This window comes from Lactuca serriola, chromosome 7, assembly GCF_051521515.1.
Source record: "Lactuca serriola cultivar US96UC23 chromosome 7, Lser_US96UC23_V15, whole genome shotgun sequence".
NCBI classification, from domain to species: Eukaryota; Viridiplantae; Streptophyta; class Magnoliopsida; order Asterales; family Asteraceae; genus Lactuca; species Lactuca serriola.
This window is the reverse complement of record NC_136414.1, coordinates 110,554,175-110,626,263: the sequence shown is the minus strand read 5'-3', so window position 1 is coordinate 110,626,263 and position 72,089 is coordinate 110,554,175. Positions and strand designations below refer to the sequence as shown.

The window sequence follows — 72,089 nt, the reverse complement described above, 5'->3', positions numbered from 1 at the left end:
TGAGTAACTCTTTCTAGTAGTGTTAGAATTCATATTAGATGCTTAAAACATGATTTAGATGGCTAAATCATGAAATCTAGGAGTTTACTCCCCAAGGTGTTCTTGGGCGGTAAACTCCCGAAACAAAGCCAAAACCGACATTGGTGCTAGGATAAGGCCTTAGAACATTAGGTATACATGTTAGGGACATGAAAACACACACAAAACCACCCAAGATTGGGAGTTTACGGCCCAGAACTCTCTTAGGCCGTAAACTCCATTTCCTAGCCTTAAATGGTGATTTGAGGACTTAAGGACTTTAAGACTTGCATCTAGGTTATTTCCCCAAGTAGCTTAAGGTCTTAAACACATCAAATGACACAAATGAAAGTGAGTTTACGGCCCAGAACTCTCCTAGGCCGTAAACTCCATGTAAATGATCACAAAGGGTGTTTTCATGACACCTGAGGCCCTAGACCTTTACAAGAAAATGTACCCACTAAATGGAAGGACAAAACCACACCAAAATCACTTAAACAAGTGAGTTTACAGCCAATACATGGTTCTTGGGCCGTAAACTCCTAAAAAGGGCACTAAGTGGTGCCTAATGCCTTCATATGCTAGGATTAAAAGTCTAGAACACATCCCACTAGTACAAGAGGCTTGAAAGCAACCAAGGAAACACCCCAAGGGAGTTTACGGCCGTAAACTCCAAGGGGAAATGTCCTTTAGGCCGTAAACTCCTATTTGGAGTACTTTTAGGCCTTAAACCCTTCCAAGAACATAGCCACTAGGTTAGGATAATTCTAGAAAGCATTTTGGACTTCAAAACACACCAAACACACATGTTTGGGAGTTTACGGCCGTAAACTCAAGAGTTTACAACCGTAAACTCCATGTGTGATGGTTTAAGGAGAGTGAACTCTCATATAGGGTCCTTTGGAAACCCCAAACACAAGTACCCTGTCCCACAATTGCTTAGATGAAGTCCTTACAGCTTAAAACACTTATATAAAGTGTTATCTATGTCTAGGATGTCTTAAACATTATCAATTAGTCTTTTAAGTATAATTGAGTGCATATATGTGTGATTATATGTTCATTAGGATCGTAGTGTGTGCACCAGTCCTCGCTTGACACCTAACAATCCGATACCGTTCAGTTCATTCCAATCACCAACTACAGGTGAGTTCATACCCCTAATCAATGTTTTAAATGATTTTAAATGCTTTAATGGGGGGGGGGAATACAAGTAGAAACAAACACGTTATTAAATCATTGATATGTATTTTATAACTGTGTTTGTCATTTAACAGATTTCACATGGTACAAAATGTGATGCATGAAATGGTTTTACAGCCTACAAGCACATTGTTACCAAATGTTTTACTTTTGAAATGGGCATTCAAATGACATCAAGTCATTGTTATTTATTGTTCAAAACCCATGAGATGTTTTACAAAACCATTTTTCATTCTTGAACTAAACTATGCATATACACGTATATTCTTATATATGTATTGATGTCACAGTTTGCATCTTTCATTTAGTTTCCCATACCCTTGAGTAGTAAGAGTGGGTAAACTTACATGGTCAACTAGTTATATTACAGTAGATTATCATAGGGATAATTTGAAGATATCAAACATTATGTCTATTACAAGGAGTCACACAAGAGTCAGTTCATTCATGAGTCTATACTAGTACATTACCTGATACATGAGTACTTACAGATGTTTACCTGATACATGAGTACCTTTACATATACTTACATGATACATGAACACGTTTACATGAACGCATTACATGAGTACCTTTACGTAAATACACTTCATATGTACAAAACATTCGGGTCTTGGTAGAAGACTACACTTCATACATACAGAACATTCGGGTCTTGGTAGAAGACTACATTTCATACTTATAGAAAATAAGGGTTTTTCTAGGGATTTCATACTTAACACAACATTTTCATTTAAAGGTTTACATGGCTTTCATAACAGATTTTCCACAAACAAGGCAATGACACTTATATACTTATGAATTCACCAACTTTAAAGTTGATACTCTCTTTCAAAATAACTTGTGTTCTCAGGTCGCCACCAGACAGGTACGGAGGACAGGTTTTGAGAAGACGGAGCAGTCAAGTCTCGTCTTTTATTTTGATTGTATATTTTTGGTGTCTTACTACAATGAAAGAACACACATGTATTAAAACTTTACTTATAGTGCAATGGATGATGTTGTTGCTTGTTTATTATATTACACTGTTGTGATACTGTACATGACGTCCTCCACCCCTGAACGTTTCCGCCGTTCGTGGTTTTGGGGTGTGACAGATTGGTATCAGAGCATTGTTTATAGTGAATATAGTATATCAACCCATAAAAGATATACTAACTATAAATACATGGGATTAAAACACTCTGTCTCAGAGTTATACTTTTAAATAATAAAATATTTAACAAAGTATACATGCCTGCATTCATACTAAAATCAGTGTCACAATGACAAGAACAAAAGTATTACGATTGTTGGATATCACAAGTAAGCCTGGGGATATATAGTCAGTCTTGGGAATGGCATAGCCTGATCAACTATGCTGGTCCGAGGAGTGATTAGAATATGCCCAAGAATGGTTGTGATGTGGCAACAAGTCTAAAAACTTACCAACACAACCATAAAGAAATACCATATGGGTATTTGATCTTACTGTAATTATCTTAGTAGTTCGTCTATCTTAGCTATTTATTATATCCCTTTTCTCGCGTAGATTAAAATGGCTGGATTTCACCATGGCGATCCGTACTTTCCGAACCAAGGCAATGCTGGTTGGCTAGAGGCAGAGCCAGAAGATGATCACCCAATCCCTTTGGATGATCACCATGTTGAGGGCTTTTCCGATAGTTCTGACTCGGAGCCAGAAGTCAACAACCTACCCCCGGCTGCTCAAAACCCAAACCTGAACCCTCGCCCTGTGTTTCAAGGACCCACACCCTTGTGGGCCATTAACTTGACTGAATGGAGTCAGGAACAAGGTCAGCCCATTCCTTACAATGGCGACCGAAGTTTCTACAACTTCACTGAAGGAGGTTCTGCTGATAGAGTCCTACCAATCATGGTGCGTAGGATTTCTCGGAACACAATAATGGCTCAAGCGACTATCAATCCAGTTTTGGAAGTTGACGCCAACTCTGGTGTTAACACTGTCCACATTCGCCGACTAGAGTCTGCTCATGAAAGGACTCTGGTCCGCAATGCAAATCTGCAAAGGGAACTTGCTGAAGCCCGAGCTGAAGTTAGAGAACTTCGAGCTCAACAAGCAAGGTCGGACAGGCGTATAAGGGACATCGAACACCTACTGACGCGATCGAGGACTCATGCTAGTAGTTCTCGTCGCCGATAGAATATCGTCATCTCATCTTTTGGATATAACCTAGTTTATGTAAAACTTTGGTCTAATTTCCTGTCTGTATAAATCTTAGACCTGTTAGGCCTTTGTCTAATCTTAAGTCTGTCAAAATTTTCCATCTTGGTTGATGTAAGGCCTACTTCTAGGCCATTTTTCCCGAACTTGTTACATCTGTAATTCCAGTTTTATTGACAGATATCTAATCTTATGGAAATTATTATCCAAATGCTATCTTCTTCATTTAGTCATGCTATTCTTTCTGTTGTTGGACTATGGCGATTTAGTCCATGAGACACATTCATTTATCATTTATTCTTATCCATGTCGTCATCTTTTAAACGTATAGTTAAAGATGCCGCCACGTAGGAATCCTAGGAGGAACCCAAACAACGAAGCACCAATACCACCACCTCCACCACCACCTGTACCTCTTTAAACACCAAATCCTTTTGATGCCACTATGTTCCAGACAGCTTTCACAGCAGCAGTTGCAGCTGCTGTGTCAGCAATCAACGCTCTTGCCCCTAGTGGGTCAGGAACAGGTGCACCACCCTCAAACCACGGCGAAAGCCATGGACATCCTCGGGAATGCACCTACAAGGACTTTACTAACGCCAAACCCCGCAGCTTCAATGGGACTGGGGGTGTTATGGTGTTGAGGCAATGGATTGAAAAGATGGAATCCGTCTTTGAAATCTGTGCCTGTCAGGAGGGCAGCAAGGTCAAGTTCGCAGCTTGTACCTTCTCTAACCGAGCACTAACATGGTGGAACAGCCATGTTAACTATCTAACTCTGGTGGTGGCGTATTCCATCGGCTGGGAAAAATTGAAAGAAATGCTGATGAAGGAATACTGTCCTCGAGGTGAAATACAAAAGCTCGAGCAGGAATTTTGGGGTCTACAAATGGTTGGATCCGACATCACTACCTACACAAATAGGTTTTGTGATTTGGCAAACTTATGCCCCGACATGGTTGCTCTCCAGAGCAAAAAGATCGAGAGGTATATCTGGGGACTGTCACCCCAGATCCAGTCAAGTGTGATCGCTTCCAGGCCTATTACTTTTGATAGTGCCAAGGAACTGGCACAATCTCTTATCGATCACCGGAAACCTCAGAACATAACAATCCCTATCCCTATACCACAAAAGTCCAACCCCGACCACGACAAGAAGGGGTGGAATAAGAGGAAAAGAGGGGCCTCACAAGGGTCCTCCAAGAAACAACAATTTGTGGCAATCAATGCTACCACAGTAACTCCTGTTGCTCCTGCTAACCTCTTACCAGCAAAAACATATGCTGGGACTCTCCCAAAGTGCACCAAGTGCAACTACCACCACCACGGACCTTGCAAGGAGATGTAGTGCTCTAACTGCAACAGGAAGGGGCATACCGCCCGTTACTGCAAGGCTCCAACAACTCAAGCCGCCCAGGTCCCAAAAGCCGGTATGGGCCAAGCTTGCTACGGATGTGGCGAGGTGGGCCATTACAAGAGGAACTGCCCTAAAGCGGGGATGGCTGGCGGAGTGGGAAGAGTTATGGCTCTAGGCCACGAGGAAGCAGTAGCTGATCCAACGATAGTTACTGGTACGTTCCTCCTCGATAACTCTTATGCTTGCATACTTTTCGATAGTGGAGCCGAGAAAAGTTTTGTAAGTCACAAATTTGCACACCTGCTTAAACAAAAACCATGTGCATTAGATAGTTCATTCACAGTAGAAATGGCTAACGGGAAAACAGAGAGTACAAACTGCATATACATAGGTTGTACTTTAACTTTAGATAGCCATACTTTCAAGATAGATCTCATGCCAGTTACCATTAAATGTTTCGACGTTATCATTGGTATGGATTGGTTGAGTCTTCTGCGTGCCGACATTATGTGCTTCGAAAAAGCAGTTCGTCTTAACCTTCCTAACAACGAAACTTTAATTATCTACGGCGACAAACGTAGTATGAGCCTTCGCATCATTTTGTGCATTCAAGCACAAAAGTGTTTGCAGAAGGAGTACCATGCATTTCTCGCACACGTCGTCGATACCAACCAAGAACAAATAGACATCCAGAAAATCCCAGAAGTACGCGACTTTCCCGACATATTCCCAGAAGAACTTCCCGGTTTACCACCACAACGCCAAGTCGAGTTCAGAATCGACTTAGTGCCAGGGGCTACCCCTGTAGCCAAATCTCCTTATCGTCTTGCACCGGCTGAAATGCAGGAACTTTCCAGTCAACTTAACGAACTTCTCAAGAAGGGATTCATTCAACCAAGCTTCTCACCATGGGGAGCACCGGTCTTGTTCGTCAAGAAGAAAGATGGATCGTTTCGCATGTGCATCGACTATAGAGAACTCAACAAGCTTACCATTAAAAATTGTTATCCCTTGCCCCGCATTGACGATTTATTTGATCAGCTTCAAGGAGCCAACTACTTCTCGAAGATAGATCTGCGATCCGGATACCACCAACTACGAGTGTTAGAGGAAGATGTTCCCAAGACAGCCTTCCGAACTCATTACGGGCACTACGAGTTTGTAGTGATGCCATTCGGATTAACGAACGCGCCCGCAGTATTCATGGATCTGATGAATAGGGTGTGTCGTCCTTACTTAGATCAGTTCGTCATCATCTTCATTGATGACATACTAATCTACTCTCGAAGTAAGGAGGAGCATGGTCAACATCTCCGTAAAATCTTAGAAACATTGCGAGCGGAGAAGCTCTACGCAAAGTTCTCGAAGTGCGAATTTTGGATTCGGCGAGTCGAATTTTTGGGCCATGTGGTTAGCGAAAAAGGTATACACGTGGACCCTTCCAAAATTAAGGCCATCGAGAACTGGTCAGCACCAAAGACACCTACTGAAATTCGTCAATTTCTAGGTCTAGCTGGCTACTATCGCAGGTTCATTCAGAACTTCTCCAGCATAGCGACACCTCTTACAACTCTGACCCAGAAAGGCATTGCCTTCGACTGGGAGGAGAAACAGGAAAGAGCGTTCCAAACGCTCAAACGAGCCTTGTGCACCACCCCGATACTATCCCTTCTCGAAGGAATAGAAGACTTCATTGTCTATTGCGATGCATCCAATCAAGGACTCGGATGTGTTCTGATGCAGCGAGGTAAAGTTATAGCCTATGCCTCGAGACAGCTGAAGACACATGAGGTTAACTACACAACCCACGATCTCGAGCTAGGAGCAGTTGTGTTTGCTCTGAAGATTTGGCGCCATTACCTATACGGTACCAAAAGCACGATCTTTACAGACCATAAGAGTCTACAACACATTTTCGACCAGAAAGAGCTCAACATGAGACAACGACGGTGGGTCGAGCTACTTAGTGATTACGAATGCGAAATTCGTTATCATCCGGGTCAAGCCAATGTAGTAGCCGACGCCCTAAGTCGGAAGGAATATACTGGTCGTAGGGTCAAATCTTTGACTCTAACAATCCATTCACACTTGTCCACGCAAATAAAGGAGGCTCAGCTCGACGCTTTGAAACCTGAAAACGTGGCTGGTGAATCCCTTAGAGGAATGGATAAGAACTTGGAAGTCAAGGGTGGCGGAGCCTTATACCTCATGGATCGGATCTGGACGCCGAAACACGGTGGCTTCAGAGACTTGGTCATGACGGAAGCTCACAACACTCGTTATTCCGTCCACCCGGGTTCAGATAAGATGTATCTTGATCTTAAAAAGTTATACTGGTGGCCTAACATGAAAGCAGATATTGCTACCTTCGTGAGTAAATGCCTTACTTGCGCAAAGGTCAAGGTCGAATACCAGAAACCCTCCGGTCTTCTACAACAACCGGAGATACCAGAATGGAAGTGGGAGCGGATCACTATGGACTTCATAACCAAGTTGCCCAAGACGACGGGTGGACTTGATTCCATATGGGTCATCGTCGATAGACTGACCAAGTCTGCACATTTCCTAGCGATCAAGGAAACAGACAAAATGGAGAAACTTACCAGAACTTACATTAGGGATATTGTAAGACTGCACGGTGTTCCTTTATCTATCATCTCAGACCGAGATAGTAGATTCACTTCGAGGTTCTGGCAGTCATTACAAAGTTCCCTAGGAACTAGGCTGGACATGAGTACAGCCTATCATCCACAGACCGACGGGCAAAGTGAGAGAACTATCCAAACCTTGGAAGATATGTTGCGTGCCTGTGTGATAGACTTTGGAAAAGATTGGGATACTCATTTACCCCTTGTTGAATTTTCCCACAACAACAGTTATCACACGAGCATCAAGGCAGCTCCATTCGAGGCCCTCTATGGCCGAAAGTGCAGATCCCCTCTGTGTTGGGCTGAAGTGGGTGATACCCAGTTAGCTAAGGGACGAGTTCTCGAAAGCACTCTCACGGGTCCGGAGATCATTCGGGAAACGATAGAGAAGATCGTTCAAATTCGTGAACGACTAAAAGCCTCTAGAGACCGACAGAAAAGCTACGCCGACAAGCGTAGGAAACCATTGGAGTTCCAGGTGGGCGACCGAGTCCTACTGAAAGTCTCACCTTGGAAGGGCTGGATACGCTTTGGAAAGCGTGGGAAGCTCAATCCAAGATATATAGGGCCTTTCGAGATTCTCGCAAGAATCGGCCCTGTGGCTTACAAGCTCAATCTACCGAAAGAACTCAGTAACGTACATCCCACCTTCCACGTGTCAAACTTGAAAAAGTGCCTATCCGACAAGACTCTTGTTATTCCACTCGACGAGATCGAGATCAACGAGAGCCTCAGCTTCGTGGAAGAACCAGTAGAGATCATGGACCGAGAGGTCAAGCAAACAAAGCAGAGCCGTATCCCGATAGTGAAGGTGCGCTGGAACGCAAAGCGTGGACCGGAATTCACTTGGGAACGTGAGGATCAGATGAAACTGAAATACCCTCACCTTTTTGCTTAGATATTTGTAATTTCTTACTTGCTTAAATTCTAATTTCGGGACGAAATTCCTTCTAACAGGGGGATGATGTGACAACCCGAAATTTCCATTTGTACGAACAATATCTATTCAATAGAAGTCAGTCCAATTTCAGTAATTTTCAGACTTTTCCGAACAAGTTAGTGTACATTAGGGTTTACACTTTAGGAGATATCAGGAGAGTGGATGCTCCTGGGTTTGTGAAATTTGAGCATTTCAAGTTTCATGATGTTACAGTCCAAGTTCGAGAATAAAAATATTTTCTGTCAAAATATTTCAGAACTATAAATAGTTTTCTGAATTAAATTAATTCATTATTCACAATTCCAGCTAGAGAAAAGCCATTTTCTCTCTGACAGATCTTCGGGTTTTTATCCCAAATTATGAGTAACTCTTTCTAGTAGTGTTAGAATTCATATTAGATGCTTAAAACATGATTTAGATGGCTAAATCATGAAATCTAGGAGTTTACTCCCCAAGGTGTTCTTGGGCGGTAAACTCCCGAAACAAAGCCAAAACCGACATTGGTGCTAGGATAAGGCCTTAGAACATTAGGTATACATGTTAGGGACATGAAAACACACACAAAACCACCCAAGATTGGGAGTTTACGGCCCAGAACTCTCTTAGGCCGTAAACTCCATTTCCTAGCCTTAAATGGTGATTTGAGGACTTAAGGACTTTAAGACTTGCATCTAGGTTATTTCCCCAAGTAGCTTAAGGTCTTAAACACATCAAATGACACAAATGAAAGTGAGTTTACGGCCCAGAACTCTCCTAGGCCGTAAACTCCATGTAAATGATCACAAAGGGTGTTTTCATGACACCTGAGGCCCTAGACCTTTACAAGAAAATGTACCCACTAAATGGAAGGACCAAACCACACCAAAATCACTTAAACAAGTGAGTTTACAGCCAATACATGGTTCTTGGGCCGTAAACTCCTAAAAAGGGCACTAAGTGGTGCCTAATGCCTTCATATGCTAGGATTAAAAGTCTAGAACACATCCCACTAGTACAAGAGGCTTGAAAGCAACCAAGGAAACACCCCAAGGGAGTTTACGGCCGTAAACTCCAAGGGGAAATGTCCTTTAGGCCGTAAACTCCTATTTGGAGTACTTTTAGGCCTTAAACCCTTCCAAGAACATAGCCACTAGGTTAGGATAATTCTAGAAAGCATTTTGGACTTCAAAACACACCAAACACACATGTTTGGGAGTTTACGACCGTAAACTCAAGAGTTTACAACCGTAAACTCCATGTGTGATGGTTTAAGGAGAGTAAACTCTCATATAGGGTCCTTTGGAAACCCCAAACACAAGTACCCTGTCCCACAATTGCTTAGATGAAGTCCTTACAGCTTAAAACACTTATATAAAGTGTTATCTATGTCTAGGATGTCTTAAACATTATCAATTAGTCTTTTAAGTCTAATTGAGTGCATATATGTGTGATTATATGTTCATTAGGATCGTAGTGTGTGCACCAGTCCTCGCTTGACACCTAACAATCCGATACCGTTCAGTTCATTCCAATCACCAACTACAGGTGAGTTCATACCCCTAATAAATGTTTTAAATGATTTTAAATGCTTTAATGGGGGGGGAATACAAGTAGAAACAAACACGTTATTAAATCATTGATATGTATTTTATAACTGTGTTTGTCATTGAACAGATTTCACATGCTACAAAATGTGATGCATGAAATGGTTTTACAGCCTACAAGCACATTGTTACCAAATGTTTTACTTTTGAAATGGGCATTCAAATGACATCAAGTCATTGTTATTTATTGTTCAAAACCCATGAGATGTTTTACAAAACCATTTTTCATTCTTGAACTAAACTATGCATATACACGTATATTCTTATATATGTATTGATGTCACAGTTTGCATCTTTCATTTAGTTTCCCATACCCTTGAGTAGTAAGAGTGGGTAAACTTACATGGTCAACTAGTTATATTACAGTAGATTATCATAGGGATAATTTGAAGATATCAAACATTACGTCTATTACAAGGAGTCACACAAGAGTCAGTTCATTCATGAGTCTATACTAGTACATTACCTGATACATGAGTACTTACAGATGTTTACCTGATACATGAGTACCTTTACATATACTTACATGATACATGAACACGTTTACATGAACGCATTACATGAGTACCTTTACGTAAATACACTTCATATGTACAAAACATTCGGGTCTTGGTAGAAGACTACACTTCATACATACAGAACATTCGGGTCTTGGTAGAAGACTACATTTCATACTTATAGAAAATAAGGGTTTTTCTAGGGATTTCATACTTAACACAACATTTTCATTTAAAGGTTTACATGGCTTTCATAACAGATTTTCCACAAACAAGGCAATGACACTTATATACTTATGAATTCACCAGCTTTAAAGCTGATACTCTCTTTCAAAATAACTTGTGTTCTCAGGTCGCCACTAGACAGGTACGGAGGACAGGTTTTGAGAAGACGGAGCAGTCAAGTCTCGTCTTTTATTTTGATTGTATATTTTTGGTGTCTTACTACAATGAAAGAACACACATGTATTAAAACTTTACTTATAATGCAATGGATGATGTTGTTGCTTGTTTATTATATTACACTGTTGTGATACTGTACATGACGTCCTCCACCCCTGAACGTTTCCGCCGTTCGTGGTTTTGGGGTGTGACAGATTGGTATCAGAGCATTGTTTATAGTGAATATAGTATATCAACCCATAAAAGATATACTAACTATAAATACATGGGATTAAAACACTCTGTCTCAGAGTTATACTTTTAAATAATAAAATATTTAACAAAGTATATGTGTTGTGATACTTGGCATGACGTCATACCCCAGAACGTTTCCGCCGTTCCGGTTTTGGGGTGTGACAGATTGGTATCAGAGCATTGTATATAGTGAGCTAAGTATATCAAATCATAAAAGATATACAGCCTATAAATACAAAGGGATAAAACACTCTGACCAAGAATTATACTTTAAAATATAACCATATTTTACCAAAGTATAAGAACATCCATAACCTAAACACTCGAACACAAGTATCACAAGAACAAAAAGAATAAAAGTCTTCGGATGTTGAGCATTACCGTCAAACCTGGGCAGTTATGTAATCGTAAGTTGGAATAAATGTAACCTGATCAACTACATTTATTCGAGATGCGATGAACATGTGCTTGGGAGTGATAGTGGTGTGCAACAGGTCTGAAACTTACCAACTAGGAATGTTAGAGCCAAACATAAAGTTAAAATACTATAGGAGTATTTTAGAACACTAAAAGACTCACACTAATCCCAGAATCATGTTCAGAAGATAAGAAAGCAAACAAGAAATTAAAATACCATAGGGGTATTTTAGAATCCATAACCAACCTTGTGTGATAACTAAAAAGATCCTTATTGATATACCTACAACTACAGTGGGTATACTTCCAAGGTTATATATAATAAGGATCCCATAGGCTAAGAATGTGTGGTTTCGCTCTACTTCCTTTTCCTCGTTGGGATGTGGATATAGAGTAGTATCACATATTCAAAGGCCTATCGGATCTAAGTTATATATGATTTGTATACCCTGTGTAATCGTAGCAGGACTCGATATGGATCACTCAGTGAAATGTTAATAATCTCTTAGGATTCTTTAGACATTTCCATTCTCGCACGAACCCTGTAGAAAACCCTATCCACTTCAGTGCTTGACAGAAGAGTTGAATCAGACCCAGAGGAGGTTCATTGAGAAGGTTTCCTGATCGGAAATAAATGAACTGGGTTGAGACTATTGAATTCACCAAGTGCCTATATCTTTTTAGGGACATCGGTGAGAAATTCGCCTAAACTTCCGAGATTTCCAGTCATCCATCATGAAGTGATGACACCCGGAGTCGGATTCGGAAGTAAGGTGGAGTAGAAATTCAATGCGTCTTCATGAGAAAAGAACCCTAGGTAACTACCCGAAGGAAACCAACGCCGATACCGGCCAAAGATACGAGGCAGACAGAGGGAGCCAGTACATGGAACCCGAGAATTGTCTTTTCCTTGTGTTCGTCACACTAATAAACCCGTAAAATAATACAATTTAGTGAGTTAGTGGCTACACTACTCACGCTATGTGTTAGGTAAATCGTCGTTTCCCGTTGCCAGTAACACGATTAGAGCGGATCCCCGCACCTCTATTGAGAATGTTTAGCCATAAGTCTTCATGAACTTTTCTTTCCGCGGTTTTCGTTCCGAAATGTTCTCAAATCTTTCCAGGCCGGAGAGTGAAACCTTTCCCAGTATAAAGGTAACTTAGTAGGAATGACTCCCATCTTATGGCCTTTTTTCCGATACTCACACTCCTACCTTGATTACCAGGACTACATCATAGGGATGTAGGTCGACACTCAGACAACTAGTACCCGAGGCACGGGAAAATTTTATGCCTAATACAGTCAGGACAGATATGTCCACGGTTAGTCATCGTCTCCCATTATCTTGTATTCCTTTCTGTGTAGGAAAGCCATGCCTCCAAAGAAGCGTAACCAGTCCACAAGCAAGAAACCTACTCTCTTATTCGATGAAGCTACGTTCCAAGCTGCAGTCTTGACAGCCGTAGCAGCTGTCATGGCTCACCTGAATGCTAACAACGCCAATGTTAGCAAGGGCCCTATCGGGAATTCCAACCCCAGCATTGGACCGCAGCAACCCACACTTGCATGTCCGGCCATTCAAGAACCTCAACCAACCCCACTAAAGAGAAAGTTCAAAAACGAGGAAGGAAGTACCTCGGCTCAAGGACCTTCCGAAGGGCAACGAGCTGAGGCAGTCAATACCCCTACCAACCCTTCCATCCCAACACCTACAAGACCAAACCTAGGAAGCCAACCAATGACGACATTCACGAGCGGGCAAAGTGGCAAAACAGAGAGGAGGAAACGGAATCGTCACGCTCGAAAGGAGCGCCAACGACTTCACAAACTTGTTGCGCAACAGCAGCAAGTGGAAACTCCCACCCCTCCAGCGCCAGCACGACCCCTTTCACAAGTCCCCGGCATCGGGTCCAACCCTACACACAATAGTGGTGTCAAAGTCGGACTCTTTGAAGGGAAATTTTTGAAGTGGAGGAACGAGGATGGCACTCGTGTCCACGTAACTCTGACTAAGCACCTCACTCCTACCACCAATACCAGTACGAACCAGCCATGTCATCAGTGCGGTGAGACGGGACACCTCAAAAGGGATTGTCCAATAATAAAGAACTCCGGCGCAGATGGGAGGATACTAAGGATCACTGATGCAGGAGAAACGACAGGGGCACAGGAAAAGTCTAACTCTAAAGCTTAGGGAGAAGCATCAAGGAACCCGGTGGATTTTTGGTACGTCTTTCGATCTCAGATAACTAAACCGAAAACATTAAAAAACTAATTCAAAATGTAAATACCTCCCCATTAAGGCGAAAGTCGCAGCACTGTTATAAAAATTTAAAATTCATCAGGTAAAACTATAATGGCTAAACATATACGTTACGGCCATGTATAGTTAAGATGGATAGACCTAGAGTGAGTGAATGCCGCCTCATTTCCTGTTCCTCGTTGGGTTGTGGATTTAGGGCGGAGTCGCTCAGTCAACAGTCCTCCCCGCCTTAATTATACATGACTAGTATATGTTAGGCGATTATAGAAATGCCTTGTGAGAATCCATTCATGAAAAGGTACTCTACTCGGAAACACTTAGGACTCTCTATAGTTCCGCGTCGACTCTATCGGTCCAAGTATCCACGGCAGTGATACATAGGACGAAACCCGAGACGCCTAGAACTTGTGTGCCTATTCGGTGCATGACTCTATCGATCCTCATTTTATATCATGTTGAGGTATGCCAACTTCGATGACTCTATCGATCATGGTTTGACGTAGTGCAACCATGTGTACATCCCTAGTGCTGTGTAAAAAGAACTTTCTTCGTAGCCATGTTAGCAAATAAAGGTTCTTCCGAACCTAAACATAATACAAATAATCAAATCTAATACGATCCGTCAGTCGTCCCTCTTATCTCAAACCTTCCAAAGTACCCAAGAGAAGGGTACCGCGCGCTGCTGACCGACCTCTCTTAGTAACATGGAAACCGAAGCGAAAGACACTGCAAGATACTCCAGAAGACGATAACCATCAGAAGCATACTCCGTAGATTCCCCAGAAAGACCCTTCGCACCTCGCACGTCAGGTTCGTGAACCCAGAGGACAGAACTCATGAGACTGACCACTATAACCAGGTATATGCATAAAGGTGGTATATAGTTGAGATCAAAAAGATTTAAGATGTGTGCTTCCTCCCTACTCCCTGTTCCTCATTGGGTTGTGGGTCTGGGGTGGACAACTGAACATCCTGCCGACCTCAATTATATACGGCCTGCATACACCAAGTATTGGTGGTTAAGCCAAGTATAAACCCTACCACGAACCTCATAGTAAAGCCCTTCATCCTATTCCATAAAATAGGAGTTGGATTCGAGAGACCCACTGTGGGTTGAGCTACTATAATGACCACAAGGTCAAAATTTGTTGTCATACCGGTTAAGCCCACATAGTAGCTAACACCCTCAGGTAGTAAAGAGATTAAAGTTCCGAATGATGGGAACCTATACTCACTAGATTTGACCTAGACCGAGAAAACTCAGAACCTTCGGAAGAGTAGTTGCAGTAGATGCTCGCACTACTCAGGCACTTCGTCTACCCCGTTACCGACGAGTAGTGCCTAGGATCCTCCGCCCTCTCGCATGGAGGAAGTCATCGTCGCCTTGTAGACGATAGACTACGTTCTCCGAAGTGAACACTAGAATACCGAGAACCGCAGGATAACCTTCGCAGCCAAGAATACTTGATCAAAGTGCGAAAGTAGTTGCGTCAAGCCTTATAACCCAGATCCCGAAGAGATTATAGACTTGACACCACTCTAGGTGTTAGTCGATGGGTTATACAGGAGCACGCGCTTTCCGCACTAGAATAAACTAATGCCTTGGAAATTTGGGCATGTCTCACAAGATTCATTTGACTATCAGGTGTTCAATGAATATTATTTCACGCAGAGATAGTAGAATCACCCCAGAGATAGTCCAACGCTTGTCAGGTGAAACCCTATCTCCCTGGCCTTAAGGGTTTCCGTTAGAAATACTTCAAGCATCAGAAGTGCAGGTTCATTTTGCACGAGCTCGAGATAGACACTTTACAGCAAACATATAACCATAGACACGCAACCCATTCGATGATCTAGAAAGCCTCTAAAAGCCAATTGACAGGAAACACGAAACCAAAGACAACCCGAGCTTCCTAAGAACCAACCTGAAGGACTACACTCCCAGTATGAGAGAACGTTAGGAACTTCGGAATGTCGGTCACGCCAGTGATGATCTTGCCATAGAAGTACATTATGTTCTAAGTACTGAAAAGCTCTGCCCTTCCGAGAGCTTTGGGCCATCCGAAATCCTTTACGGAGATTTGGTCCAACCCTTTTCAGACCACTACTACTTTCGGATATTCCACAAGTTTCACACCAGATCGATCCACTTCTTAGACTCGATATGTGTTGCCGACGTCACTCTTCGTATCCCACTCATCTTGATAGAAACCATTGAGAACCCTAACCTCATAGTTACACCAGTCGGAACTCGTTAACTACATGAGACGAAATCCGCATCCCGTAGGTGAAGGTTTGTTGGAATGACAAACATAGACCAGAGTTCACTTGGGAATGCGAAGACAAACAAAATCGAAAGTACCCTCCTGCCTCTACTCGGTCATTCATACCTACTACCTTGCCTAGACCTAGGGGTGTAAGTGAGCCGAGCTACTCGCGAGCTACTCGGGATCAACTCGTTAAAAGCTCGACTCGAGATCGAATTAAACGAGCCCGAGCCGAGCTCGAGCCTAAATATGAGGCTCGTTTATTAAACGAGCTTGAGCCGAGCTTCAGCTAGTGGGCTCGCGAGCCTAAATGAGCCTAAACGAGCCTCTATATATATATATATATATATATATATATATATATATATATATATATATATATATGTGTGTGTGTGTGTATGTGTGTGTGAGAGAGAGAGAGAGAGAGAGAGAGAGTGTATATATATATATATAGGCTCGTTTAAGCTCGTTTAGGCTCGCGAGCTCACTAAATTGTTCACGAGCCGAGCTCGAGCTTCACTTTAAGGCTCGAATCGAGCCGAGCTCGAGCTCGAGCTTCTTCAAATTAAACGAGCCGAGCTCGAGCTTGGTTAGGCTCGGGCTCGGCTCGGATCGTTTACACCCCTACCTAGACCTAAATTTCGGGACGAAATTCCCTCTAACGGGGGGATGATGTGACAACCCAAAGTTTATTCTGTTACATTACCCCGTTACCGTTAACGGAATATTCCATTTTATAAAAATTCCGTTAATTACAGGTCGCCAAATAAATAAATGTTTTATTTATTTATATTATATGTCGTTAACGTCGTGATAAAAGAAATAAAAACACTTAGATTACATTTCCATATTAATTTGGAAAAAATGTTAAATTTTATTACGACCAGTAAATCGGGTGCGACCAAAAGCCCCGTTTAACGGCAGTATTGGGTAGATTTCCACTGAGCTTCAACCCCAACCCCTATATAAGGGGGAATGGACTTCATTCCACCCTTTTCACCCTCTCTCTATACTCTCACTCATAAAACCCGATTTCGTCCCGAAAACCGCAAGTTTCCGCCTCCAGATCGTAAGTTCTTGTTCCCTAGCTTGTTTTACAACCTATTTCATGTCATTATAGCACAAAAATCGACCATTTAAGCTGTTAAAAAGGAGTTTACGGCCTAAGAGCCTCCTTAGGCCGTAAACCCCTAAAAAGAGGCCAAAATGACCCAAATTTGTCCCTAAAAGCTTGGAAACTAATTGGGGATTTAGCCTAGGAGTGTTTGCACCATAAAACAATCAATTTTGGGGCATAAAAGAGGGTTTACGGCCCAAGCACATGCTTAGGCCGTAAACACCCTCTAAACTTGTAAAATCAAGTTCCAAACACTCCCAAACCACCCTTAGGCTTAATACATAAATTAGGGACTTGCTATTTCGGGTTTGAAACATTTAAACACATAGATTTGAGGGGTGAAATGGAGTTTACGGCCCAAGCACATGCTTAGACCGTAAACACCTCCAAACCATGTCAAATGGTAGTTTTAATCCCCCCAAATGACCTTATACTTCATTATAAATTACTAGAATCGGAATAAGGGTCTTAAACTTCCATAAAATCAAGAGGGTAGGAGTTCACGGCCGTGAACTCCCATAGGGGTGGTTCATGGGCCGTAAACTCCCATATGGTCCCTTTAAACACCTTAAATCCACTCATACAATTTAGATTTGGACCTAGCAAAATTCCACGATCAAGATAAAGCCTTTAAACATCCTAGAAACCCCTCACCATGAGTTTACGGCCGTAAACTCATGGGGAGTTGTCCCAGGGCCATAAACACTATAAGGAGAGTTTACTCTTGGAGAGTAAACTCCATTCCTAAGCCATTCACACCCTTAAATGTTACCCGGGACACCCCAAACACTTAACCAAAGTGTTTTCCGCTCCTTAGAGTGCGTATACTTGTTTAATTAGTATTAAATGTACTAATTGTATGTGAACATATGTTATCATATGTTAAATAGGTCACTAAGTGTGTCCAAGTCTTTACTTGACACCGAGCACCCAACCGGCACCTTCGTCGGATCCACTTACACCAGGTGAGTTCATACCCCTGAATGAACCTTTTAAATGTTTTTACATGTTTTATAGGGGGGGAATACAAGTTAAACATGCCAGTTACCATATCAATCATATGTGATTGATAACCCGCATGCACAAAGATTTACCACACTGTAAACTGTTTTACCGAGTAGGATACTCTAAATGGTTTTCTAAAATGTTTTCACTTGTTCAAAACTCTTACTTATACTGTTTTATCAAAGTTCATTTTAAACTGGTTTATGAAAGGTTTCCAAAGAATTTCTAAAGGTTTTCAAACTTATTTTACCAAAGAATACCAAGTTGTGATTTTCTTAAGTATAAAGGTTTTTCCAAGCTTTTCATTAAAGTTCTCTTTCATGCAGTATACGCTTACATGTTAGATACCGTTGCTTCGCTTTTACTTAGTTTAAACTCCTACTTGATAACGTTTTCACTTCGTGATACACTTATATTTGGTAACGCTTATACTTTACGATTCGGTTATTCACACTGTTCGTTTACACTTCACGATTCGGTTATTCCACACTGTTCGTTTACACTTCACAATTCGGTTATTCCACACTGTTCGTTCACACTTCACGATTTGGTTATTCCACACTGTTCGGTTATACCTCACGATTCGCTTATACATCACGATTCGGTTATACTTCACGATACATTTCCACTTGTTAAACACTCAGACGTAGTTAGATGTATGTCTGTGATTGTATAGATGCATATAAATAATGATTGAAGGCCTTAGGAAGGCTTGTCCGCCCTATTTCCTTTTCTTCGTTGAGATGTGGTCTGGTGGGATCGGATGGCCGTCCGAAGGTCGTTTGATTCATTAGTTATATATTATGTATACAAGCATAGACATATAGGTTTACATTAGTCAGTTCAATTATGAGTCTCTACCTCTAGTTCAACACTTATATTGGAAACCCACTACCCACTATTTGGGATGCATCTTCGGGACACGGCCTTCTCCGTCGTCTAGTTGGTAACCAGAGTCTCCTGTAGGGAGAGCGGACATTGTGTGTATAGATCTATACGAGATAGACACCCCCGCACTCTGACTGCTAGCTACAGTCCATGGCCTACCAAGCCAAGGGGTGACAAATGGCATATTTTATATAGACGCTTGTAGGGCGTCAGGTACTCTAGTGTCGGTTAGTATGCTTACGAGTATCCCAGGTTACCTTATAATTCATGGCCTTAAGGTAACGGTATTTTACACTGTATGCTGGAAACCCACTCTAAGAGTCACACTGTTTTTAGACCTTGCTAGCTGTATCTTTCATTTGATACTGTCTGGGGTCTGTATTCTCTGTTTTTAGACCTTACTAGTTGTATCTTTCATTTGATACTGTCTGGGGTCTGTATTCTCTGTTTTTAGACCTTACTAGCTGTATCTTTCATTTGATACTGTCTGGGGTCTGTATGCTCTGTTTAGACCTTGCAAGCTGTACCTTTCATTTGGTACCGTCTGGGGTCAGTGTCTCCCTTTGTTAGACTGAGCCAGGCGTGTCGTTCGTCCGATACTTTCCTGGAGTCTATGCTTCCTTTTGCCTTAGTCAGCAGTCTTCACTGCTGAGGCACATGTTATTTCTCTGATTTCTCTTGCTTTCTTTAATAATCAAATTCTGTATTTTGATAATGATAGCGATTAAGGGAAAACTACTTTTTACCACAGAACTCCGTCCAGTCTTGGTAGAAGACTGCTTTGATTAAATAAAAATATAGGATTTTCTGGAAAGGACTCTAATTTATTGGATACTCTAAAAATACCACTTTTATTAAAGTTATTTGAATAAAATGACACTAAATACTTATGAACTCACCAGCATTTGTAAAAATGTTGATACTCGCTTTTCAAATAACTTGTATTCTCAGGTCAGCTTTAGACAGGTACATCCCCGGAGCTTCTGATGAAGACAGTTTAGCACCAAGGTGCACCTATTATTATTACCTGTATTACTTTGATGTATTGTAATGTAAACTATGTAAAACTATTACTATTAATGTAATGGTTGTTGTACTTTGATTATTATAATGCATGTGTTGTGATACTTGACATGATGTCATCCACCCCAGAACGTTTCCGCCGTTCCGGTTTTGGGGTGTGGCAATTGGGTAGACCAACTCATTCACCTTTACCACTCCAAGCTGCAAGCTTTCCTCCTCAGATGAGGCTTAGTTCAGCTAGCCCATATTGTGAGTCCAAGCAACCATCGCGTTGGAATACCCCATGCCTCTTAACCATCGGGTTGGAATGCCAACATACTATGGGTCCAATCATCCTCGGGATGGAATACCCTAGGCCCTTAACCATCGAGTTGGAATGCTCCGGCCTGTTGGCTTACGCACAAAGCAGTGAAACCTCAGCCACCGACCAACCATGTGCACATATAACAGATAATCATGTAATATTCTACAGCCAAACACATAGATCTATAGATCACTAAGCATAGCAACATCCTAACTATCAGGATACCAATCTAACAGATCATAACAATACATTAGCATGTAAAACATGATATCAAACCAAAGGGCGGACATTGGTGCCTTCGAACCGCAAATATAGTGAGGAGAACTCACCTCACAAGCAGCATAAAACTGATAAGTTCTGAATCCTAATCTCAGCTCTCAACTCAAATGTCTGCAACCATCAAATGACTAATTCCATTAAAACCCATAATACCCAAAATACCCTCAAGGTCAAAATTGGTCAAAATCAAAGTCAATGGTTAAGGTGTTGGGTTTTGAGCATTCTAACACTCCTAAGTGTACATGAAACCCTAAATACCTTGGATCTATGTTCTCTCTATTATACATACAAATATGAACATCCAAGGTATTATCCTAATCTAGCATACAAAACAATGAATATAACAAGATAGAATACATACCTCTTTGATGTAGAATGTCTTCATGAAGCTTGAGTGCCTAGTGCCTCAAGTGTGACACCTCAAATGGTTCACACAAAACCAAATACACTTGGAATAACTTGAGAGAAATCTACACTTCATGAAATCGGCTAGCCCTTCTTTTACACACACTAGTGCCGATTTTGGTGAATAATATGATGCTTATATAGTGTGTTATAATTAGGGTTACACCATGTAAACCCTAATTGTCATGACCTTTCATTTCCATGACCCATGGGTTATATAACCTCCATGGAGCATCCATGGAGCATCCTATGGGTTTAACCCAACTTGATTATCCATGGAGCTTTGACCCACTATATAAGTTATGGATGATTTGCATAATCAACCCATATATTTAATTAGTCTTCTTTTGATCACTTAATTAATCCTAGATTAATTCTTGATCAATACTAATTAAATATTATTATTCTTATTATTAATATACTAGAACTTATAATATAATAATAACCATAAGTGTCTTATTTCTCTCATTTAGTCTATCCAAGTGCATGATGCCATGCAACCCAAATGGACCATGCCGGGTCGGGTCAAGTCTTACCAATTATAGTTATGGACTTAGACATTAATCCAACAGTCTCTCACTTGGATAAGTCTAAACTATCATTGCGTATGACTTCAAGAACCGACTGGCAATCGTAGCTCTCAAAAGCTTCTGTCGAACTCTGACCTTGTAGATGAACTCTGACCTTTGTCATTGACTTGTCCATTAGATAAGGGATCATATATTCCTCCATTCTAGATATCATATGGACTGATACATGGATTATAAATCATTATCTCTATCCATCTGTTGTTTCCCGATTTCCAATTTATGACGACTGACTAATTGAACAAATCAAATCAGTCCTGGCCCGACCGAGCACTTCCATTTGTCATCATCAAATCATCGAGGGGCCCACAGATATCGCTTTTATCTTGAAGGTAAAAGGAATGGATAAACTTCGACTCATATGGCTTGTTCTCCTACTTGTTGAATCATACACAAAGGCACGTTTTATAACATCGAGTTACCAATGCGTTTTCGTGCAATCAATGTACTATCAACTCATAGTAACAACTCATATCTCAAGGTTTGAAGAATATAAGATAACGTCTCATGATCACTCGCGATAAAATCCATGAAGTGGTTCCAATGAGCGCAGGTTGAATCCAATACTCAGAACTTATGAGCACTCATGAGTGTTGTAGCCCTTTGTCCAACATCTTAGACCTCTACAAGACCAACCCATGACAATCTTGATTCATATCTACTTCCAACATATGACCGACTATGGATGGTTTGAATAACTTAGTCATCCAGAACATTGACCTAGTTTATTCTGGAAGTCAAAACATGCAAAATGAAACAAAATAATAATGGAATCTAATATGGTCTCAGAACTTATGAACATAAATAAAACACCTTTTATTTATTACCATATGATTACACATTATTCATTATATGCTGTTTCAGCTATCAACTTTATTCTTGAATTTAAAACAATAGTTGTCCCATGCTCCAAGCAGGTACACTATGTTTTCTAAACACTAGTCATGCCATACACCAAGTATGCATACTATGTTTGTCTATGATCTTTACTTTGTGAAATAGATCAACTGAACATAACTCCAATGATCCTCATTTCACATTCCCAATTCCTTACTGCAAATGCAAGAATTCCAAATTCATGCCATTTGCTGAAATTTGTTAGATTCTAAACTTATATGCATTGATCCTCTTGTAACGATTACGCACAAAGTCAGAAAGACTTGACAACAACCATTACAGAGCATTCCAAAGGAGATCATCTCCTTGGAAACATCCTTCCTGCATTAAGTTTCCTAATCTTAAATAGATTGAATAATTTTGAAACATTTCCAGATTCCATTTTGACTATCTCTTCTAAGCAAGAGTTGCCTCCTTACAGATTATATCAATATGGTCCTTCCAGACTTACCAATATACTTCCAACTGTCCTTGAGCAACCAATCTTTGGTAAACCTTAGATTGTCCTCGACAATTGTTTAATCCTTTTAGTCATATCCAATTCTAGACCTTTTCACTTCTTAATGCCCCAAGCATTTGGAAAATTTTAGAACAGATGAATATAGCACATGTAATCGATCCAATATCCGAAGCATATGGGACACGATTCATGATGTCTCACATAAAGACTAAACCAGTCTTTTGCTATAACATTTCCATTTCTATTTGCCAAGTTCTCATAATTCAGATTATGAAAAGGGATGCCGTAATCATTATCGAATTTTAGAACACAAATAATAGACCTATATGCAGGATTTCCTTATGTTGAGCCATTCCAACATGAAATTCATATATATATATATATATATATATATATATATATATATATATATATCCTTGACTAAATGATTAAAACCTCACGATCTAAGCTTATAGATTTGAGATGAAGTATAATTTCCTCTCCCTTAATTATAGCAAAACAACTTTTTCCCAATTGAAACCTTTTGTTTTCTATAATTAACATTGCTAACTTGCAACCTTTATCATAATTATCATGCTCCCACTAACATGATGATTATTAGCATAACACTTATGCTCCCACTAGCTTTGACATGTATCCAAAAAATAACTGAACTTCTAGAAATCAATACTTTATTGACTTTCTTACCAAAGTTTAGATTTCTGAGACTAGATTGCTTTGATAAGTCCTTATCAAAAATTATACACCTTATCTTAGATAGCTCACAGGTGTATCTAAACAATTTCAGAACTATGAAAATGGATGTTGTAATCATAGTCTCAATTGTTTAGACCTTTGCTATTTCTCATAAGTCCATGTTAGTGTGCTCTACTAATGACTTTGAGAATGCAAAGATTGCTATCTACTTAAAATCTACTTGGTGGAAGTGTTTCCTCACCATCATTTTCATGAATCGGAGAGAAACCTTATGACCCTTAGATTTAATGGTGTATGTGTTCTTATCCATGTGAATTGTCAAAACCATAGTCACGTGACAAGGATAATGACAAATCCAAGCTCATATGGACTGAACTCAATCTTAATTTCTTTCCACCTGGTAGCTCAAGGGCCTGCCATTGCTTCCAAGTTGTTGTGCAACCAATTGAGGACTCTAAGAACTCATATGCAAAGCAAACTTTAATTGGAATGGGCACATAATATGTCAACACGATAGGTTATGAACCTCAAGTCGTGTGCTAGTGAAGAACTTTAGGTTTTATTCTAGATTAGTTCTTGAGGCTTTCAAGACCTTTAGGACTGCCACTGTCCTCTTGACATATAAAACTTCCTTGTCAAACATCCAAGAGATAGTGCGGATTCTAATCAAGACAAACACTTCATACAATTGGCCTTAGTTGGTCTCTGTTTTATCCAAAACATCACAACTTACCAATTTGACAAGTGTTTTAAACCTTCTCTAAGACATGTCACTCAAGTTACAATCTTGGAGTATGACTCTAAGACTTGTATTGGAACGAAGTATGACTCATCTTCTTGATTTGACCACTTCAACAATTCTAGCTCCTCTTTTTAGCTATCAGAATGCACTTAGAGAATGAATTGCGATAAGGTCTCTTAATCATTAAGATGATCATATGACATGATACTAAAGTACTCTCCCATCTTTTCAGATTTGAGAAACTTTTATCCTTCTGCCTAATTTGATTCTTCTTATTCGCTCTGTTATACATTGGAACCCTTTTCCAATGTCTTAGAATTACACTTAAGCTTGTAAGTATAACCATATTTACTAAGCTTAAGTAAATTATGACGAATAATCTTATCGATCTTTTGTGGTGGACTTAATCAGTGCACACGAATGTGTACTCGATCCCTTAGTCCGTTACTTGACTCAACACATCCATGTGAACAAGTAGTTAGTCTTAATTTTTCCAATGCTTGAAAGTTCTCATTCATCATGCTATACAACTTGCATGATTCCAAGTTCTGGTCCAATTGAAACTTGGGTGATGAGGATCTTTCCTTATTTGGTAAATTTGGACATTACCACAAATGAAAGAATCAATTTCATATTTCCACTCTTGTCATTAATGGAATCATATAAGCAACAATTTTTCCTCAAATGCCATTGTAAGGATATTTTAAAATAAATAAAATCATCATTTTTCCTTTTATTTTTAAAACTTTGCGGAAAAACTATCCTTACAATGCAAAAGAGCATGAAAACTTTGTTGTTATCTATTCCTAAGCAATATATCATAACTCCTAAGAAGTAGCTCAATAATCCAATCTTCAAACTATGCGATAGAAATCCATCTACGCGATCAGATTCAGCGTATTCTTTCTTTAAGTTTCTTCACTTTTCTTTGATTCTTAAAACATCAACATGTGACCCAGTCACATCATGTATCAAGAATCTCATAATAGAAACTTAGCAGAGTTAAATAGTGGATTTTTACCTGAAGTAGAGTCAAACATCCTTAGGTAAAATTGGCAGCTTCGCAACCAATGCCCCTTCCTTTGGCAATATAAACATATGGACTCTTTGGTAATGGTACACGGGACTATTACAGACTTAGCTTTTCTCTTTACCATTTGGTCAACCGAGTTGACTATGGCCGATCCCTTTCCATTGGGAAGAAAATGTTTTTTTGGATTTCCAGTGTCTTCATTGTCAATGTCCATAAAGTTTTAGGAAGTTGATCTTAGCAAATAGATAAGATCATTAAGGGTCTTGTCATAGTCTGTTTCATAGGAGTCCTAAAGGAACTAACTATGTGTGACACCAGTCAAATTTTGGTCAAAAATTTATTGATCTATAATCATAATTGGGATTAACCAAGTGGTAGAGTTTGTAACAAGGTTTCCAAAAATATGAACACTGAAATCCGAGTTATAACGAAGAAGTTATGACCAATCGAAAATCCGCGATAAAACCGGCAAAACACTGTTCAGTGTAAAAAAGCAAATTTTTGATAAAAGGCTTTTTAGACTTAACAATCTAAATAAAGGTTGTAGAATATGTTAAACCGAGAACGTTCATAAAAAGAACGTTAAAATCTGACTTTGTATGAGAAAGTTATGATTTTTCGAAGTTTCGGTTTACCAGTAGACAGCTAAAAATTCGAAATATAAATCGATCGATATTTAGTTGACGCAACTTAAACGAGAATCGAAGGTCTCGTCAAAAGTAGCACAACGGTAAAAAGACAGACGAAAACGGACGTCGGATGAAGAAGTTATGAATTTTTAACGGATTTTCCTGTCCCGGTCTGTTAAAAATAATAATATTAAAAATAAAGTCAAAATTAGCCGACGAAGTCTAAACGAAAGTCGTAGAGTATAATTTTACCTACGCGTGCATATAAAGAATGTCAAAACGGATTTCGTATGCAAAAGTTATGAATTTTAGAAGTTTTTGGCTCAAAAACCGAGAAAAATCGCATAGTCACTACTCTGCCACGTCACCCTCGCATGTGAGGCTGCCACGTGTCACCTTCTGATAGGACCGCAAATCGTCGTGTCACCATCGGATTGCACTGCAGCTGCGGTCCAGTAAGAAGCTTACACCATCGCATGAGACACACTGCGGACCCTCGTGGCCTTCTCCTATTGGACCGAAGTTCGGACCACTCAGAAGCCTCCACGTCTGAAGCCTCGCCCCGTGTTCACTTCGCATGTCTGACGTGTGTGCTGCTGACTCCTCGCCCTCGCCACCTGTCTTCTTTGGACCGAACCCTCGCACCCCTATATAAAGGGTGCGAGCCTTCTCGCATTTGAAGAGTTTTTCACCCCAAATTTAACCATTTTTCACCTTTTCACCCCCCTCGACTTTCTCACGACCCCCGAAGGCCCCGGTATCACATCCAAAGCCCAAAGCAAGCCCCGGAGCCCCGTAATTCTCGAGAATTCATCCTCTCTCCTGTCGAAACTCTGCCCGGTTTGAGCCGGTTTTTCGTCAAACAAACTATTTTCCGGGAAACGAAACGCTGCCCGAATCACCGCTTATCAAGGTGAGTTCATACCCCTATAATTTACATTTTTAATGGTTTCTAAATGCTTTTTAGGGGGAATACAAGTTTAACACAATATTAAATTGTGTTAATTGTATGTGATAATAATCACGCAAATAGTTTCCGTATGCTTTCAAGAATTACCAAATACATCCAAAATGACTTAAAGCCATGTTAAATCTATAAAGTCGTGTAAACTCCGTTAAATTCTTTGAAAAATGTTTTATAAACTATTTCAAATTATAAATGCCAAAAATCATGTTTATATATGTATAAATATATAAATAAGATTTGAAGGGCTTAGGACTAATGAATTATCTTATTTCCTTTTCCTTGTTTGGATGTGGAGTTAAGGTTGTGTTATTTGTCCGAAGGTCGTTTCCTTCTTAATTATATATATATTATACATATATGAGTACAAAAGGTTACTCCTTTTGGTATCACCACCTTTGTATCGGGCTGAGCAAAAGTGTTCATCCATGAGAAATCATGCTAATTAGATTAGAGCATATAAATTATAATTGGTATAATTTATGATTCAAAATAAATATACAAGTATGATTCACGACTGTATACTTTCCAAGGAAATTACCAACAATTCATTTATCTATACCAGGATATGTATAATGCCTTTAATATACAAATAACATATTAAAGAAGTAAAGATACATCATACCGGGTTTGCATTAACAAAAGGTACGATACAGAGTACCAGGGTTAGCAATCACGGGGTAATAATACATCATACTGGGTTTGCATTAACAAAGGTACGATACAGAGTACCAGGGTTAGCAATCACGGGGTAATAATAAATCGTAAATCTCGTTGAAACAATAAATTTGTGAGACCCTTCACGGTGTACTTATCTAAGTACGACTTTAAGTCCTGACCTATTAACCAGAATCTCTTGTAGGGAGATCTATATGGGACTGACAATCCCGCACCTCTACTGTTCGCTACAGTTTGGCCGGCAGGCCTAGGGTGTCAAATATCATTCCATTCCGACGCCTGAAGAACGTCGCCGCAGGCATATCATTCATATTAGTATGGTTAATAGAACTCACATGGATAAAACAATGAGTGAATTACTAAGTAATATACTTCTCTTAAAACAGTAAGAAAAGATAATTACATCCCGACCAAATATACCTTTTGTAGTTTTTACTTACAGTAAAAGCTACGTATCATGAAATCAAGTATGGTAAATATACTTGTACTACTGTTTTTGAACATTTAAAACCACAAGGCAGTATTATGGATAATATAATATTTTCCAGGATTAATACTAAGGTTTTTACCATAGAACATATATAACTAAGAATACTTTACAAATGAAACGGTTTATGGAATTAAACCACTCTTTCAAAAGAAACGGTTTATGGGATTTAACCACTTATACAAAGGAAACGGTTTATGGGATTTAACCACTTACACAAAGGAAACGGTTTATGGGATTAAACCACTTTTACAAATGGAATGGTTATGGGATTAAACCACTTTTACAAATGGAACGGTTATGGGATTAAACCACTTTTACAAATGAAACGGGTGATGGAATTAAACCACTTATCAAATGAAACTTAGTCATTCAATCTTTGTAAACTAGTATAACATAAAAGACCTTTAGTGGTTAATTCTATAAGTCCTTAGTTATTACATCAGAGTTATATATAAGTAATATCCGATTGACAGTGAAATGTGTGACTTCCGCCTTACTTCATGTTCCTTGTTTGGTTGTGGGCTTAGGGCAGATACACCCATTTCACTGTCAGTTCGATATTAGGTTATACATAATTAATATAAACTAAGTAATTACAGAGGGAAACTATTGAGGTTATCAGTTTATCACCTCAGGAAATATAGGATTTTCTGGAGGAACCAGTGAACTTTTCCAAAGAACCTAGAGTATACTTTACAGAACTAAAATACTTATGAACTCACCAGCTTAAATGCTGATCTACTCTTTTCAAATAACTTGTATTCTCAGGAATCCAGTAGACAGGTACACTCCTGAAGCTCTTGAGAAGACTACCTAGTACCGTACAGCAACTCTTGTCTTCTATTGTACCTACTTTGGTGTTTGAATATGTAATGTTTAAACACTTATATAAAACTTATATTTATTAATGAAATGGTTGTTTGTACTTGGATTACTATATTGCATGTGTTGTGATACTTACATGAAGTCCTCCGCCCCCAAACGTTTTCGTCGTTCAGGTTTGGGGGTGTGACACTATGTGACTTAGAAAGTGATTGAACCACCAACTTTCTCAAGTCTTTGACACCCAACTCTCCCGGCTTGTCAGTATGTGACTTCATCTCCAAGATGTGATCACACCTAGACCTTGCCTTGCCAATAGGGCTTGAGTGACCTTGAACTTGTGGGATAGGGAGAATAATTGGAGGAGGTGAAAGAAGTATGATTTCCATGGGACATCATCTTCATTTAGGAAATCTTGTTTAAAGAGATTTGGGAAGATCATAAATGTCTAAACCAGACATCTTTTGGGAGATATTCAAGATAGTTGATCTAAAGTCCTTAATATAACACCCAATATGAAATATTAAGGCTAGGACCCAACAAACTATTTTATAACTTAGAAGAGGGATGTCGTAATCCAAGCTATAAAATATTTGAAGGTAAGTGAATGACGATTCACCAATTTCCACCAAGATAAACGAAATGTGTTATTAGGTTTTAATTGGATTTGAAACTCCTAGATCTTTTTAGATTCATTGAACTGTTCAATGGCATGTTTCAATCTCGAGTGTGCCCTTCAAGTTTTGTGACTGGGATGCCGAGGATCACAAAACAAGGTGTGAAGTAACCATGCAAATTACTTGGTACCCTTAAGTGTTTACCCCTCAATCGATGTGCCGGTTAACCACACACGCTCCATCGATACTATATAAAACATTAAGTTACCCGCTGCCTACCTTGTTAAATACGAGTTAGTGTACCGGTTAACCACACACGCTCCACTAACCGACTTAAACAAAGTGCAAAGTGTAATTTCATGGATTAGCACCTTATTCACATTTTCCTAAGTAACTATGATTGGGTATTAATAAGAGTTTGGTTACTTAGTATTTATCATTAATACTTTTAATGAAGGGAGAATTCTAGTCCTTGTCCTACCCGTTCGGCTAACGACCCTCCACCGGTCAAGGAAGCGGTGGGTGAGAGTGGACACCCATTAAACTGCCATTTTATAGGCAGTAACCTTATACCCCCCTTATAGACCGGCTTCGTGAATGAGGCCTACTAACGGTAAGACTGACTTTACTCTTATACATATATATATATATATATATATATATATATATATATATATATATATAAATATTATTAACTTATAATATTATAAAGTATAAGGGTTGAATTTTAACTTTTAAAATTCTAAGGGCTAACTTGGAATAAAAGTATTCATAAGAGAAAACTTTTCAAATTCCAAAACATGAGGGAAAGTTTTGAAACTATTCAAAACTAATTAATTCCATAACTTATGTGTTTAAAGTAGTTTTAATCCAAAAACTCTTCAAGTTCCATAACTTGAGGACAAGTTATGGAAGACTTTAAACTAATAAAAGAATTAACTTTTCTTTATTTTATAACTTATGGAATTAATTAAGGTTACATTTTATTACTTAATGAAGTGAATCTTGAACTTCTGTAACTTGTGGACAAGTTATGGAGTCATAAAATCATTCAATGAGACAAGACTCTTCATTTTGTAACCTTTGCCAACTTTTATGAATTTTATGAAACTTAAATGTGACTTTTCATATAACTTGAGGGCAAGTTACAAAAACACATTTTAGAATCAACTCTTAGATTAATTTGGATTGAAAACAACAATTTCACATAACTTTCTATTAATCTAAGCAACTCATAAGAACAAGATAATTTAAATCAAACTTTTTCATGTAATTAGTCTAAACCTTAAACTAATACAAAACATGAATCTATTGACAATTATCTTTGAAATTGGATTAGCATGAACATTACCACATCAAAAACAAGTTTATAAGTCCAAAAATATCTTAGGGTAATGTTCTAGTCCAATTCCAGCCAAAAAAGTCGAATATATGTTGTGTGGGGGCCCAACTCGTCGAGTGCACGAACCAACTCGGTGAGTTGGATGCATTTTGCCTTGGGCTCGTCGAGTCCCTTCATGGACTCGGCGAGTCTGTTGGGCAGACAACATCAAAACTCGATTTTTTAGCTACTTTTGCAAGTATAACAAGAAAACAAGCCTTGGCTCTGATACCACTGTTGGGTTTTGAGCATTCTAACACTCCTAAGTGTACATGCAACCCTAAATACCTTGGATCTATGTTCTCTCTATTATACATACAAATATGAACATCCAAGGTATTATCCTAATCTAGCATACAAAACAATGAATATAACAAGATAGAATACATACCTCTTTGATGTAGAATGTCTTCATGAAGCTTGAGTGCCTAGTGCCTCAAGTGTGACACCTCAAATGGTTCACACAACACCAAATACACTTGGAATAACTTGAGAGAAATCTACACTTCATGAAATCTGCTAGCCCTTCTTTTACACACACTAGTGTCGATTTTGGTGAATAATATGATGCTTATATAGTGTGTTACAATTAGGGTTACACATTATAAACCATAATTGTCATGACCTTTCATTTCCATGACCCCTGGGTTATGTAACCTCCATGGAGCATCCATGGAGCATCCATGGAGCATCTTATGGGTTTAACCCAACTTGATTATCCATGGAGCTTTGGCCCACTATATAAGTTATGGATGATTTGCACAATCAACCCATATATTTAATTAGTCTTCTTTTGATCACTTAATTAATCCTAGATTAATTCTTGATCAATACTAATTAAATATTATTATTCTTATTATTAATATACTAGAACTTATAATATATTAATAACCATAAGTGTCTTATTTCTCTCATTTAGTCTATCCAAGTGCATGATGCCATGCAACCCAAATGGACCATTCCGAGTTGGGTCAAGTCTTACCAATTATAGTTATGGACTTAGACATTAATCCAACACAAGGTCAACAGTCTGGGTTGACCCAACACGTCGTGTTCCCTTATTACCACGCCCTGTTCCGCGAATAGTTCCACAGACGGGAAAACTTCAGCCACCACGCCGTGTTCGCTAGATTCCCAACATCTTAAGATATCCAGCTGCCTTTTCGACCCCAAGAGCTCCAAGGCTCAGATCTGGACTAAGAATGCAGTTAGGAAGTATAAAGTTTCCAACTTTATCCTTTGGGACCAAAAAAAGGTCCAAAAATCCAAACTACATACTTAACCATGCAAGAGCTTAACCATAAAGTCCTCAATCCTTAAGATTTAAAGTCCCTTCCTTCCAAAAGTGGTGCAACCATCTAAACCATTCCAAAGATTTGTGGTTTTTAAGACATGCATGTCCAATGCATGTCTTGAACCCATATTAGGTCAAAAAGGGAATTCATGACCTACTTTCTATGCATGGCATCAAAACTTTGGTTGAAACCATATCCAAGCCACTACTAGGTCTCCTTGACCTGGAGATTCATAAAGTTGAAAACTTTATGAGATCCCTCCATGCATCAAACAATAACAAAGAGAAAAGGGGACATATCTCAATATTTAGTGACTATGTGTGATAAAAATAGGGACATAGACACTTACAATGGTCCAGGAGAGTGCTACACTGAAGTATGATGCTTGCTAGCTGAATCCTTGTTTCCTTCTTTTACCTTCTTCCTTCAAAACACTAAATATCTTCACAAATGGGAGAGGAAAAGATTGGGGTGTCTTCTTGAGCTTGAGAAGGAAGATGGAGGTTGAGGGTGGACTAACCCTAGCCCTCATATTCCTTAAATAAGGGAATAAACCCCGTAATACTAGGGTTTCACACACAGCGGTCAACACGCCGTGTCCATAAGGAAAACATGCAATGTTGCTCAGCCAAAACATGCGTCTTTTAATGTCTAGACACATCGTGTTGGTACCTCCAGCATGCCATGTCTAAACCCCAAGGTTGCAACCACTAGACCAATTATCATGACATGATAGAGTTAGAAGTACATGGACATCAGGATGTTACAATATGGGTCCCTATTCCTTGCTTTGACAAGTTGTACGTTGAGCATCAGCAGCAAGTATGCGGGGCATACTAGTCTAGTACATAGGGCGTACTCATGAAACCCTCTTTTTGGGTGTTTTGGTCCTTGGGTCTTTTGGGAGTTGGTCCATAAGTTTTTGGGTCAGTCAGATATAGGAAGGGTGAAATTGACTTTTACCCACTTGAAGGATAGAATATGAATTGGAACTTGGATTATGGAGAATTATCTTAATTATCGACTAGGGATAATTTGGTTATGTTTAGTGTGAGGAACCCGGTAGCAGGTGCGCGTGCGTTTTGGTTATCTAGGATTGAGGTGAGTCTCTTCTTAGTGATTAGTAGGTCGAAGGCACGAATGTTGGCCCATGGATTATTGTTGGTTGTATGCTAGCTGTATGTGTGACTATTGTATATGATGTATGTATATCGGCGGGGCCTGTTGAGTGTGTTGGGCGAGGCCTATCGCATTTTACTGATAGATTTGTATCGGGCGGGGCCCGATGAATATCGAGCAAGACTCGATGTCGGGCGGGGCCTGATGGATTCCTGGTGGGGCTCGATGTATGTATGTATGTATGGTATATGTTATTTTGGGGAACTCATTAAGCTTTGTGCTTACGGTTTTTATGGTTATGGTTTTAGGTATTTCCGGTTCGAAAGGGAAGGGCCCGGCTTGATCACAATGCATCCACCCATGTTTTCGCAACTTCATGATTTTGGAATTGTATTTTGATAACTATTTTAACTCTGATATACTTTTGACTGATTGGAAAGCATAAATGAAGTTTATGGTTGAATTAAAAATGAAAGTTTTACCTTATAATTTTTGGGATGTTTCAAGTTGGTATCAGAGCCTTGCTTCGAGGGATTCAGGCACACTCTCGGGTGTAATTGAACTCAAACTGAGAAATTGATAATCTTTTGAAAGAAAAACAAATTCTAAAAAGATTTTTATAAAGAAAAAGGTGGTGTGATGCGTGCAATCAGCCGAGCTCAAGAAAGTGATTCCCAGAATACCCATACATGTTTGTTAGGATATATGTCATGAGAATTACATGCTAGAATATGGCTAAGGATCTGCTCAGGATTTCATGATTAGGATAGATGCCTTTATATGTCTATTGTTTGAGCTTTTAGAACTACACGCTAGTATGGATTTCTGATGATTGGGATAGAATGGCCTAATTAGGTGATGTGTTGGTTAGTTTTTCTGATGCTCAAATATTACATGCTTTGTGCTTTGTGGGAATTATACTAATGTTAGCTAGTTATTTCATGAATATGTTAATTTGCATGCTGAAAACGTCAAATAATCTCATAGTGATGGACTGAGTCTAACCATTGTAGGGTTGAGTCTTTTACTCGAAGGATTGTCGAAGCTTTGTTGCATGTGATTATATTCATGAAGTAGTTAGCTGACATTTGTGGGGGTTCTTCAGCAGATGATGGCAGGGTGACGATGAGGAACCCAGGAGAGCCTACGAGGTGTTTTGGTGGGTATGAATGCGCTGTTCAGGTATTTAGAGTACCAAATTGAGAAAGTGACTTAAAAGATTTAGGATAATTCTTGAGGAAAGTATGGATAGGTGCGGAAGGTAGTATTGGGCTGGTAATACTGGAACCACAGGATCCATACTTGAATCAAGGATGGTCACGGAGAATCTAGGAAGCATGTGGGATGACGATTCCTTGAGTATGTTTTGATTATTGCATGGTTGCTTATCAGTATGGTGATGAGTACTCATGGCGGAAGGTATGGTTCAGGCTCAGGTGCTAACATTGAGTCGATGGATGAGTGGATGCAGGAGATCATCTAGTTCACCCGCAGTATTTTGGAGCAGACTCTTGTGATATTTTGTATAAGGAGGGATCATGGAGACTATGCAGGAGCATCTGGACGCACATCACTCTGGGATTATGGAGTTGCTGGATGAGCGAATTAGGGAATTCTGGGCCGAGATTGTGATAGGACAGTTGGGAGCACGAACACCCCCATTTTGGGAGTTCAAGGCTTGTGAAGCTCCAAAGTTCTTTGGGGCTAAGGACCCCATCACTAGCAGCCAATGGATCGCTGACATGGAGAATACTCAACGGATGAGCTTCTGCCTTGAGGGGGCGAAAGTGGGAATTGTATCTTGTCTTTTGAGGGACCGAGCTTTTTATGGGTGGGAGGAGATCGGTAGTGCATTGGGATCCGAGGCCGATATGGCCATGTCTTGAGAGGAGTTTTTTTACGAGATTCCAGGAGGAGTTTGCACCAACAATTGGGGTGCAGCAGCTGGCGAGGTAAGTTTCAGGACCTTCGTCAAACTACTGAGACTGTGGCAAAAATCACTTCCAAGTTTCGGGAGAGGGCTTTGTAGGTTCTGTAGTATGCAACGGACAAAGAGATGAAGAAGGTGAGGTATCATGATATACTGAAGGATGGCATCAGGGAGTTCGTGAGCTTGTTAGGGAGTAAAACCCTGAATGATATGATTGATAGAGCTCGAGAGCGGGAGATTAATTTGGAGCACCTCATAAAGAGGAAGTCAAAGCAGTTTCAGATTGTAGTGGGCCAGGAAAAAGGGCCCAAGACTCAGGATTCACTTCTGGAAAGCCATAAGGGTCGGGGCCGTTGTGCCAAGTGTGGGAGGACACATGAGGGATACTGTCAGGAGACAGGGAGTGGATGTTTCATTTGCGGTCAGATGGGTCATTTCAGTAGGGATTTCCTTTGAGGATTGGTTTTGATGTGGTTTCACTACAATCAGGTGGGCCACAAGAAGGCCAATTGTCCAGGGCTGATGAGTGGAGCAGCGAGGGCACCTGTTCTAGCTACTTTCAGGATCACTGACGGTCGTGAGGGAAAGTCGGAATCCCCAATAGTAAGGAGTCGAGCATTGCAGCCTTAGTCATGAGAGACCTGTGTTTCATCAGATGTTATCGCGGGTATGCGACCTTTTTCTTTCCTCATTCCTTATTATTCGTATATTTGCTCTTGAATCATATGCTTATATTGTTGGATTAGTGTCTAAGTCCATAACTATATTTGGTATGCACTTGACCCGACTCGACATGGTCCATTTGGGTTGCATGGCACCATGCATTTGGATAGACTAAAATGAGAGAAATAACACTTAAGGTTTGGTAATAGATTATATGTTCTAATATATTAATAAGATTATTTAATTAGTATTGATCAAGAATTAATTTGGAATTAATTAAGTGATCAAAAGGAGACTAATTAAATATATGGGTTGATTGTGTAAATTATCCATACCTGTATAGTGGGCTAATGCTCCATGGATTATCAAGTTGGCCTAAAACCCATAGGATGCTCCATGGTGTTTTTGTACCCATGGATCATGGAAATGAAAGGCCATGACAATTAGGGTTTACATGGTGTAACCCTAATTGTGACACACTCGGCCACCATGAGAGACTATGAACGAATGGTTAGGGCTATAGCCAATTTCATGAAGTGTATCATTTCTCTCTAAGTTATTCCATGTGCATTTGATGTTGTGTGAACCATTTGAGGTGTGATACTTAGGGCACTAGGCTCTCAAGCTTCATGGAGTCAAGCTACATCAACAAGGTATGTATATCTATCTAGCTTATTACCCAAGTATCAAAAGATTGTATGCTAGTTAGGGTAATACCTTGGAATATTCATATTCACATGTATAATAGAGAAAACATAAATCCAAGGTATTTAGGGTTGCATGTACACTTTGGAGTGTTAGAATGCTCAAAACCCAACATATATGTGTAAGGCATTGTCTTTAGTTTAGTTTCTCTATAATTTCTTGGTTAATATTATCAAGGGTCATTATATGCCATTATGCATGCTGAGAGTGATGTGTGGGGCATGTCTTGTTGAGCTGGATTTAGTTTATTAGGCATTTTGTTGTGGGATATTGGTAGAAGCGAATTAAGAGTACGCTTGGAAGATCAGTAGTCAGATCATCACATTAGTTCAGTGATGAGGTAGAGGAAGTTGTAGTGCAAGTTTGTTTGACTATTGGAATTCAAGATAGATGGGGGGTGTAAGGGATTGATCAGGATTTGAGTGCAGGAGAGTTGTTGCAGGGTCAATATTCTCAAGACATAGGGGTGGTCCTTGCATCAGAAGCTTGAGGAAAAGATCTCATGGAGGTTGGTTGTCCCTTCTTGTGACAATGAAGTCAGGATTCAAAAGTACTTATGTCGCTCAGTATGGAGGGCAGTTGTTTATTGAAGGAATTTTGGGTCTGATCGTTACCGTTACTAGGGAAGGATCGGTGGCGAGTGGGTGATGATGTTGGGCGCGTAGGTTTGTTCAGACACTAGATCTGTCAAGAATATTTGAAATTGTATCGGTTGGATATGGGTAGAATGCATGGATCCTTCGGTAAGTGGAATGTTGGGTTGGTGATCCGTCAGTTCCGGTAAAGGGGTTCATCATTCGTTGTCTTTAGTAAGGTTGGACACGTGTAGTTAAATCCAAGTGGGGGAGAACCTTTTGGATTCTGGGGATAGAATCATGTGTGGAACCAAGAGGAGTTCCACATCCTAGTCGAGAAGGAAGCCAGTTCAAGCAGCGGCCTGGATAGAGGTTGTGCAAGGTTGGGGGTTCAGAAACTTTCAACGATAGGCTGTCACGTTCATGGTAATGCATAGAAGATATGTGTTTGGATCCATGTTGAGGGTTATGTTAGAGCCTCTCTGCCTGTTCTTGTCTGATGAAGGCTCTAGGGTTCGAAACATGACCCGAACACCTAATTTGGGATACAATTAATGTGGTTTGACCCGTGTTTGATCATGGGATGGTATGGTGGATGGAAAGCAAGACCAAGAGTTGGGCTCATGGCTGATAGGGGAGTGTTGTAATACTATGGGGTAACCGTATGTTAGAGCCTCTCTGCATGTTCTTGTCTGATGAAGGCTCTAGGGTTCGAATCATGACCTGAACACCTGATTTGGGATACAGTTAATGTGGTTTAACCCGTGTTTGATCATGGGATGGTATGGTGGATGGAGAGCAAGACCAAGAGTTGGGCTCATGGTTGATAGGGAAGTGTTGAAAGACTACGGAGTAACCGTAGCATACATAAGGACGATAGGCCGTTGGGGAATTCTTGTAAGTCTGCGGTATAGTCGTAGCATTCACCAGGATAAGGTAGGCCATGGTAGGAGTGTTTGTTGGGCTGATTGAGGATCAACGCATACCTAGGTTGAGGTGGACAGTATTGTTGGAGGATTTCTCTTGTTTTAGTATGAGGATTGTTGGATCCAAGGCGAGGTTAGGCATGTGCAGCACTCGTTTGGGTGAGACTCGTGGGCAGGGCCCGTATGGTTATAAAGAGTGGGTGAGACATGGTGGGAATTGGCTTGAGCAAGGTATTAGATAACGTTTAGAGTGGGATAACTTTGTGGTCAGTGGTTGGTATCAGTGTGATGGTTAGGCCAGGGTAGCTCTTATCAGCTAGACTCTTACTCGGAACCTTATGGTGGGACCAGGTGTGAGACTGTTAGTCTGAGCGGTTGATTGAGGATTCTATATCTCAGTTCAGTAGGAGGTTACCATGGAATCAAAAGATTTTGAATAGATGCAAGTGTGAATCTTTGGATTTCGGAATGTGAGTCATGTTATGGGTTGGAACAAAGGTTGGGGCTCATGTTGGGAGTCGCCTTTTCTTTTATGAAACATCTTCTCAACAACAAGTTATGGTTAAGGATTTTGGCTGCTAAGGGTATCGGTTGGAAAATTTAGGATCCGAAGGATGTCTTTCAGTTTAGATTGCAGAAAGAAGACTTATTGATTGTGTTTCAGAATGGTTCTGCCTATGAGGAGGCCAGGTAGAGTTTTGATGATTTCGAACTTATAACAATAAAGTTATGGTTTTTCTTTATTGAGTAAGTTAGTGGATCAATAATTCATTCTCCATCATGACATATGATTTCGGGTAAGGTTGAGTTTCGATGGTAGCATTGGAAGGTCGTCGTGTACATAAGTCAACCTTTTCATCAAAGCATGGTTTAAGAGGAATTGGTTAGATCGTATGGTCGCCAAGAAGGTAGTAAGGAGTGATTTCAAGGGTGGAATCCAATTTAAGTGGGGGAGAGTTATAACACCCTGTTTCGAATCGTTCCATAATTCGGGGTTGTGACCCGAAGGTCAGCTATCATAAGGCTTCGGGGCTTGGGGAAGGGAGTTTTAGACCCATTTGGATGTGTGTAATGTAGATTAGATGAACCAAGAGTTTGGTTTGTGCTTTGGAGCCTAATGATATAATAGTAAAGTGATGGTTTAGGACTTTCATAAATTTAGGATTTAATTTTGGAAGGTTTTAAGGCAAAAGAGAGTTGATAGGATTGTAGAGCTTCTCGTTACCTTTCCGTGGATTTAAGGGTCGTTGAAATCGGAGTTAGAACGAAGAAGTTATGGCCTTCGAAAGTTAGGAGGTTTTAAGGCTAAGTTGACTACGTTGGGCGTACAGGATGTACATTGGGCATACTTGGTTGCAGTAATCGTGAAGGTTGATTTGTGTACACTGGGCATACCATATGTACGTTGGGCATACGCGACCCAGACTCAAACCCTAATTTAGGGTCTTAGACCCTATTTAAAGGTCTTAACTCATCTTCAAACCCTCTTACCTACAGCTTCCGTCCCCTCTAACCCTAACATCGAAACCCTAGCCCCCATTTGGAAAGATTTTAAGCATTGGATTGGTTTTTGTGGATATTTGGTGCCTTTAGAAGAAGAACTCCTTGGAGAAGTGTTGGTTGTCTTAGAGCTTGGGGATCTAGGCTATGTTCTTCTTGTCTTGGAGCTTGGGGATCCAGGCTTTGGTAAGGAACAATGTTATCCATTTGAAATCTTTACACCCATGAGTATAAAGTAAGCAAAGAGTCATGGGTCACCACTGCAAAATGCCTAAAAGACAACCAACAAAATCCAATTTTAAGGAATTTCAAAGAAAATCAAGTTTCTTTTGGTAATAACGTTTTCTTTAGAGGTTATATGATTTGGTATCATGTTTAAATTTGATATCTTCGTAGGAGTAAGTTAATAATATCTAGTTCCAAATATATAAGTCGATAATACGATCTGAATCCACATACCAACCACATTTCTTAATGACACATTCTTTTAAGGGTTTCTAAGATAAGTTATCACTAAATTTTGGAAAGAATTTTTTTTTTTAATTTTTTCAAGTTGCCAATAAAGGCATTTTATATTTTAAATGTATAATCAACTCATGTTTAATGTATCTTTACATGTTATCTCAGGTTGAACATGTCACTCCTCTTTAATTTTACATTTTTGGTCTAAATTTTAAATTTTGTTACAAATTTAATTTGAACATTAAATTTTATTAACAATTCGTCCTAAATTTAGTTTGATGTACAAATTTATTTTTCTACAACTTTGTAAGACATTTTTTAGATTTTTTTACAACCATTTTAGATTTCTTGTGTTCTTAATTTTTTTTTGTTGTTTCTTCATTAATCGTTTTTTCACTCCTCTTTAATTTTTTTTTATTGTTTTTTCATTAATTGTATTACAACATCTTAGAACTTTTTATTAAAAAAAAAAAAAAAAAAAAAAAAAAAAAAAAATTCAGAGCAAAAATGGAGAAAAGAACAACCGTTGATCTACCAGCATTCAGAAAAGCCATTTTATTTTGCTTATATGCAGAAAAAACTTTTATATTTGCAATTACTTTTCAGATTTACCCAAGTATCTATTACTTTTAAGAAGTTACTGTTGTTTTATGACATGACATTTATTTTTTCGTTTTTAGATTAACATGGAAAAAAAAAATAAACAATGTCATTTACTTTGGCTTGAGTAATGAAATGATCATTGAACAAATGATCTATTTCTCATAGTTTAGCTTAGATAACAAACGTTACTTATTTTTGTTTTCTTGTTACCCTAAAATGGAAAAGATAAACATGTCATAAAACAACCGGTAATTTCATAAAATAAAAAAATAGAAAAAATAAGAAAAAAAAACTCAGATATTTAGGCTAATGTGAAAAATAACCGAAAATATAAGTTTTTCTGCATATAAACGTTTTTTTTTAATGTAGCTAAATGGTTTTGCTTTTCTACAATTTGCCCAAAAATTTATTACTTGTTACATGTATTTACAAAAAAGTTATAAACTTTTTCATATTTTTTAATACGTTTTATACTTTTCTTACAACTTTTTTTACATTTCTGTACAACTTTTCTATAACTTTCATACAACCCTTTCTAAACTTAACATCTTAAAAATATTTCATATATTTTTTATAACTTTTTTATACTATTTTTTATAATAATTAAAAATATTTTTGTTAAAGATAAGTCATATGAAAGTGTAAAACAAGTTTAATACGTTGTGTTGAGAAATTATAGAAAATTTATGAACTTTTAGTTGCTATTAAAATTGAATGTAAGTGTAAAAAAATAAAAAGTTACAAAAGAATGTTGTGAAAGAATTTAAAAAACCTATAAAATTATGAAAAAAAAATTCTTAAAAAACATTCTAGTTTTTTTTTTAAATTATAAAAAAGTAAATTCATAGATTAAAATAAATTTGGGATGAATTCGTAATAAATTTTAATGTTCGTACCAAATCCATAACAAAATTTAAAATCTAGTTCAAAAGTATAAAAATGAAAAGAGGATTAACATGTTCAACATGAGATAGGAGGTAAAGATAAGAAAACAATTTAAAAAATAAAATGCAGTAATTTAAACTCTAGTTCAAAAGTATAAAAAAGAAAAGCAGATTAACATGTTCAACTTGAGATAGGAGGTAAAGATAAGAAAACAATTTAAAAAATAAAATGCAGTAATTACTTGAACCACACATGGACATGAGACATAGTGACATAACTCATACTCATGTGGAACAGCTTCGAGTATCATCTTTCACGGCCAGGCCAAAGCACCTATTGTGCCATTCATATTGCGGATATCCGCCAAATAAAACTTGTAGATACTACTTCCAAATAAGACTTTATTAAAAATGTGTTTGCAGTTTAAATTATGTTAATTTTATAAAGAAATAGAACACATAAGTTGGTGTTTCTTGAAAGGAGAGAACGACACATATTTTGTTTCATTTTATTTTGGTGTCGGTTTCAGAGAGTTTGTTTCTGAGATCCTTGAGAGCATCCACTACCCCAGAATCAAGATTGTGCTTCAACAGTTTACCCTGCACTGATGTTGATCTGAAAGAGTTGCACCACACCACCATTAATGCAAAACATTTATTAAAAAAAACATCATTGGATAAACCCATTAAAGGTATCATTTAATGGAACTCACTTATGTTCTTGAAGCATTCTCTCGACCTCTTTTTGCGAAGTCTTGATCTGAAATTTATTTAAAAAGGATGCAACATGAAACATCAAGATGTCACAGACTTTTTTTGAAGTTATTCTTTGTTCATGTTCGGGTTTTAATTTTGTGTTCAGATAGAGGGGTTTGTGGTTTGTTACAGATTTGATTTAGGTTCTTTGTGATTTAACATTATATTCTGATTTTATCTTTCATGGTTTTTGGTGGTTGAACAACAAAAAAAGGTCATATTAATCAAGGGAATAAAGATAGCGCCACCTGGAATGAAGAAGCTGCAAGGGTGGTTGGACAAAATATAATTGGGTTAATCTTTCATGAAGATAGCGCCACCTTTACATCTATATTTACCTTTGCTTTGAGAGGCTTTGTAAATGTGGATATATAAATATGTATGTATCATAAAGCCTACTTTAATAATCTTTCATGGTTTTTGATGTTTTTACGGTTTAAACCTAAAAATAATTTCTCCAAACTGTTCCAACTTTTTTTTTTTATTTTGGCATTCTTAGCAGGTTTACCGGTAATACAAAAAAAATCTAAAAAACACACTTTTTTTTTATCAGAAACATGTCACATTGTTGTTGTTGCTTATGGTGTTCTTGATGGAGGAAGATGGAAAACCACCAAGGGTGTGTAATAGCTTCAAACCATCACACCCTTTCACCCTCTACATCTATATTTACCTTTGCTTTGAGAGGCTTTGTAAATGTGGATATATAAATATGTATGTATCATAAAGCCTACTTTAATAATCTTTTCCAGAAGGAAGAAAAAAAAAAAAAAAAAAAAAAACTTTTTTAATAATCTTGTTCGGTGTTATATATAGCTATATAATAACGTTACCACGTTGGAAAAAAAACGTTTTCTTTTAACCCTACAGCATTTGGGAAAACTACCAGCAAACCAGATAGAAAATGTTCGAAAAGTTTTGGGGTTTTTGGGAAAAAAAAACCATAAAAACATCAAACTCATGGGCCTTTTATGGAATTAACCCAATATATTTCGACAAAAAGAAAAAAGCAATACTTTACAACAAAAAAATGAGTAATTAGACAAATATTTTGATGTTTATACATTATTCATTGTATTCATATAAATATGATAAGGTATTGTGCATTTTACTGAAAAAGGTAAACCAAAAACAAAGAAGTGAAAATAAACTGAGTTTTAACTTTTCTTTATAGAAATGCCACACTTGCTGCTAAACCTCCAATTCACTACATTTATGCCAGGAGGGGTAAATCATGAAATCCAGCTCAAAAGGAAATAGCGCCCTAGTCAGTTTAGGGTAAAATTGGTAGTTTACCTTTTTAGTAGTATGTTGTTGTGCTATTAGTAGTGGAAGTCAGTGGGAGAGGCATGTAGTTTAGGGTAAAATTGGTGGTTTACCTTTTTAGTAGTATGTTGTTGTGCTATTAGTAGTGGAGAGGCATGTTTTAAGAGATTGGAATCTTCTTGGTCGAATAGCTAGAGAGTCTATCTTGTTCTTCAATTGTTCATGAATCTGTTATGAACTCACTTAATCTAATGAGTAATACACAACAACAACTTGATGTAAGGAACAAAATACAATTCCTTCACTATTACTCGAATGAATCAAGAACAAAAGGTTAGGTTGGTTAGCTGATTCGAGATAGCTACTCTCCCACAGAAAATAATTCCAGATTTTACACAAAAGATTCATTACCTACCCCCTCTTATATTATCTGTCTTAACAACCAAAACAATATAAAATACCCATAATGCCCCTGTGACTAATCAAGATGCTCTTGATTAGATGATTTCCCCAAACTACCCGTTCTCTAAATTAAGGTGACCGAAGTGGGTGCATAACAATACCCTACCCCTAAAGATTCACCTTGCCATTACTTATAAATTTTCTCTAATCTTTAAAAACAGAGCTTGTGTCTCCCTCATGGTTGTCAAAATCGTGATCCTGATCGTAGGATCATACAATCCTAGGTATGAAAAACGATCTGGATCGTAAAAGGATCGTATTTGGGGTAGGATTGCAGGTAGGATCGTAAGATCATAGGTAGGATCGAGATCCGATCCGATCCGATCCGATCCTACCTTCCTTTGATTTTATTTTATTTTTTTTATTTTTTATTTTTTTTGCAAATGAAAATAATTTTTTGCCACTTTATGTCTTTTACCATTTATAATTTTGTGTTGTGACTTATGACTAATATTTTGAAGTTTTTATAACTTTTGAATGAAAAATTAAATGTTTGAAATATTTTTCATGTTTAAAAATTATAAATTAAAATTATGTTTTATTTTGTGGGATCTTAAGATCCCGATCCCGATCTTGCAAACCCAAAAATGATCCTACGTAGGATCCCGATCTTGACAACCTTGGTCTCCCTTTGCCTGTTGTATAGATCTATTTTCTGTTCTTTCAACCATTTTCCCTCCAGCCACCTATACCACGACATAGTGCTATAGTTCAACTCTAGGGACCAGGATATGTCTAATCTCCACTGCACTACAGTTCCATATTTGAAAACAACACACTGTTGATATACAACAACAAATGTAACAAGATTCCCAATGTTGCCCTCTTCAGTCTCTATACCATTGTTGCTTGATAAGGGTGGGCTCCCGTAACTCAGTCTCCTTCATATAACTCAGTCTCCTTCATATTCCTCAACTGTCCAAAAGCATACTCATCACTAGCATCAAACATATATGGACCCTCATACCCTTCCTTCTTCAACTTTTTGAGGAACCTTAGAGTTTTCCACAACCTTCTTTCCTTCTAAAGTAATGTAATAGATGTCATTATTTTCATATTTCAAACGTGTTACTTCACCACTTTTGGATAGAAATTCTTGGAATGGAGGGTATGAAGAATAGATGTCCCTCCATTGCTCGGGAAGTGCCCTCAAAGTCGGACGGACCTTTGATAAGGCAGTAATAGGTCTTGGGCTGCTATACCTTGCTCGGGCATGACACTCATAATCATCTTCCTTACAACTTTTGTTCTCTCACCAGACTTGAAGAACATATGCCCGGTCCTACAAGGTTTGATTCCTTGACAACCATCTTGTGCTACACAGTTCCTCCTCTCCTCTGTGAAGCCAAGCAAACACAAAAACAGCTCCCGGTAAGTGTAGCTGCAGATCGCCCTCCTCCAGCAGCAGCATACATGTGGATAACACAATAGGGTCAAGATTTTCATACCAAAAACAACATTTTCCATAAAATCAACAAACAATCTCCATCCCTTTGGATTCCCATCAAAATGCCGCCCTGATTTTGATACAAGGGACTTGTTTAGGTACCCAATCCCATCTTTGAGTACCCAATTGACTCGGTTCTTCAACCTTTTACTCCAACAGTCGCCGATTTCAATGGGCATCCACTCAGAACACTGTGTATGGTCACTGCAACCATTGTGGTATAGGTCACCTACCATCTCAGTGCCCAAATCAACCTAACAGGTCCAACTCTCAAGCTAATATCGCCACCTATTCTGATTCTGCATCTACATCAGCAGCCAACTCTGAAGCATATCATGCTAATGACTCACTGTTTGTTGGTGACGGTAACCTTCTTCCCATTCTTCATATTGGTTCATCAAAATATTTTTCTCCTAACAAAATCTTTAATCTTACAAATGTTCTCCATGTTCCTCAACTTCACAAGAATCTTTTATCTGTCCAACAATTTTGTCAAGATAATGATGTTTATTTTGAGTTTCACACTTCTTTCTTTGTTGTGAAGGACGAGGCTACCCATACTATCCTTCTTTCGGGTCCAAGCAATAACGAGCTCTACTCGCTTCGTCTTCCTCAACTCAAGACCCCTTCCCAAGCTCGCCTTCACAGCCATCAAAGCTTCGTCTGTCACTTGGCATCAACGTCTCGGTCATCCACACGAGCGAGTTTTTAATTCTATTGTTTCTAGTTGTTGTTTGCCAATTTCTACAAAACTCAGTTCCTCTTTATGTACTTCTTGTCAGTTGTGCAAATCATCTAAGCTTTCATTACATAACTCTACTTTTCATAGTAATAAAATTTTAGATCTGGTTTATTGTGATGTTTGGAGACCCTCTCCCACAATCTCTTCTGAAGGTTATAAATATTCTCTTATGTGTTGATCATTACAATAGATACATGTGGTTTTACCCACTTGCACAAAAATCTGATGTTTACTCTACATTTACAAATTTCACTACTATGGTTGAACGACAATTCAACACCAAACTCAAAAGTGTACAAACCGATTGGGGAGGGGAATTCCGTCCTCTCACTTCCTTGTTCACAAACCTTGGCATCATTCACCAACTCTCTTGCCCTCATACTAGTGAACAAAATGGAATTGTTGAGCATCGTCATCGCCATGTTGTGGAAACCGGTCTTGCTCTACTTGCCCAATCCCATCTCCCACAACGCTTTTGGCACTTTGCCTTTATAACTGCCGTTTATCTTATAAATCGTCTTCCATCTAGAATCTCCTCCAATAAATCTCCCTTTCAACAAGTCTACAACCGAAAACCGGACTACTTATTTCTTTGTGTTTATGGTTGTCAATGTTTTCCTTATCTTTGTCCCTATAATCGTCACAAGATTGATTTCTGTTCCACACCATGTGTCTTCCTTGGCTACAGTCGTATCCACCATGGTTATCGTTGTCTTGATCCTACTACCAAACGCATAACATAGCCCGCCATGTCCGTTTCAATGAACATGTTTTCCCATTCAACTCTTCACCACCATAACCAAATACTTCCCTTACCCCTCCTTATACCTTTATCTTTCCTACACCACCTCCCACTGTTGATCTCGATCCCGTTTCCACTACCCACTCCAACTCTACAAACACTCACCCACACTCTTTTTCCTCTACCCCATCCCCTCCGCCCCTACCTCGTCCTCGGTCCCAGCCTCCTAATCTTCGACAAAATCCCACACGTACCTCTCGATTTGATCCATCTGCTTATACTTCCACCTGCTCCTCTCCTTCCCAAACTGAACCCACTTCCTTACTGTTGCCAACAAATCTCATGAGTGGCGTCTTGCCATGGCTGAGGAGCTTCAAGTGCTTCTAACGAATGCTACATGGACCTTAGTTCCTTATGTTAAAAATACTAATCTCATTGATTGTAAGTAGGTGTACAGGTTAAAGAAGGATCCAAAAGGCAATGTTACTCGCTACAAAGCACGACTAGTAGCTAAAGGATTTAATCAACAACCGGGTGTTGACTATCATGAAACATTTAGTCCTGTGATAAAGTCAACCACCATTCGGGTCATTCTGTCTCTTACCGTAACCAAGAGCTGGGCTCTTCGACAATTGGATGTGAAAAACGCATTTTTACATGGTGACTTACAAAAAATTGTTTGCATGAAACAACCTCCTGGCTTTGTTGACCCCACCAAACCGGACCATGTATGTCTTCTCCACAAGTCTCTTTACAGGCTCAAGCAAGCTCCACAAGCGTGGTTTAACCGGTTGTCTACCGCTCTAACTGAACTTGGTTTTTCAGGATCCAAAACCGATCCTTCGCTCTTCATCTTCAACTCTGGTGGTACTATTGTTTATGTTTTGGTTTATGTGGACGATATTATTTTCACTGGTAACAACCAGTCAGTCATTGACTGCATCATAAGTCGTCTCAGTTCTACCTTTTCCATTAAAGACCTAGGTCAACTTCATTATTTCTTGAGCATTAAGGTTGTTCATGATAAGGAGAATCTTGTGTTGTCTCAACGGAAGTATATTCTCGAGATTCTTCAATGGTCAGGCATCTCTAACTACAAATTAGCTTGTTCTCCAATGAGTCCCTCTCATGTCTTGACCATTGATGATAGCCCATCGCTTTCTGATCCAACCATGTATCACCAAGTAATTGGCGCTTTGCAGTATGCTACTTTATCCCGCCCAGATATTGCATTTGCTGTGAATAGAATATGTTAGTTTATGCATGCTCCAACAGAAAACCATTGGTCTGTTGTTAAGCGTATCCTATGTTATTTGGAAGGCACAACTGATCTTGGTCTCTTGAATCGTCATCAATCTGTAAACAATTGCAAGCCTTCACAGATGCTCTTTGGCAAGATTCTACTCCCTAACCTGTCCAGGCCTACTCTGACTCTGATTGGGCTGGCTGCCGAGTCGACCGTAGATCCACCGGGGGATTTGCCACATATTTGGGATCTAATCTTGTCTCCTAGACTGCCCGTAAACAAAAGACAGTTTCAAGGTCTTCAACTGAATCTGAGGACAAAGCTCTTGCTGACACTGTTGCAGAATTAATTTGGTTGAAAGCACTCTTGCGTGAACTTGGCATATCGGTTCCGTTTCCTCCTACTCTTTGGTGTGACAATATAGGGGCTACATATCTATCCGCCAACCCTGTTTTCCATGCCCGCACTAAACATGTCGAGGTAGATTTTCACTTTGTTCGTGAGCATGTAGCAAGAAGTCAACTACGAGTTCGATTTATATCTACGGGTGATCAGATTGCGGATGTTTTCACAAAGCCCTTATCTACTCATAGATTTCAGCTCCTACGGTCCAAGTTGCAGGTCGTTCCCCGCCCTCAACTTGCGGGGGAATGTTAGACTATGTAATTTTAAGTTATAATAAGTAAAAAGGGTATCGAAGTGTAATATTCTACTCTTTATATAGAGTTCATATGTAATTCTGTAGGAATATACAAAATTACACGGTTTGACTTTTGGAAAGAAAGAACAAAATGATTTATTTTCCTTCCACTTTTCTCCAACTCGGGAGTCGGAAACACGAAAGAAAATTTTGTTTTCCTTTCTTTTCTTTCATGACTTTCTTTTCTCTTCTCTTCTTTTCTTTTGTTAAACTCGGGAACGAGGCGTAAGTGAGAATCAGTACCAAGGTCGCAGATTGTGGGATTGATTTGGTAATCTTTGATTCAATCTCACATGGGTTTAAGTTCTCTTCATGCTTAACTATTTTAATAAAGATTGGGCTTGATATTAAATTGTTACCTTCTAACGAGTCCCTTTCCTGATTCGTTTATGTGAGCCCAAGGTGTAATTTCGGCCCAATTGTCCACTTTAGGCCCATTTTTGCGAAACCCTAAAAACGTTTCTTCCTGTCCATCATCTAACGGATCTTTTGACTCCCTTGTTATCTCCCTGATACTCTATTGGCGCTCCGATTGCCTTCCGCCATGGAAGATCGACCACCATGGCTCTGCTACGAACATTGAGGATCCGAATCGCCGGATGATTATGGATTTTAGTTCGTCCCAATCTCTAATTGGTCAACGATAGTGTTCTTCGTCATACCAGTAAGCAACATAGCCCTCTAGTGCCGCCACCACAACCTCCAGTTTTTCTTGTTCTGATAATCGATAATCTACAAATCGTCTCTCTGCCTCAAGAACCCAGCCATTGGAATTATTTCCATTAAATAGTGGTATCTTAAGCTTCTTGATTCTCCGGTTGGTTCCTCCGTGGTATCCTGGCGGTGGTGAACTTGGTGGGGGCGGTGTTGTGTAGCTGCTTTCTTGCCCGACTCCCTTCTCCTTTCCAAAGGTAGAGAACAACTCTCTATTCCATGTAGTTATCTCTTCCATTTTCTTTATCAGGAGTGACCCTTGAATTTGAATTTGTTCTTGTAGTTCAACACACACTTCTTTGACTCCTTCTACCATTTCTACCCTCTGAACAGCTCTTGGATCTATTGCTCTGTTACCAATTGTTACGAACTCACTTAATCTAATGAGTAACACACAACAAGAACAACTCGATGTAAAGAACAAAATGCATTTCCTTCATTATTACTCAAATGAATCAAGAAGAAAACGATAGGTTAACTGATTCGAGATAGCTACTCTCCCATAGGAAATAATTCCAGATTTTACACAAAAGATTCATTACCTACCCTCTTATATTATCTGTCATAACAACCAAAACAATATAAAATACCCATAATGCCCCTGTACTAATGAAGATGCTCTTTATTAGATGATTTCCCCAAACTACCCCTTCTCTAAATTAAGGTGGCCGAACTGGGTGCATAACAGAATCATAAGAGAAAGAGTTAGGTACCTTCTTAATACCTTTTTTCCTTATTACTTTTGTGTTCTTGTTTATTATTTGCTGAGTCTGAGGTTCCAGTTTGAGCAAGGCATATCAAAGTGGTATCAGGGCACATCATGGCACCTCTTGTTGTGGCCCAGAGAGTGGATTCCTTGGAAGAAGGGACGGGAGATGTGAGATCAACCATTAGATTATTGATAATCCAAGACCATACATATTGATAGACATAACTGCTATTTATTTGTTGAACAGACAGATTCATGGAAAACACCATGACTATACTTAACAATAAAAACACTCTGGAAAGACCACATACGACGAAGACTTTTTGTTACCATCGGAAAAAGAAGTCCCAACCCTATGAACATAGGAACCAGAAGGGGAAGGAAAGGTATTATCCATGCATATTGACGTGTCCTTTCCATAAAAAAAGATGAAACAACTGATGCAGTTAATTGAAACAATCACACAAATGGCTACTAATAATGGAAAACTTCATGCTACCGTGTCAAAAATGATGTGTGCTCCCAAAATAGGAGAATAGGGGCCGACCACCTCTCATAGAACCGTTGTTGCCTTCTACTCCACCACCTGTCCGACCACCAAAAGGAAAGGCAAGAAACTCAAAGCCATTAAACACTCACACAAACAACGGTGTGTCAAATTGAAGATTCAGAAAGTTAGATACGCCCTTGTTCGATGGCTTTAATCCCAAAGGATGGATTATGAGGATTGAGCGCTATTTTACATTCTATCATTTGATGGAAGAAGAGATGTTAGAAGCGACAGTCGTAGCTTTGGAATTGGAAGGGTACATTCTTCTATGCTATCAGTGAGAGCACAGCACCAGCACAGGAGGACACCGATTAGGAGTTGGGAAGACATAAAACTATTGTTGTTGCGTCAATATAGGTCATCAAAGCAAGATCGCTCTATGAGCAATGGCTTGCCGTCAGCCAAGTTGGAACGGTGGCGGACTACCAGCATAGTATCATAAATTTGCACATTTTATCAGCCTAATTTGCACATTTTATCAGCCTAAAACATCCTTTCACTGCAGGTACTGTGGCAGAGATTTCTTAAGGAGGTTGTGAGACACCATGGGTTCCCGGAATCAATCGTGTCCGATAGAGATACGAGTATTTTCTAGAAAAAATTATTTTGCATGCAAGGTAAAAGCTTGAAGAGTAGTACGGTGAATCACCCACAAACGGATGGGCAATCCAAAGTGGTGAACAAAACATTAGAAACTTATTTGCGGTGTTTTATTCAAGGAGAACCAAAAGAATGGTGAATTCTCGTATAACACATCTTTCCACTCATCCTTAAGGTGCATTCCGTTCAAAGCGCTTTATAGTAGGGAATAAGGATCCTCCCCGTTAGGTCAAATACAAAATAAGAGCCACGATGGTGGCTTTTGGATGAAGTAAAGTTCAACTTACTGCAGCCAGCCCAACAGAAGATGAAGAGCATAGAGTATAAGAAATGCAATGAGATCGAATTTGAGGTGGGGGGATCAGTTAAATTGCAGCAGTGGACAGCACTCATTAGCAAAGTGACCCAATGAGAAGCTATTACTCGTTTCTGTGAGCCCTTTCTCGGGAAGGTTGCATATCGCCTTCAACTCCCTGATTCCTCCATCCCCTATCCACCCTGTCTTTCATGTTTCACGTCTCAAGTAAGGTCATACAGGCCCAAGAGTCGAACACTTGGAATTAAGCCAGGAAATAGGGATGATACTAGAACCGACACAGTTGCTAGGACTTGGAACCAGAAATCAAGACAAAGAAGAGGAAGAACCTCCCGTAAACAGAGGCTACATTGAGGATTTTCACAACATTAACAACTTGTTTCCAGTTTTCCACCTTGAGGAGTACAAGGTGAATCTATGGGGGTAGGGTAATGCTAAACCTCCAATTCACTACACTTATGCCAGGAAGGGTAAATCAGGAAATCCAGCTCAAAAGGAAATAATGCCCTAGTCAGAAAAAAGTAAAATTGGTAGTTTACCATTTTAGTAGTTTGTTGTGCTGTTATTAGTAGTGGAAGTCAGTTAGTGGGAGAGGTATGTTTTGAAAGATTGGAATCTTCCTGGGAGGGTCTAGCACCTTGAATAGCAAGAGAGTCTCTATCTTGTTATTCTATTGTTCATGAATCATATGAGAAAGAGTAAGACACCTATTAAATCCTTTTTGCCTTATAATTTTTTTGTTCTTGTTTGTTATTTGCTGAGTATGAGGTTCCAGTTTGAGCAAGGCATGACATTAGCTTGGGCAAAAGAAAGTTAATTATCCAAGATAGAAATTTGGCCAAAGTACATTATCCTTTTATGCAACTTCCCTTTTAATAAATATATTAGAGAGAAGATGAAGATATATATATATATATATATATATATATATATATATATATATATATATATATATATATAAGAGGAAGAGGAATAAGAAAAGAAAAGACCGAATGTTGGACAATAGGATGAGAGGAGGTATAAATTCTACCTCTGAAACTAATGCCTTTGCACTCCAAACGAAAGCCCCCTAAAGAAACCATAACTTTGCATGTCAGAAGGCATTATAAGTAACACAAAAAATAAATGGGACGGGACTGAACAGTCTTTGTAGGACTAGTTTCGCCGATGAGGACATTAACGTCTTTTGTACCGATGAGAGACCATCCCATCTTTCCGGGTCGGACAAAAAGTTATATATATATATATATATATATATATATATATATATATATATAGAGAGAGAGAGAGAGAGAGAGAGAGAGAGAAAGGGTGACATACCGCTCCATGTGCTGCATGTTGCTGACATCGATCAGACGTGACAACCCACACCCTTGGGCACCCATCCTCCCTCAACGCTGCAACCTTTCAAATATGACAGTTCTAATCAATCAATTGAATAAAATCAACTTATAGAGCTATTTTCTATGATGGGGGCATCCATGTCTTTTTTGCATCGTATATTCCATTGAAGTTGGCCTCAGTCCTGGTGTAAAACATGTTTAGTGTAAGAAACAAGGCCTAATAGAAGCATAATCACCTCTTTCTCTATCCATGCATCAGCACAGGTTTCAGTTGAATAGACTATATCAACACTGCAAAATGATACCATCTTATTAGAATGCATCCAAACTCACAGAAAGTTCAACATTTAAGACCATCTGGTAGTAGGCAATTAAAATACCAAAAAATATTAAATATATTAGGTTATGAGTGATACCCAGCAAAATTTTCTTTGTGCATTGGAAGGCCGGACATCATAGCATCAAAAACAACTACCACTTTAACCTCTGTAAATTTTCCAATGCAATAACAAGGCAGAGTTAAAAGTGCACGTCAGAAACCGATGAAAAGATTATAGTACACTATATTAAAATAAAAAAATAATATATATATATATATATATATATATATATATATATATATATATATATCGTGGCGTGTCTTGGAGAGCATTGTTGAATGTATCCTCAATTTTGTTTTTACCACAAATCCAGGTAGGTATGAGCATGGGATGGCAGGAGAAGCAATTTCGCTCTTCTTTTTACAGAAAAGAGTTAAATAGAAGAAATAACTATGTTATTTCATTAATTTGTTTGTTATTGCATTATACTTCCATTTCTTCAGATTACAGCATTGTATACCGAATAATCTCTTCAACTATATCATTTTCATCCAAATACAAAACAATTTAAAAAAAAAAAAATGAAAGTACAATACTATAATTGGGTAGATTATCAAAGTTTAATGCCTTGTAAGAAAAAACTGTAAGTACAATTATGTACTAGAAAGAAATGAATGTAGGATTCTATAATACACAAATAGATGAAAAATACATGCCCAATAAAAGTAAAAAATGACAAGTCTTAGGCTTTTACCCTATATCTTCTACTATATATATATATATATATATATATATATATATATATATATATATATATATATATATATATATATTGTATGAATATGAATTATGACACGATGCCTTTATTGAACACATGCACATGGGTATAAAGGCACCCCTGCTATGTTAACTTTTTATGACATCTAAATCCATGCATCACGTACCCATGCCCTTGCAAGTAAGCTAACATTAGCACTTGCATTTTTGATATAAGTAGAAAGCATGACATGTTTCTTTGAAATATATATATATATATATATATATATATATATATATATATATATATATATGTATCGGAACAAATTTGTAATAAGTTATAGGACCAAGGGGAAAATCTTAGTTGGTTGATTTTCTCTAGTAAGCATTAAGTCAAAAAGAAACAGCCATATGTAGCTTGTGGTTGTGTGATTAAAAATGTTGGCCCCATTAAGTGGAAAAGAAGCAGATACCTCTTAGCATTCCAAAGGTTATGAGCTCATCAACAAGCTTTTGGCGAGCAAGGTCAAGCCTTCCACCCATAAAATGTTTTTTGAGCTTGGGCCAATACCCGCAGACATTATAACCATCAACAAGCAACACAGGGACTGCAGTGTCTATTCCCTGGTTTGTACTGTTGAATAATTTCATAAAATCTCCATAAAAGATTAGATGAACAACTAAATGCAAAAAGTTGAAGGCCACGAAAGAAAATTACTAATAGAGGGTCAAAGTAGGGTCACGATAGAGCTCGGTATCATCATCCGGAAGGTCACCTTTCTCCACCTTCTTCCTCCGGTAACTCGTAGCAGGCTTTGGTGTGCCAGATTTTCTCTTTTGATATTCCTGTTAAGTTCACATTACATCTCACATGATGCTTTATTTCTTTATGGGTTGGCTTGTTGGAAGATTAATAACCTTTTTGCTAGACCCAGGGAGTATACACATACATGATTGGAATTGTAATTTGTAAACAAACAAAATGACCAGACCATTTAGTAATCACCTTCCATAACTTCAAGAACTGCAAATTCTGCTTCACATTTGATGTAATCCTGGCAGGAGCTGGCTCTGAACCCTATCAAAATATAACTTCTTTAAACAATTTCTTAAATGTTATTATCGTTTATTCTTGAATTATCTCCTTTTGACAGCCAATTTTCACTTGTTAGCAGTAATACCAAACTAGGAATTCAAGAGAAGGTATAAGCTTAGTAATCAATCTACTGCCTCCGTAAGATTTCACGATATTGAGTGCAGTAGCACAACCCCATTATTATGTAAAACAAAATATGGAAACGAAAAAAATGGGAAAAATCCACCTTTGGAGATTGGGGATGCTTGTTCTTCTGGGCAACTATCTTGGAAGATGAACCACCACTATTAGCGTATGGCACTACGAAAATTGACGATGAGGCTGAGTTTGCGATTGCGATTGGTATCATGGGTAATCTCTAGTTCTTCAATCTTCTTCTTGTTCTTGAATTCCATGTGCAATCCATAACCTTCTTTCTTGGTTTTCAAATTTTCAGATTGAACTTAATACCCAGATACTTTAAGAAGTTTACTTCTCCATCATAACCAGTGTAATCGTCTGTTTGAATCAAAGAGATTAAAGTTTTCAGCGTTTGCAAAGTACGGTTAACTTTCTCTCCTTTTCCCTCCCTCGTGTCGTCAATGATGCCCCTTGTTCCAGCAACGATTTATCTGTTCAGGGCCTCAGAGAACAAATTACCAAATTCGTCCCTTAACTATTTTTCACAGGCTATATTTAGCCCTTCGATTACCAATGTTGTAAATTTTACTAAAACCAAAGCCATCAACAAAGTCATGGTTACATTAAATGAATAGTCCATGAAAAAAAAATGATCCAAAAATTTACATTTGAGATCTTATCCATGGATTCTTATATGTTTATTGTTAGGAAAGTGTGTAAAATATTCAATAACTTGCTCCGTTACAATATCCCGTTTCTTATATAAAAATATTTAATGTACCGTGATCGACACATTTCAATAATTTATTATGGTCCCTCGTGGAAAGTTACATGTCCCTACAATTGTTCTTTTGTCTTTACACACATCAGTGTCATATTTCTATGAGGGTCTTAGCAAAAAAAAGGATTACGTTGTTTCGGTAAAAATATTCAACCAACTCTAATTCTTTTACCTATTAACATCTTATAAGATTTCACAAAGCCTCAATCACTTAATTTTCGATTTTATAAAAGCTTGTTATATATATATATATATATATATATATATATATATATATATATTTCTAATAAAAGACTCTTTAAGGCGCCACATGTCCCCCTTATACAGCTCTTCAATCCACGTGTCATTTTTTTACATATACACTGATTTCTTTTCCCGCCTACAACATTAAATAACGAAATCAAATAAAATCAGCATGATACTCGAATTGCATTTGATTTCCTTAAAATCAGCATTCAAAATCAAAGATTATCAATGTAATCCCAATAAATCAGTAATTATCTTCTTTCATATTTGACTTGGATAGCATAGTCAGTCGATATCATATAAACCTCAATCCACATTGATTTCAAGAGTATTCCCTTCGATTCATCTTTCTCATTCCCAATTTCCGAGTCATAGCTTTATTTGGTATGTTTTTCAATTCTTTTTGCAATTTCTCCATTCAATATTTTGATCGCCCTCCTTCTCTTAGTGTAATCGACAACGATGCATCAGATTTGTTTTCTGTTTCCATTTTCTTAGTCTTACATTTTGGCTCAATTTACTTTTGGTTGTTGGTTTTTTGTCCTCAAAGGAAACATAATTATAAGGGGTTGGTGGATCCACAAAGAGAAAAAGCTAGGCAAGAACCCTCTATTTTTAGATTTGTTGCAATAATCTTCATCACTAAGAAGGGGAACTTCAAACTTTGTGAATTTATCTACTCTTTCAAAGAAAATTTATATAAGATATGGTGTTTCTTTTCTATTCTTTTGTTTTATCGCATTGGTGAGAAGCATTTTGGGTGTTGAAATCATATGGAGTTGTTCTATCGAAAAGACTACAATGATGTTCATAACGTGTTTGACAAAATGCCTCATAGAAATTTCTTTCATTGGAATATATTTATTTGTTGTAATCTGATCTGTACAAAGGAAATTCACATCTTTGTCCCGAAGAAAATACCTGCCCTGAAGATATTTATCTAGATTTCCTTCAAAAAATTGTAAGTACACAGTATACTCCCTCAACTTCAACTGTTTTTAACTATGATTCATTATGCAGAAAAAAGTTCCTGGTGTTTCTATTAATGGTTATCAAGATGTCCTAAAGAGTGTTGGGAATTCATTCAAGGTTGTGACACATCAACCAGTTGTGTGCCCAGACATTGAGGGTAGGGAACACCATACCAGCTTTATCAAATGGTAAATATTGTTGATTAACATGATTAACATGATTACAGATAATATTAATTCACAAAAGTAGTATACCTCAGTTAGTAATATGTTTTGATTTCTCTTTGTTGGTCTTATCAAATGGTAAATATTTGAAATTTTTAGGGTACTAAAGAACATTTTGATTTTGTTTGCTACTTCTAAGTTGTAGAAAGGTTATAAGTATGAAGAAATAAAACACCAAGTTTACGAACTTGCAGGGTTGATGGGCACAAGGAAACAAAATATACATGACCCTGCTTTTATTTATCATAAATTGCTTTGTGTATCATTTTCTTCACTGTACTTTCAAATGTTACCTGATAAGTTTTTTATTTACTTTCTTTTTAATTTATTTTAGCTGAATTTTGTTTTAGTTATCTTAGATTGCTTTATCTCAAAGTCATCATCTTCATTTTGTAAAAGAGTAAGTGTTACTGAATTAAAAGAGTAAGTGTTATTGAACTGTGTTACACGGATGATAATGAGGATTTCTATATTTCTTTTTACTAAATTAAGGGAACCGTATTTTTTAATTGCTATTTGGGTTCTTTTCAAATTATTTTAATTGAGTTTTGTTAACTACCCATTTGACACTGAAGTGTTTTGATAAAACTGTAGTAAAATATTGAAGTTGTTTATTTCACAACTTATAGTAATTAGGCATATAGCTATGCGTCATGAGGGAAATATTTTGAACTTTATTTGTTTATTTCATGACTTAAAGTAATAACTTGTCCAAGTGATAATCATTAGGCGTACAAATATCAGTTATGAGTGGAATATTATAAGCTTATTAATTGACTTGGAATATACATAGAAACATTAACACATTTATATTATGTTTTGATTATATAGGTGCATTTGAGATCGTTGGAAAGTTCTTAGGAAAATTGTGCTTCATAAAACATCAAATATAGCATTGTACTTTTATAAACAATTATTTGATAGCATTGTACTTTATAAGATGCTTTCTTTTGACCATTTCCAAAGTTTAAAAAAAATAAATAGAAAATAATCTATTTAATACAACATTGTAGTTTCAAAAACAACCATTTTATAACATTGTATTTTATAATATGTTTTTTTTTACCGTTTCGAAAGGTTTAGGAAAATTCAGAATATAACATACCAAATATAGCATTACAATTTTGTCTATGTTTTTTTTCTTTCTAAATTTGATATTTCATTGTAACATATGATTATTTTATTATTAAGCTAGATATAAATTTTATATATTAATTTAAGTTAACGATTATACCGTTATGGCCAAAACATCTACCTATACTTAAAAATAACTTTTTGCAAATATACGACTACTTTTATGTTTTATAAAGTTTCAAAGTTGTTTAATTTTGTCAACTGTGTCGTACACGGGTTTTAACTATATATATATATATATATATATATATATATATATATATATATATATATATATATATATATATATATATATATATCACTAAATCGTCCCTAGGCGCTAGGCAGCTTCTTACTATCTCCGATTAATGTTGGTTGGTTGAATTAGGCGGAGTCGTTCCTGGACGGCTATAGGAGGTCCTAGGCGGCCCTCGGTGGTCATGGGTAGTCCTAGGTAGTCTAAGCCAGTAAAAATGTTCAAAATTTTCAAAAAAAAAAATACCCGATTACTCAAATTTATGATATTGGGTTATAAATTATGATATGATTGATGACTAAAATTGTTAAAAAGGTCCCAAATTAGTCTAAAAATTATTCAATACGATGATTTAAATATTTAGACGACCGAATATGTCATAGTTTTATGGTTATTTACTTATTTAATTAGGATATATGTACTTTTTAATTTAAAAAAATAAACTCTATTAGAATGAAGGATCTCTGCCTAGGCACCGATTAATCTCCGCGCTAGACCAATTAGTGCTTAACCCCAATCGACCGTTCGGCCACCGCCTAACGACTTTTACAACCTTTATATATATATATATATATATATATATATATACACACACACTAGTCGTTACCCGCGCAAAGCAGCGGACGACGAATAATTTGTTTCGGCAATGTGTGTGTGTGTGTGAGAGAGAGAGAGAGAGAAAGAGAGAGAAATGGTGGCAAGGGTAGGGTGGATACGTCTTGTAGGATTTTGTCAAGGTTGTTCTTTCAACCAATTCTTCTGTTAGCTATTAGTTTTCTTTCATAAAAGATGTTATATTCTAAAGAGCAAAAAAGCTATTAGCAAATAGGATTGAACATATCAAATGGTAAATATTTGAAATTTTTAGGGTACTAAAGAACATTTTGATTTTGTTTGCTACTTCTAAGTTGTAGAAAGGTTATAAGTCTGAAGAAATAAAACACCAAGTTTACGAACATGCAGGGTTGATGGGCACAAGGAAACAAAATATACATGACCCTGCTTTTAATCATCATAAATTGCTTTGTGTATCATTTTCTTTTCAAATGTTACCTGATAAGTTTTTATGTACTTTATTTTTAATTTATTTTAGCTGAATTTTGTTTTAGTTATCTTAGATTGCTTTATCTCAAAGTCATCATCTTCATTTTGTAAAAGAGTAAGTGTTACTGAACTGTGTTACACGGATGATAACGAGGATTTATATATTTCTTTTTACTAAATTAAGGGAACCGTATTTTTTAATTGCTATTTGGGTTCTTTTCAAATTATTTTAATTGAGTTTTGTTAACTACCCATTTGACACTGAAGTGTTTTGATAAAACTGTAGTAAAATATTGAAGTTGTTTATTTCACAACTTATAGTAATTAGGCATATAGCTATGCGTCATGGGGCAAATATTATGCACTTTATTTGTTTATTTCAAGACTTAAAGTAATAACTTATCCAAGTGATAATCATTAGGCGTACAACTATCAGTTATGAGTGGAATATTATAAGCTTATTAATTGACTTGGAATATACATAGAAACATTAACACATTTATATTATGTTTTGATTATATAGGTGAATTTGAGATCGCTGGAAAGTTCTTAGGAAAATTGTGTTTCATAAAACATCAAATATAGCATTGTACTTCTATAAACAATTATTTGATAGCATTGTACTTTATAAGATGCTTTCTTTTGACCATTTCCAAAGTTTAAAAAAATAAATAGAAAATAATCTATTTAATACAACATTGTAGTTTCAAAAACAATCATTTTATAACATTCTACTTTATAATATGTTTTTTTTACCGTTTCAAAAGGTTTAGGAAAATTCAGAATATAACATACCAAATATAGCATTACAATTTTATCTATGTTTTTTTTTTCTTTCTAAATTTGATATTTCATTGTAACATATGATTATTTTATTATTAAGCTAGATATAAATTTTATATATTAATTTAAGTTAACGATTATACCGTTATGGCCAAAATGTCTACCTATATTTAAAAATAACTTTTTGCAAATATACGATTACTTTTATGTTTTATAAAGTTTCAAAGTTTTTTAATTTTGTCAACCGTGTCGTACACGGGTTTTAACTATATATATATATATATATATATATATATATATATATATATATATATATATATATATATATATATATATATATATATATATATCACTATTGTAAAATCGTCCCTAGGCGCTAGGCAGCTTCTTACTATCTCCGATTAATGTTGGTTGGTTGAATTAGGCGGAGTCGTTCCTGGACGGCTATAGGAGGTCCTAGGCGGCCCTCGGTGGTCATGGGTAGTCCTAGGTAGTCTAAGCCAGTAAAAATATTCAAAATTTTCAAAAAAAAAAAATACCCGATTACTCAAATTTATGATATTGGGTTATAAATTATGATATGATTGATGACTAAAATTGTTAAAAAGGTCCCAAATTAGTCTAAAAATTATTCAATACGATGATTTAAATATTTAGACGACCGAATATGTCATAGTTTTATGGTTATTTACTTATTTAATTAGGATATATGTACTTTTTAATTAAAAAAAATAAACTCTATTAGAATGAAGGATCTCTGCCTAGGCACCGATTAATCTCCGTGCTAGACCAACTAGTGCTTAACCCCAATCGACCGTTCGGCCACCGCCTAACGACTTTTACAACCTTATATATATATATATATATATATATATATATATATATATATATATACACTAGTCGTTACCCGCGCAAAGCAGCGGACGACGAATAATTTGTTTCGGCAATGTGTGTGTGTGTGAGAGAGAGAGAGAGAGAAAGAGAGAGAAATGGTGGCAAGGGTAGGGTGGATACGTCTTGTAGGATTTTGTCAAGGTTGTTCTTTCAACCAATTCTTCTGTTAGCTATTAGTTTTCTTTCATAAAAGATGTTATATTCTAAAGAGCAAAAAAGCTATTAGCAAATAGGATTGAACATATCAAATGGTAAATATTTGAAATTTTTAGGGTACTAAAGAACATTTTGATTTTGTTTGCTACTTCTAAGTTGTAGAAAGGTTATAAGCCTGAAGAAATAAAACACCAAGTTTACGAACATGCAGGGTTGATGGGCACAAGGAAACAAAATATACATGACCCTGCTTTTAATCATCATAAATTGCTTTGTGTATCATTTTCTTTTCAAATGTTACCTGATAAGTTTTTATGTACTTTATTTTTAATTTATTTTAGCTGAATTTTGTTTTAGTTATCTTAGATTGCTTTATCTCAAAGTCATCATCTTCATTTTGTAAAAGAGTAAGTGTTACTGAACTGTGTTACACGGATGATAACGAGGATTTATATATTTCTTTTTACTAAATTAAGGGAACCGTATTTTTTAATTGCTATTTGGGTTCTTTTCAAATTATTTTAATTGAGTTTTGTTAACTACCCATTTGACACTGAAGTGTTTTGATAAAACTGTAGTAAAATATTGAAGTTGTTTATTTCACAACTTATAGTAATTAGGCATATAGCTATGCGTCATGGGGCAAATATTATGCACTTTATTTGTTTATTTCAAGACTTAAAGTAATAACTTATCCAAGTGATAATCATTAGGCGTACAACTATCAGTTATGAGTGGAATATTATAAGCTTATTAATTGACTTGGAATATACATAGAAACATTAACACATTTATATTATGTTTTGATTATATAGGTGAATTTGAGATCGCTGGAAAGTTCTTAGGAAAATTGTGTTTCATAAAACATCAAATATAGCATTGTACTTCTATAAACAATTATTTGATAGCATTGTACTTTATAAGATGCTTTCTTTTGACCATTTCCAAAGTTTAAAAAAATAAATAGAAAATAATCTATTTAATACAACATTGTAGTTTCAAAAACAATCATTTTATAACATTCTACTTTATAATATGTTTTTTTTACCGTTTCAAAAGGTTTAGGAAAATTCAGAATATAACATACCAAATATAGCATTACAATTTTGTCTATGTTTTTTTGTTCTTTCTAAATTTGATATTTCATTGTAACATATGATTATTTTATTATTAAGCTAGATATAAATTTTATATATTAATTTAAGTTAACGATTATACCGTTATGGCCAAAATGTCTACCTATATTTAAAAATAACTTTTTGCAAATATACGACTACTTTTATGTTTTATAAAGTTTCAAAGTTTTTTAATTTTGTCAACCGTGTCGTACATGGGTTTTAACTATATATATATATATATATATATATATATATATATATATATATATATATATATATATATATATATCACTATTGTAAAATCGTCCCTAGGCGCTAGGCAGCTTCTTACTATCTCCGATTAATGTTGGTTGGTTGAATTAGGCGGAGTCGTTCCTGGACGGCTATAGGAGGTCCTAGGCGGCCCTCGGTGGTCATGGGTAGTCCTAGGTAGTCTAAGCCAGTAAAAATATTCAAAATTTTCAAAAAAAAAAATACCCGATTACTCAAATTTATGATATTGGGTGATAAATTATGATATGATTGATGACTAAAATTGTTAAAAAGGTCCCAAATTAGTCTAAAAATTATTCAATACGATGATTTAAATATTTAGACGACCGAATATGTCATAGTTTTATGGTTATTTACTTATTTAATTAGGATATATGTACTTTTTAATTAAAAAAAAATAAACTCTATTAGAATGAAGGATCTCTGCCTAGGCACCGATTAATCTCCGTGCTAGACCAACTAGTGCTTAACCCCAATCGACCGTTCGGCCACCGCCTAACGACTTTTACAACCTTATATATATATATATATATATATATATATATATATATATATATATATATATACACTAGTCGTTACCCGCGCAAAGCAGCGGACGACGAATAATTTGTTTCGGCAATGTGTGTGTGTGTGAGAGAGAGAGAGAGAGAGAGAAAGAGAGAGAAATGGTGGCAAGGGTAGGGTGGATACGTCTTGTAGGATTTTGTCAAGGTTGTTCTTTCAACCAATTCTTCTGTTAGCTATTAGTTTTCTTTCATAAAAGATGTTATATTCTAAAGAGCAAAAAAGCTATTAGCAAATAGGATTGAACATATCAAATGGTAAATATTTGAAATTTTTAGGGTACTAAAGAACATTTTGATTTTGTTTGCTACTTCTAAGTTGTAGAAAGGTTATAAGTCTGAAGAAATAAAACACCAAGTTTACGAACATGCAGGGTTGATGGGCACAAGGAAACAAAATATACATGACCCTGCTTTTAATCATCATAAATTGCTTTGTGTATCATTTTCTTTTCAAATGTTACCTGATAAGTTTTTATGTACTTTATTTTTAATTTATTTTAGCTGAATTTTGTTTTAGTTATCTTAGATTGCTTTATCTCAAAGTCATCATCTTCATTTTGTAAAAGAGTAAGTGTTACTGAACTGTGTTACACGGATGATAACGAGGATTTATATATTTCTTTGTACTAAATTAAGGGAACCGTATTTTTTAATTGCTATTTGGGTTCTTTTCAAATTATTTTAATTGAGTTTTGTTAACTACCCATTTGACACTGAAGTGTTTTGATAAAACTGTAGTAAAATATTGAAGTTGTTTATTTCACAACTTATAGTAATTAGGCATATAGCTATGCGTCATGGGGCAAATATTATGCACTTTATTTGTTTATTTCAAGACTTAAAGTAATAACTTATCCAAGTGATAATCATTAGGCGTACAACTATCAGTTATGAGTGGAATATTATAAGCTTATTAATTGACTTGGAATATACATAAAAACATTAACACATTTATATTATGTTTTGATTATATAGGTGAATTTGAGATCGCTGGAAAGTTCTTAGGAAAATTGTGTTTCATAAAACATCAAATATAGCATTGTACTTCTATGAACAATTATTTGATAGCATTGTACTTTATAAGATGCTTTCTTTTGACCATTTCCAAAGTTTAAAAAAATAAATAGAAAATAATCTATTTAATACAACATTGTAGTTTCAAAAACAATCATTTTATAACATTCTACTTTATAATATGTTTTTTTTACCGTTTCAAAAGGTTTAGGAAAATTCAGAATATAACATACCAAATATAGCATTACAATTTTGTCTATGTTTTTTTTTCTTTCTAAATTTGATATTTCATTGTAACATATGATTATTTTATTATTAAGCTAGATATAAATTTTATATATTAATTTAAGTTAACGATTATACCGTTATGGCCAAAATGTCTACCTATATTTAAAAATAACTTTTTGCAAATATACGACTACTTTTATGTTTTATAAAGTTTCAAAGTTTTTTAATTTTGTCAACCGTGTCGTACATGGGTTTTAACTATATATATATATATATATATATATATATATATATATATATATATATATATATATATATATATCACTATTGTAAAATCGTCCCTAGGCGCTAGGCAGCTTCTTACTATCTCCGATTAATGTTGGTTGGTTGAATTAGGCGGAGTCGTTCCTGGACGGCTATAGGAGGTCCTAGGCGGCCCTCGGTGGTCATGGGTAGTCCTAGGTAGTCTAAGCCAGTAAAAATATTCAAAATTTTCAAAAAAAAAAAATACCCGATTACTCAAATTTATGATATTGGGTGATAAATTATGATATAATTGATGACTAAAATTGTTAAAAAGGTCCCAAATTAGTCTAAAAATTATTCAATACGGTGATTTAAATATTTAGACGACCGAATATGTCATAGTTTTATGGTTATTTACTTATTTAATTAGGATATATGTACTTTTTAATTAAAAAAAAATAAACTCTATTAGAATGAAGGATCTCTACCTAGGCACCGATTAATCTCCGTGCTAGACCAATTAGTGCTTAACCCCAATCGACCGTTCAGCCACCGCCTAACGACTTTTATAACCTTATATATATATATACACTAGTCGTTACCCGCGCAAAGCAGCGGACGACGAATAATTTGTTTCGGCAATGTGTGTGTGTGTGAGAGAGAGAGAGAGAGAAAGAGAGAGAAATGGTGGCAAGGGTAGGGTGGATACGTCTTGTAGGATTTTGTCAAGGTTGTTCTTTCAACCAATTCTTCTGTTAGCTATTAGTTTTCTTTCATAAAAGATGTTATATTCTAAAGAGCAAAAAAGCTATTAGCAAATAGGATTGAACATATCAAATGGTAAATATTTGAAATTTTTAGGGTACTAAAGAACATTTTGATTTTGTTTGCTACTTCTAAGTTGTAGAAAGGTTATAAGTCTGAAGAAATAAAACACCAAGTTTACGAACATGCAGGGTTGATGGGCACAAGGAAACAAAATATACATGACCCTGCTTTTAATCATCATAAATTGCTTTGTGTATCATTTTCTTTTCAAATGTTACCTGATAAGTTTTTATGTACTTTATTTTTAATTTATTTTAGCTGAATTTTGTTTTAGTTATCTTAGATTGCTTTATCTCAAAGTCATCATCTTCATTTTGTAAAAGAGTAAGTGTTACTGAACTGTGTTACACGGATGATAACGAGGATTTATATATTTCTTTTTACTAAATTAAGGGAACCGTATTTTTTAATTGCTATTTGGGTTCTTTTCAAATTATTTTAATTGAGTTTTGTTAACTACCCATTTGACACTGAAGTGTTTTGATAAAACTGTAGTAAAATATTGAAGTTGTTTATTTCACAACTTATAGTAATTAGGCATATAGCTATGCGTCATGGGGCAAATATTATGCACTTTATTTGTTTATTTCAAGACTTAAAGTAATAACTTATCCAAGTGATAATCATTAGGCGTACAACTATCAGTTATGAGTGGAATATTATAAGCTTATTAATTGACTTGGAATATACATAGAAACATTAACACATTTATATTATGTTTTGATTATATAGGTGAATTTGAGATCGCTGGAAAGTTCTTAGGAAAATTGTGTTTCATAAAACATCAAATATAGCATTGTACTTCTATAAACAATTATTTGATAGCATTGTACTTTATAAGATGCTTTCTTTTGACCATTTCCAAAGTTTAAAAAAATAAATAGAAAATAATCTATTTAATACAACATTGTAGTTTCAAAAACAATCATTTTATAACATTCTACTTTATAATATGTTTTTTTTACCGTTTCAAAAGGTTTAGGAAAATTCAGAATATAACATACCAAATATAGCATTACAATTTTGTCTATGTTTTTTTTTCTTTCTAAATTTGATATTTCATTGTAACATATGATTATTTTATTATTAAGCTAGATATAAATTTTATATATTAATTTAAGTTAACGATTATACCGTTATGGCCAAAATGTCTACCTATATTTAAAAATAACTTTTTGCAAATATACGACTACTTTTATGTTTTATAAAGTTTCAAAGTTTTTTAATTTTGTCAACCGTGTCGTACACGGGTTTTAACTATATATATATATATATATATATATATATATATATATATATATATATATATATCACTATTGTAAAATCGTCCCTAGGCGCTAGGCAGCTTCTTACTATCTCCGATTAATGTTGGTTGGTTGAATTAGGCGGAGTCGTTCCTGGACGGCTATAGGAGGTCCTAGGCGGCCCTCGGTGGTCATGGGTAGTCCTAGGTAGTCTAAGCCAGTAAAAATATTCAAAATTTTCAAAAAAAAAAAATACCCGATTACTCAAATTTATGATATTGGATGATAAATTATGATATAATTGATGACTAAAATTGTTAAAAAGGTCCCAAATTAGTCTAAAAATTATTCAATACGGTGATTTAAATATTTAGACGACCGAATATGTCATAGTTTTATGGTTATTTACTTATTTAATTAGGATATATGTACTTTTTAATTAAAAAAAAAATAAACTCTATTAGAATGAAGGATCTCTACCTAGGCACCGATTAATCTCCGTGCTAGACCAATTAGTGCTTAACCCCAATCGACCGTTCAGCCACCGCCTAACGACTTTTATAACCTTATATATATATACACTAGTCGTTACCCGCGCAAAGCAGCGGACGACGAATAATTTGTTTCGGCAATGTGTGTGTGTGTGAGAGAAAGAGAGAGAGAAAGAGAGAGAAATGGTGGCAAGGGTAGGGTGGATACGTCTTGTAGGATTTTGTCAAGGTTGTTCTTTCAACCAATTCTTCTGTTAGCTATTAGTTTTCTTTCATAAAAGATGTTATATTTTAAAGAGCAAAAAAGCTATTAGCAAATAGGATTGAACATATCAAATGGTAAATATTTGAAATTTTTAGGGTACTAAAGAACATTTTGATTTTGTTTGCTACTTCTAAGTTGTAGAAAGGTTATAAGTCTGAAGAAATAAAACACCAAGTTTACGAACATGCAGGGTTGATGGGCACAAGGAAACAAAATATACATGACCCTGCTTTTAATCATCATAAATTGCTTTGTGTATCATTTTCTTTTCAAATGTTACCTGATAAGTTTTTATGTACTTTATTTTTAATTTATTTTAGCTGAATTTTGTTTTAGTTATCTTAGATTGCTTTATCTCAAAGTCATCATCTTCATTTTGTAAAAGAGTAAGTGTTACTGAACTGTGTTACACGGATGATAACGAGGATTTATATATTTCTTTTTACTAAATTAAGGGAACCGTATTTTTTAATTGCTATTTGGGTTCTTTTCAAATTATTTTAATTGAGTTTTGTTAACTACCCATTTGACACTGAAGTGTTTTGATAAAACTGTAGTAAAATATTGAAGTTGTTTATTTCACAACTTATAGTAATTAGGCATATAGCTATGCGTCATGGGGCAAATATTATGCACTTTATTTGTTTATTTCAAGACTTAAAGTAATAACTTATCCAAGTGATAATCATTAGGCGTACAACTATCAGTTATGAGTGGAATATTATAAGCTTATTAATTGACTTGGAATATACATAGAAACATTAACACATTTATATTATGTTTTGATTATATAGGTGAATTTGAGATCGCTGGAAAGTTCTTAGGAAAATTGTGTTTCATAAAACATCAAATATAGCATTGTACTTCTGTAAACAATTATTTGATAGCATTGTACTTTATAAGATGCTTTCTTTTGACCATTTCCAAAGTTTAAAAAAATAAATAGAATAATCTATTTAACACAACATTGTAGTTTCAAAAACATTCATTTTATAACATTCTACTTTATAATATGTTTTTTTTACCGTTTCAAAAGGTTTAGGAAAATTCAGAATATAACATACCAAATATAGCATTACAATTTTGTCTATGTTTTTTTTTCTTTCTAAATTTGATATTTCATTGTAACATATGATTATTTTATTATTAAGCTAGATATAAATTTTATATATTAATTTAAGTTAACGATTATACCGTTATGGCCAAAATGTCTACCTATATTTAAAAATAACTTTTTGCAAATATACGACTACTTTTATGTTTTATAAAGTTTCAAAGTTTTTTAATTTTGTCAACCGTGTCGTACACGGGTTTTAACTATATATATATATATATATATATATATATATATATATATATATATATATATATATCACTATTGTAAAATCGTCCCTAGGCGCTAGGCAGCTTCTTACTATCTCCGATTAATGTTGGTTGGTTGAATTAGGCGGAGTCGTTCCTGGACGGCTATAGGAGGTCCTAGGCGGCCCTCGGTGGTCATGGGTAGTCCTAGGTAGTCTAAGCCAGTAAAAATATTCAAAATTTTCAAAAAAAAAAAATACCCGATTACTCAAATTTATGATATTGGATGATAAATTATGATATAATTGATGACTAAAATTGTTAAAAAGGTCCCAAATTAGTCTAAAAATTATTCAATACGGTGATTTAAATATTTAGACGACCGAATATGTCATAGTTTTATGGTTATTTACTTATTTAATTAGGATATATGTACTTTTTAATTAAAAAAAAAATAAACTCTATTAGAATGAAGGATCTCTACCTAGGCACCGATTAATCTCCGTGCTAGACCAATTAGTGCTTAACCCCAATCGACCGTTCAGCCACCGCCTAACGACTTTTATAACCTTATATATATATACACTAGTCGTTACCCGCGCAAAGCAGCGGACGACGAATAATTTGTTTCGGCAATGTGTGTGTGTGTGAGAGAGAGAGAGAGAGAAAGAGAGAGAAATGGTGGCAAGGGTAGGGTGGATACGTCTTGTAGGATTTTGTCAAGGTTGTTCTTTCAACCAATTCTTCTGTTAGCTATTAGTTTTCTTTCATAAAAGATGTTATATTTTAAAGAGCAAAAAAGCTATTAGCAAATAGGATTGAACATATCAAATGGTAAATATTTGAAATTTTTAGGGTACTAAAGAACATTTTGATTTTGTTTGCTACTTCTAAGTTGTAGAAAGGTTATAAGTCTGAAGAAATAAAACACCAAGTTTACGAACATGCAGGGTTGATGGGCACAAGGAAACAAAATATACATGACCCTGCTTTTAATCATCATAAATTGCTTTGTGTATCATTTTCTTTTCAAATGTTACCTGATAAGTTTTTATGTACTTTATTTTTAATTTATTTTAGCTGAATTTTGTTTTAGTTATCTTAGATTGCTTTATCTCAAAGTCATCATCTTCATTTTGTAAAAGAGTAAGTGTTACTGAACTGTGTTACACGGATGATAACGAGGATTTATATATTTCTTTTTACTAAATTAAGGGAACCGTATTTTTTAATTGCTATTTGGGTTCTTTTCAAATTATTTTAATTGAGTTTTGTTAACTACCCATTTGACACTGAAGTGTTTTGATAAAACTGTAGTAAAATATTGAAGTTGTTTATTTCACAACTTATAGTAATTAGGCATATAGCTATGCGTCATGGGGCAAATATTATGCACTTTATTTGTTTATTTCAAGACTTAAAGTAATAACTTATCCAAGTGATAATCATTAGGCGTACAACTATCAGTTATGAGTGGAATATTATAAGCTTATTAATTGACTTGGAATATACATAGAAACATTAACACATTTATATTATGTTTTGATTATATAGGTGAATTTGAGATCGCTGGAAAGTTCTTAGGAAAATTGTGTTTCATAAAACATCAAATATAGCATTGTACTTCTGTAAACAATTATTTGATAGCATTGTACTTTATAAGATGCTTTCTTTTGACCATTTCCAAAGTTTAAAAAAATAAATAGAATAATCTATTTAACACAACATTGTAGTTTCAAAAACATTCATTTTATAACATTCTACTTTATAATATGTTTTTTTTACCGTTTCAAAAGGTTTAGGAAAATTCAGAATATAACATACCAAATATAGCATTACAATTTTGTCTATGTTTTTTTTTCTTTCTAAATTTGATATTTCATTGTAACATATGATTATTTTATTATTAAGCTAGATATAAATTTTATATATTAATTTAAGTTAACGATTATACCGTTATGGCCAAAATGTCTACCTATATTTAAAAATAACTTTTTGCAAATATACGACTACTTTTATGTTTTATAAAGTTTCAAAGTTTTTTAATTTTGTCAACCGTGTCGTACACGGGTTTTAACTATATATATATATATATATATATATATATCACTATTGTAAAATCGTCCCTAGGCGCTAGGCAGCTTCTTACTATCTCCGATTAATGTTGGTTGGTTGAATTAGGCGGAGTCGTTCCTGGACGGCTATAGGAGGTCCTAGGCGGCCCTCGGTGGTCATGGGTAGTCCTAGGTAGTCTAAGCCAGTAAAAATATTCAAAATTTTCAAAAAAAAAAAATACCCGATTACTCAAATTTATGATATTGGATGATAAATTATGATATAATTGATGACTAAAATTGTTAAAAAGGTCCCAAATTAGTCTAAAAATTATTCAATACGGTGATTTAAATATTTAGACGACCGAATATGTCATAGTTTTATGGTTATTTACTTATTTAATTAGGAT

The 72,089-nt window shown here is 36.5% G+C and overlaps 1 protein-coding gene across 2 annotated transcripts; it reads right to left on the bottom strand.

The window, feature by feature from the left end:
• Window positions 1–41,912: 41,912 nt before the first annotated feature.
• On the bottom strand, window positions 41,913–56,057 carry LOC145061140 (yacP-like NYN domain protein). 2 transcript variants are annotated; one of them, XM_079008531.1, is made up of 10 exons: window positions 55,688–56,055; window positions 55,372–55,443; window positions 55,084–55,211; window positions 54,839–54,999; window positions 53,706–53,775; window positions 53,526–53,580; window positions 53,267–53,350; window positions 52,977–53,015; window positions 42,410–42,456; window positions 41,913–42,312 (listed from the first exon to the last, which is right to left on the bottom strand). In XM_079008531.1, the coding sequence occupies exons 1-10, from the start codon at window positions 55,808–55,810 to the stop codon at window positions 42,201–42,203; spliced, it is 891 nt and encodes a 296-aa protein (XP_078864657.1). In that variant the 5' UTR covers window positions 55,811–56,055; the 3' UTR covers window positions 41,913–42,200. The 2 variants fall into 2 exon arrangements, with proteins under 2 accessions (XP_078864657.1, XP_078864658.1); XM_079008532.1 differs by lacking the exons at window positions 41,913–42,312; window positions 42,410–42,456 and adding an exon at window positions 42,463–50,626 and having other exon boundaries at window positions 55,688–56,057.
• Window positions 56,058–72,089: the final 16,032 nt, after the last annotated feature.

Bases quoted from the DNA above. Each gene is read 5' to 3' on its own strand.
- LOC145061140 (XM_079008531.1), bottom strand. From the start codon at position 55,810: ATGATACCAATCGCAATCGCAAACTCAGCCTCATCGTCAATTTTCGTA. The intron at 53,581-53,705 runs GTATCACTCATA...ATCATTTTGCAG, and splicing joins CACAAAGAAAATTTTGCTGG to TGTTGATATAGTCTATTCAA. The intron at 53,351-53,525 runs GTGATTATGCTT...CATATTTGAAAG, and splicing joins ATGCATGGATAGAGAAAGAG to GTTGCAGCGTTGAGGGAGGA.